General features: G+C 43.9%; 4 protein-coding genes across 5 annotated transcripts in view; 2 read left to right on the top strand and 2 right to left on the bottom strand.

Moving 5' to 3' along the window:
• Nucleotides 1–5,482, top strand: part of pdcl (phosducin-like) — a 7,662-nt gene extending 2,180 nt beyond the window's left edge. Inside the window, exons 2-4 of the mRNA XM_034232284.1 lie at nt 1,529–1,711; nt 1,817–1,998; nt 4,151–5,482. Coding sequence (XP_034088175.1) covers nt 1,537–1,711; nt 1,817–1,998; nt 4,151–4,714 — 921 coding nt within the window. The 5' untranslated portion in view covers nt 1,529–1,536 and the 3' untranslated portion in view covers nt 4,715–5,482. The remainder of the gene's footprint in view (nt 1–1,528; nt 1,712–1,816; nt 1,999–4,150) is intronic.
• A 10,193-nt stretch (nt 5,483–15,675) lies between these two features.
• Nucleotides 15,676–17,864, bottom strand: rpl28 (ribosomal protein L28). Its single transcript, XM_034232287.1, has 5 exons — nt 17,796–17,864; nt 17,251–17,338; nt 16,506–16,629; nt 15,933–16,051; nt 15,676–15,810 (listed from the first exon to the last, which is right to left on the bottom strand). Exons 2-5 carry the CDS (start codon nt 17,329–17,331, stop codon nt 15,721–15,723), a joined length of 414 nt encoding a protein of 137 aa, XP_034088178.1. The 5' UTR covers nt 17,332–17,338; nt 17,796–17,864; the 3' UTR covers nt 15,676–15,720.
• Nucleotides 17,865–17,937: 73 nt separating this feature from the next.
• Nucleotides 17,938–28,721, top strand: LOC117556774. Of its 2 annotated transcripts, none has more exons than XM_034232286.1 (6): nt 17,938–18,457; nt 26,088–26,202; nt 26,282–26,391; nt 26,840–26,939; nt 27,146–27,267; nt 28,015–28,721. In XM_034232286.1, exons 1-6 carry the CDS (start codon nt 18,367–18,369, stop codon nt 28,137–28,139), a joined length of 663 nt encoding a protein of 220 aa, XP_034088177.1. In that variant the 5' UTR covers nt 17,938–18,366; the 3' UTR covers nt 28,140–28,721. The 2 variants fall into 2 exon arrangements, with proteins under 2 accessions (XP_034088177.1, XP_034088176.1); XM_034232285.1 differs by having other exon boundaries at nt 18,025–18,457; nt 26,279–26,391.
• Nucleotides 28,722–33,396: 4,675 nt separating this feature from the next.
• On the bottom strand, nt 33,397–70,042 carry sec16a (SEC16 homolog A, endoplasmic reticulum export factor). Its single transcript, XM_034232280.1, is given in 32 exon segments — nt 33,397–34,660; nt 35,097–35,165; nt 36,607–36,645; nt 37,011–37,082; nt 38,530–38,612; nt 38,750–38,887; nt 39,263–39,348; nt 39,350–39,372; nt 39,469–39,525; nt 39,886–39,978; nt 40,472–40,636; nt 41,302–41,349; nt 41,454–41,872; nt 42,962–43,163; nt 43,317–43,430; nt 43,515–43,655; nt 43,812–43,917; nt 54,423–54,534; nt 54,946–55,063; nt 55,205–55,286; nt 55,384–55,481; nt 56,025–56,267; nt 56,360–56,498; nt 58,508–58,569; nt 58,865–59,007; nt 62,666–62,849; nt 63,294–63,492; nt 63,694–63,820; nt 63,905–63,993; nt 64,497–64,648; nt 64,754–68,211; nt 69,927–70,042. Coding segments are annotated over 31 exon segments (7,062 nt in total). The 5' UTR covers nt 68,138–68,211; nt 69,927–70,042; the 3' UTR covers nt 33,397–34,585.
• Between the last annotated feature and the right edge of the window lie 1,598 nt (nt 70,043–71,640).

Below are 71,640 nucleotides of genomic sequence, written 5' to 3'. Positions count from 1 at the left end.
CGGATCCCATTTTCCCATGGGTGGATCCCAGTTGACCCTGAGCGAATCACAGTTTACCTGAGAGGAACAGTTTAACACAGCTGAAGACTTCTCCACGCTGCTTTCAAACTCTGAGTAAACAACGTACGCTTCACTGGGAGGCTGTCTGAAGGTGTACACATGTCTCAGATGGACTTGGTATCACATTAGGAACGATATTCAGTGATAAGTCGGGCAACAATAGCTGGTTTTAAGGATGTATTCGAGCGGATCACAACTTAACACAGCTGAAGACTTCTCCACGCTGCTTTCAAACTCTGAGTAAACAACGTACGCTTCACTGGGAGGCTGTCTGGAGGTGTACACAGGTCTCAGATGGACTTGGTATCACATTAAGAATGATATTCAGTAATTAGTCTGGCAACAATAGCTGGTTTAAATGATTTATTGGAGCTCGCAATGTTTGGAACAGACATCCCCATGTCAACTCGTTTTTCTTTTTGTAGTCCTCGCTGTTCGCGTCCGGATATCGCCATCGTAACCAAAACCTCACACACTGGTACTGAATGTGCATCAAAGTGTTCCTATCCAGCCAAATATACCAAAAGATTTATGAAAACGACAGAAGAAGCGATCGAAATGTGTATTTCAGTCGAAGGCCACGCCTCCACATCTGTCAACCAGTTGATCGGGTAACCAGTTAATCCGGAACACCGGCTTTGCTCCTACTGTTTACATGTTGTTCAATGCATTTTATTCCAACAGAGGAGAGATATCCAGAATCAAGTTTAGCTCACGGGAGCTTTGGGAGTTGTCACATAGCTGAGATATATTGTCTTGTTTCATGTTATGGCAACACTATCACACAAAAGAGCTGTAGGTTTTCTGTTAGCCTTTCTATTATCTTCCATTTTGCTGCCTGACCTGTGAATACTGAGTGGGATTTCTCAGGGATGTGTGCCTCCTTGTCTGTCCATCTGTGCACAGAAGAAGGATTACACACGGCTCAGTGCACCATTAAAGCCCTCTCAGCACACGTTTTGCTGACACACTTACTATAAGCTATGTATGTATTGTGTGTATGTCCTATTTCTGAAATAAACCCTTTCACAGCGACCTCCGATAGCTGTCGATCTGGATTACTATGCTCCATTGACTGAAAACTGTGCTAAAGCTATTGTGTCATGAAGCTATGGTTAATCTCTAGATGTGTTATCGATGAGGCTTTAAAGATGAAGCAAATGGTAGTTCTGTGTTTCTGTCAACTGAAATGCAAATGATCAGTCAAATGACCGGGAGCAAAGGCATCTGTCGACCTGAGGAATGGCTGTGACAAGTCAAATAAGAATGTGAAGTTCGCTTTTGGGACCTCTATGGATGCAGTGATATAAACAAATGTTTTGTTTGCCTGACAAAGCAGATGTATACAATTCAAATGTAGAATGGAAAGAATAACCTTTTGTTTTTGTTGAATCCTAGCATTGTGACCTAAGTTGTATAATTAGTGAGTTGAATCTGTGCCCTAACACATGATTCCTGCTATGTTCAGGTGCGATCATGACAACTTTGGACGACAGGATTCTGGGGGAGAAGCTGCAGTACTACTGCAGCAGCAGCGAGGATGAAGGCAGCGAAAACGAGGATGAGGAGGGAGAGAAAAAAACCATCCGCGAAGCTAACGTGGAGGAGCCAGAGATCGACTACAGCCCTGATGGAAGTGCTGTCAACACAGGTAATAACACAAGCACACATACACACCAAAAACAGTCCTAATAAGACTTCTGCATGATTTCATATTGAAAATACAGTGAGAGTGACAGTGGCTGTTCTCTGTCAGGACCAAAGGGGGTCATCAATGACTGGAGGAAGTACAAGCAGCTTGAGGTGGAGCAGAAACAGGAGCAGAAGAAAGAGATGGAGAGGCTGATCAAGAAACTGTCCATGACCTGCCGCTCCGACCTCGACCAGGAGAAAGACAAACTGAAAGAGAAGGAGCTGCAGGACAAGATCAAAGGCAAAGTAAGTATGAAGAAGAAAAGAGATCCACATAGGAAAGTAAAGCCTGTGAGGACGGTTATTTAAACGTCTTGTTCCTCAATCATACTTGCATTCGGTGGGTGTCTCCATCTAAAAACTGGGTCACTCTGGATAATGGAGCACCTGTTGTTTTTGAAAAGGATATATATAGACTAGATGTTAATTAGAAATAACCTGATTAACACAGTGGAGTCTGCAACTCCATTCTTTAGGTTCTTAAACAGCCTAATATGCATGAGTACATTTAGGGACACATATCACTTTGTAAGCTAAGCTGGTTGTTCAGCCATATTTACTGCACAGACCTATGAGCTGTATAAACTGGGGGTGGGTCAGGGTAAACATTTTCAAACCGGATTGATGTTGATCCTAACACTGCTCTGAATTTAACACTAGGTGTCTCAGACCCCATTTACACGGGAACGCAAACGAACCAAATTCGATATCAAAAAAGTCTTCCGTTCACACGGAATCGGCTCAATTAACGTGTGTCCGTCCCCACGAGACCGCTCGACCCGCTGGAGACGCTGTAGTACATATGCCGGGCCTGTAAGTGGTGCTGTACTTCCGCCACAAAATACACCAAAAGCAGCGAAGAAGGACCCCGAGCATGGTTGCCGGGTTGCCCTTCTGTTTATGCCCCGCGGTGGATTTAGCAACATGTAGTTCCTGTAATTCTCCATGTCCACTTGTTGCTGATGGTTGTGGTAGAGGAGCTGTAGATTTTGCACTAACAGCTGTAGCATGGTCAGTAGCAGTAGCGGTAGCTACTGACAGTAGCTACTGACCATGCTACAGCAGTGAGCAGCAGAGGTGGGGCTATGGCTTCATCGTTATCAGGAACATGATCGTATAGGACGTTTGCCCCCCCAGAGCGTTCCGTCCGCAGATCTATCCACCTTGGGACCCGTTATCGTTTTAGGGGTCCGTTTCTGTGGTTCCGTTACGGCATTGTGTGAACAAACGGGCTATACGAAAGAGAAAAGTAGCAGATACAACCCGTTTCGTTCCCGCGTAAACAGCACATCACTTGACTCAGCAGCCAATCACAAACGGAACTTATACCTCATTCACACCAACGGTGTTTCAGGGCCGGTTCGGAGCTGGAGCTTGAAAAGCACCGGGTTTTCCTGTTCACACCGCAGCGGAGCAGCCTCTTAGCTCCGGAATCCGGTTCGTTTCAAGCACCAAAAATGTGTCCGGCCAGAGCAAAAGCACCACATACGTCACGCTTACGTCGAGGAGGGGGCAGAGACAGGATCAACTCCTGAACAACAACAAAAAGCCCGCGTTTTATCCAGTTTGTACACAACGATGGAGAAACTTAACAAGCAGCAGTGGTCCACTGAAGAGACCAGCTACCTACTGGGAATCTGGTCTTCCGAAGAGGTACAGAGGAAGCTGGAGCACAATCGGCCATTGTTGTTGTTGTCAGTGTGAGCTGTGAGGGGTTTCCGCACGGTTTGGCTTTATGAAGCAGGCACGCAAACGGTTACGTCATGACGCAAACGATGACGCAATGACGCAGCACCAGTCGGACTCTGGGCGGTGTGCAAAGAGCTGGAGCTAAACCGAAGAACCGGTTCTGAACCTGAAAAGCTCTAGCACGGAGCTTGAACCGGAGTTGCGTTGGTGTGAATGAGATAATAGTGAAACAGTGAGAGCCAATAATGATCCTGTGGTGACTCCAGTCCACCTTGTTTTTTGGTTTACGTTCAATGTGGGCTTCAAATCCCAAGATGTCGCACCCCGCAAAACACATGAACTTTCCAGAACACAAACAAAATGTCCTGCGACTTCCTCCCTCCAAACTCTGCTAAGATTTTACCCCCTGTAATATTGCAAAAGGCTTGTCAGATACTAGCGTCTGCATTTGTTCTTTCCTAAATAAACAAAATCTAATTTCATCACGTCATATTGCTCAATACCAATGCCAAACAAGTTGGATTAGGTGGTAAAGGTTGTTGATGTTGGCTTCTTTTTAATTTGCAAGAATGATAGATTATGGCAAATGGTGGTTGAGCTAGTTTACATCAAATCAAGTCTTCATATTCTTGGCAAGAAAACATATTTCCCAATTGGTCAAAGTGTTCCTTATCCTAACTAAATGTGTTCCTCTCTGTCTGCCCCACAGATGACCGTGCAGGAGTACAACATGCTGCAGGAAGGACAGGATGACGAAGACTTTCTCCAGCATTACCGCATGCAGCGCATCGAGGAGATGCGGCGCCAGCTCTGCCGCGGCAAGCGCTTCGCTCAGGTCTACGAGCTGAGCTGTGGAGAGGAATTCCTGGAAGCTCTGGACAAGGAGGACAAGAGCATCCTGGTGGTGATCCATATCTATGAGCCCGAGGTGCCAGGCTGCGAGGCCATGAGGGGCAGCCTCATGTGCCTGGCTCAGGAGTACCCGCTGGTGAAGTTCTGCAGCGTGCGCAGCTCGGCCATCAGCACCAGCGCTCTGTTCAGAGACAGCGCTCTGCCCGCCCTGCTTGTCTACAAAGCAGGGGAGCTGATCGGGAACTTCGTGCGGGTCACGGATCAGCTGGGGGAGGACTTCTTCGCCGTGGACCTGGAAGCCCTACTGCAGGAGTACGGCCTTCTGCCCGACAAGCTGCCCAACATCCAGAAGATCATTCGCAACGGAGCCATCTTTCAGACCATCGTTAGCGACGAGGACTCGGACCTGGATATAGACTAGAGCTAGAGTGGCTAACATGCACGATCTGCTTGAGAAACATGCGCTCAGTCTGCATGGACTATAGATAATATAATGTATGTGGACCCCTGTAGTGATGACGGACCGAGCCAGGACTACCCTGTTACAACTCGCACAGCAACACAACAGAAGCATTTAAAAGTAAACGCACAGAACACTATGTCTGCCACCAATGATTCTTTCACTTTTGACTAACCTGCTGATAATCATTTCAAATAATCCATAGATCTATAAAATGGTAGAACATAGAGAACATGCCCTTTTCACACACACAGGTTTATTTAAATGTCTCCCTTTGTCAGGTAAACCCACATAACTTCACTTAAATATGATATGAGAAAAGCAGGAAATCTCCATATTTGAGAGGCAGGCATTTTCTACAATTTTGGCATGAATTGAACGATATATTATCAAAATAGTTAGCTTTACACAGAATATCAGTGACCACTCCATGGTAACCATCAGTTATAATGAATAAGAGCAGATCCTAGCCATTGTTAGTATCTAGGAATGATGATCCATGCTGAGAATGATGTGGATGTCAATGTTTTGTTTGTGCTGTGAATGTCAACTATTTATTCATTGTGGTATAACACATTCCCTGTTTTCCTTCATGTGCATCTTCAGTATAATAAATGTGTCTCTGTAGAATACAAACCCTGCAGCACCAACTGACTTTCGTTAATTTTATAACTTTTATATGTGCTGATCATTTCAAGTAGTGCAAAGAATAAACATGTTTGGACCCACTGTCTGTTTTATCTTTTATTTATCAGATTTGTGCTAGCTAGGAATGGAGGACCATTCAATAAAAAGGAGCTCAGAGATGTTAAAGTTGCACCACTCAATATGTGTCCACACGCAGTCTCTGCTGCGGCCCACCATGGTGCCTCCCCGACAGGAAGGACCTTCTGTCACAGCTCAGGGGTCAGATCTGGCATCCCGACCCTCACCGCCTTCAGCTCTGGGCTTGGCATCTGCGGGGCCCAACCCACGGTTGAGCGTTTTTACGGTATCTGTCAGGGAAACTATCCTGAATGCCAGAGCACCATCCACTCGAGCACAGTACGAGTGCAAATGGAAGCTCTTCTCCCACTGGTGTTTGGGTAAGGCTGATAATCCGGGGCATTGCTCTGTGGCCACCATTCTGGAGTTCCTGCAGTCCCTTCTGGATAGTGGACGTTCTCACTCCACTTTGAAGGTATATATGGCTGCTATCTCTGCCCAACATGTCGGGGTCGACAGCGCCACGGTGGGGCGCCACAGGTCGGTGTCCCTCTTCCTGAGAGGGGCCTTACGGCAGCGTCCCCCTAGTACCCCGAGGGCTCCGGCTTCGGACCTGCCCCTAGTGCTAGATGCCCTATCATCTCCTTCCTCTCCGCAGCATTTCTGCTTGCCATAACCTCAGGGAAGCGAGTCGGAGAGCTTCATGCCCTCTCCGTGAGCGATACATGCCTGAGGTGGAACTCCGATGGCTCGGGTGTTGCCCTCTGGCCGAATGTGGCGTTCCTGCCCAAGGTGCTTCCACTTGCCCTCTCCAATCGGCCCATCCAGCTGACACGCTTTAACGTACAGGAGAGCCACACACCCGAGTTGCTGTGCCCTGTGTGGGCCCTAAGAGCGTAATGTCGACGCTACGGCCTGTATACGGCAGTCAGAGCAGCTCTTCGTTTGCCATGGCGGCACTAGGAAGGGTTGTGCTCTCTCCAAGCAGCAGCTGTCCCACTGGGTTGTTGATACAATCGCACATGCCTATGGGGCCAGTGGCCGCCCCCTGCCATCAGGGGTGAGATGCCACTCTACAAGGAGCGTCTCAACGTCTTGAGCCGCCCTGAGAGGAGTGCCCCTGGAGACCATCTGCGCCCCGGCGTCTTGGGCGTCCTCTGGCACATTCTCCAGGTTCTACCGAGTCAATGTCGCCACCCCCCCATCCTTTGGGCGTGGTCCTGTTGCCAAGCTCCGCTGCTTCCAGCTAGGTGAGTATTTGGTTTCTTCATGACATGGTTGGTATAAGTCATCCAGTGCTTAAAGCACCGCCTCTGGCGGTCAGTAGGGACGAAATAGAACGATAGTTACGTCTGTAACTACGGTTCTATGAGTCCCGGATGACCGCCAGAGTTTCCTGTCACTCATAATTCTTGTGTGCTCGCGAGAAGATTCTGGGAACAGATCCTCTGATGACACCGGCTGATATAGCCGGTGTCACGTGGGTCACAGGTGACTTTGTTGTTATTGGTACTCGTACGGTGCATGCGCACGATGGACATATCCAGTGCTAAAGCACTGCCTCTGGCGGTCATCTGGTACTCATAGAACCGTAGTTACAGACGTAACTATCGTTACACATGCAAGGTGAACACAGAACAGCTGGTAAAACAAAAACAACTACCGAGTGTTTGAATGTGTACATTAACAGGTTTAAGATATCACTGCCCCATCTAAGACATGAGTGGATCTGACTTTAATATTTGACTCGAGTGTTTCGTCAACTTAATGTGTTGTTTTAAAGGTCACCTCGTTATGCAAAAAACACTTTTTCATGTCATTTATACATCAACATGTGTCCCTTCTGTGTAAAGAGATTCTGAAAGTTTCGAGAACAAAGATTCTCTCTCTTTTTGTCCTGATCCATTTATATAATGGAAATGAGCTGATAAGATCTTGGCCACTTTATGATGTCATAACGATGTATTGGCTTGTGTAACCATCAGCCAATCACAGGGGCGTGGGGAGGGCCTTCTTATTTTTATCGAAAGTAACAGACAGAGAATCAGCACTTTTGAAACAGGGCTGAAACAGAGGGGATTATGGGATGATCTGTTTGGTGTTTGGAGCCAAACACTTCAGAGACGTGTTTTGTATATATCTGAGACCTATAATATATTGATGAAAAACGGTATAATAGGGGAGCTTTAAATAACACTTCTGCATACAGTGACACTTTAAGTGTTGCACGGCCAGATACGGCTCGAGAAGCTGACTTGATGGCTTTAAACTCCGCACACTGAGCTCTGATTGGTCAGCAGGCAGTGACCTCTGATTGGTCAGCAGGCGGTGTTTTCACTGAGTTGATCTCTTATCTGCTCCGGAGCAGGTTATGTGTTCAGCATAAGTTACCATGGAGATCTACTTCGGTAAGAAGTGAACCTGCGTCGTAGGACCGGAAACCCAGAGTTAACCCTGAAGTTACCTCGCTAACCGAAAATCCTGCTCCATAGTACAGGCCACTGGTCTCACACTTCACTAAACAGGGATCAAATTCCTGCTGTACTGCCCGACAAAAGGAATTCAACAGAGTTTAAACATAGCCTACTCAAATGTTGCTGTCTGACCTGGGCCCTGGCAATTAACATAAAAAAGACAATGTATTTCAAAAGAGATAGTGTCATTAGAAATGGAGCAAAAAGCTCTGGTTACCCTGAGTTTTTTGTGGACAAAAATAATGTTATTAATAATACAGAAGATGTGGTTAATGGTTTTAATGAATTCTTTGTAAATGTGGGGCCAGATCTGGCAGAAAAAAATAAAACCGTAGAAACAACTAAAGGGGAAGATACAGACCTTTGGAATGAAAACAATAGCTCTTTCTTCCTCACACCAGTCGAAGAAAAATAAATCATCGATACTGTGCGAAAATGTAAAAGCAAATCCTCGACCGATTGGAATAATATTAATATGATTATAGTAAAAAACATTATTGAAGAAATTGCAGAACCATTGACTCATCTCTTTAACTTGTCTTTTCAATCTGGTAAATTCCCAAATAAAATGAAAATAGCTAAAGTTATAACATTATATAAAACTGGGGATAAACACCATTACACAGATTACAGACCTGTTTCATTGCTCTCTCAGTTTTCCAAGATCCTTGAAAAGCTTTTTAACAAAAAGACTTGACAGTTTCATGGAAACACATCAGCTTTTGGACGACAGTCAATATGGATTCAGGAAAGACAGATCAACATCTATGGCACTAATGGAATTAAGTGAGGAAATAGCAAACTGCATGGACAATACAAAACAAGCAGTGGGAATATTTATAGACTTATTTGACACCATAGATCACAATATTTTACTGATACAACTGGAACGGTATGGCATCAGAGGGGTGGGGTTAAACTGAGTGAGAGATTATTTAAGCAACAGACAACAATTTGTTGAAATTGGTGAACATACATCAGAATACATGAACATAACTTGTGGAGTACCTCAGGGGTCCGTGTTGGGTCCAAAGCTGTTCATAATATACATCAACGACATTTGCAGAGTATCAAATATATCGAAATTTATTTTATTTGCAGATGACACTAATATTTTTTGTTCCGGTGACAATTTGAAAGAGCTAATGGAAGTGATAACAGCAGAAATGATTAAAGTAAAACATTGGTTTGACACAAACAAATTATCATTAAATATAAGCAAAACAAAGATTATGTTATTTGGAAAACATAAAACAAATCCACAGATACAATTAATACTAGATAACATACACATAGAAAGAGTATATGAAATGAAGTTCCTTGGTGTGGTTTTAGAGCACAAAATCAGCTGGAAACCTCATATCACTCATGTAAAAGCAAAACTGGCTAAAACTATCGCAATATTGGGAAAAGCCAGATACATTCTGGACTATAACTCATTGCATACTCTATATAACACACTAATATTGCCATATCTGATTTACTGTGTGGAGATTTGGGGAAACACGTACAAAACCAACCTACAGCCGTTATGCACATTACAAAAAAGGGCTATAAGAGTTATCAATAATGTTGGATATCTTGAACACACTAATGTATTATTTTTGAAGTCACACATATTGAAGTTCATTGATCTGGTTCCATTTAAAACGGCACAAATCATGTACAGAGCCAGACATAATCTACTTCCTAGGAAATTAAAAACATTGTTCGTAGACAGAGAGGGTGGGTATAATTTGAGAGGAAATCTACATTTTAAACAACTCAAGGTCAGAACTACTCTGAGAAGTATGAGTATAACAATCTGTGGGGTGATTTTATGGAATGGTTTGGAGCAGGAGTTCAAACAAAGCACAAGCATAGTTCAGTTTAAAAGGATGTACAGAAACACTTTTTGGGAAAATATGAGAATGAAGAAAGGTGATTGAAGATGAGAAATTATTGTATATGTATGTATACATGTAAATGTATGTAGGAATAACTTGCATAATAATTTAAAGGACAATCATTGATCAAGTAAGGGGTGGGAATTAATAAGCATTTGCTTCCTCCTACTCCCTTTCGGACACATATGATTTATTATTAATATTAATATGAAGAATTTTTTTGTTTTTTGTTGAATATACAAATATTACCATGAATGTGGATAAATACTGTATTATAACAATACGGTATTCTGTTTTTCACATTTGTTATTTGTTATTTTTTAATCTGTTCGAAATAAAGACTGAAAGAAAGAAAGAAAGATCCAGATGTCAGGCAAACAATTATCACTGTACATTTGGGACACATACAAAACTGTTCAGAATATAATTAGTTAGGCCTGAAAATAAGTTCCACTGGAAGTTTGAATGAAGCTGTCAATGAACTGAGAGAGAAAGCATGCAGGCCATTTCATGCAATAAAAAGACAATTCACATTCAAATTCCATTTGGCTTAAATAACTTAAATCAGTATTAGAAGCCATCCTACTCGTTAGAAGCAAAGTTTGGGGCCCTCGAACAAACGTACAATTTGACAAATGGGAAAATCGTCCAATTGAAAATGATTACAATGAGTTTTGCAAGAGCATCCTACAGGTTCACAGGAGAACAACACCTGCAGAGCGGAATTATGCACATTTCCATTATTAATACAAATCCAGAAACAATCAATGAAATATTGGCTACATCAAAAAGAAACTGACCCCCACTCCTACCACCACAAAAAAATGACCTCAGTTATTGGAACACTAAATCCCAAAGATAAATGCTATGCTATCGGGCCCTAAAAAGAGAGTGCACAATGGCAGCCTACCTGAGCACAGGGACTGATGTTAAACACAGACAGCCTGGCCATAGAAACAGGCAGGCACAAGAAAATATGGCTGCCATCTGTGTGCGAGACACCGCGGAACTCAGCCTGGGCACACACACAAACTCCCAGCCAGGGTGTGTGTGTTTCGGGCTGGGTTTTGCTGTCTCGCAGACGGCCACTATGCTCACAGGGAGGGGGGGGGGGGGGGCAGGAGCTCCAACAAGCCGTGTAGGACAGAGAGTGAATGCACATACTATTCAGAGATGCTGTATGAGAAACCAATGTGAGTTTGGAACATTGAACAATATAAATCTATTCTAGTAGACCTCAACAATGGAATTATGATCAGTAGAAATGGCCATGACATGGACCTTTTAATGTTTCTGTCACTAGTTCCAGGTGCTAGTCCAAATGTCTTCTCTGAAAAAGATCTTTCCTCCTGATTATTTCTCAGGAAATATAAACCACTTAATGTTTCTGAGTGTTTATAGTGGACCAGTTTAAAAGAGTAGCCTTATGTGAAAAATAAGTAAAAGTCAGTAAAAAAATGTTACATCTTGAAAAGAATAACACTTTTACTACTCGATCATATAAACACATACGACCCAGTGTCACATATGGCCAGTTTGCCTCCGTTTTCTGTAGAAATACTTTTCTCAATGTTTTAAATAAGTAGTCGTAATAATGTGAAAAATAATGACAAAGTACATTTTTAGATGAATTTAGTTGCCAGAAGTTACCCTTTTTAATGTATTTATCTAATTTTGGTTACCCTTATAACAACAACAATGTCACAAAGTTCCATATGGCCTGAATGGCAGTAATTAAGCAAGTCACCGTGTCTGACCAGCTGTGATCCACTGGCTCCCTTCCAGTTCAGTAAATCCCCCGGAGGTGATTGTTGCTCACAGATTGTGTCGTTCCTTTCCACTCAATAATCACTCACAACAGGGAGAGCTGGGCTACAGCTAATCCCTGCAAACATATCAAAACTCACTTATCAGTTATTTTACAATTCACAGCATACATGCACTTATCCCATAGTCTAGTTTCCAGCTCATAGAGTCCCCCAAAGTTTATGATAGAAATGTATAGTAGGGGTCCCCAGCACATAGAAACTGCCGGATGCTAACTTGCATATGTTGGGCAATTTGCACAATTAGCCATAAATTGCGTTAATTAGCAAAAATTACCATTTATAGGCTTCGTTGACAATAGTAAAAAAAATGGCATGGCTGATTTGGACAATTTTTGGAGTGGTTTTTGGGGGTTATTGAGGTTGCTGAGTACATTTCTGACATTGCCTGGATAAAAAATGGCAGTTTTGATCAGATAATGCCAATAATTGTACTCTCTGTGGGCATGCTCAATAACCCCCATAACCACTCCAAAACTATCCAAATCAGACAAGTGTTTTTTTGTTACTATTCTTTACATATGTTATAATTCCATTCATCTTAATTAATGCAATTTATGCTAATTGTGCAAATTGCCCAACATATGCAAGTTAGCATCCGGCAGTCCCCAATGTGCTGGGGACCCCTATACATTTCTATCATGAAACTTTGGGGGTCTGGGGTTCACTATGCTGGCAGCTAGACTATAAGGCCACCACATCATAACTTTGTGAAAGTATGAGCCACAAATCTAGAGTTGTGTGTCTCTCCTGAATGGACACCAGGCGGATGGAGCCTAGAGATCTCTGAGCAGCAGCAGCAGCAGCAGGGTGAGGCCGGGCAGCACCAGCAGCCGGACGGACGTCTCCACCTGGAGACCAGCAGCTGAGTGGTGCAGCTCGTGTCCACAAAAGGCGTGCTCCAGGAAGAGGTGGGTCTCTGCGTTGATGGCTGCCAGGAGGAAAGAATATGAGTCGCTATTACCATATGTTTTCATCTTTAAATATTTACTTTTCTTCAGTGACTTCAATTTATTCATTACAGATTTGAATAGTTAGAGAATTCTATGGGAATAAATAATAACATGGGGGGAAAAAGAAGATAAATCAAGTGGTAAAATTAGATTAAAAAACTAAATAATAATAGTAATAATAACCAATTGGATATAAAGCAAATCAATTAACTAAACATCCAAAGGTCCTATATATTCTGTGTTTAAGAGGGAACGTTTTTGCGTGATTATTTAAAATTGTAGGAATATTATTTGAAAAAATACATTATAAATAAGAAACAAAAAAGATAAGAAAAGGTAAATTAGACAGGGTAAAAATAGTTTGAAAATGAATTATTATTATTATTTCCCCTCATATAAATAATTAATATAATAAAAAAATGCAAGGATAAACCCAATTAGATTCATGAAAAATAAAATAAATATATATGCACATATCTATCTATCTTCTGGGTTCAAAGGGATAGGAACATGTGAGTTATCACTATATTAACCATTCCAGCTGGACAGTTGGACTGTAATAATAAACTCTTTATAGGATCACCTATCAAATTATTTGACAACTTTACATTTGATTTGCTCCATCTCATAGAAATCTGTTTTAGGCTGATTACGAACAATGAATCACTGTTTAGTGAGATCTGCAATATATTGTTTCCAGCTGTTTCCTACATGCTATCACCTTTTTATTCACCCCTTTCCGCCCCTCATGTGCCCCCCCCCCCTGCAGATTGTGCTGTTGGCAGGCTCGTTTGAGGCCGAGTTCACTAACATTTCCTCTGCTGCTCACATGACCTGTAAGCCTAACTGCAGGAGATCAATGGCAGCTGATGTTGCCACACTTTGAACGCTCAATGCAATAAAGCTGAACATTTGCTCTGAAAGGTTTCTGTTTGTAATGATACACACCGTGTTCGGACCACTCGTCCCACATGTGCTGGGTGTCCTCACTGTGGAATTCATGGTGTTCATGATGATCAGGGTCTGTGGTGGAAATCCCAAAACACACAGAAATAATAATGAAAAATAAAAATGACCCCTAGGTGAGGTCAGATGTCTAAAAAGCTACAACGAGACAGCATGGACAGGATTAAGAGGAAACAGACACAAACAGGAAATGAGAGAATAAGAGGAGGCGACAGCTGTTCTGACCTTGGAGACTGAGCATTTCAAATCACCAAAATACTTGATTAAACTATGCACGATATGCACGTCTGACTATAGTATACATCCTGTCTTAAGGTTCACACTCAATGTAAAGGTTTCATTTGCATATTCACAATAAGTGTGATTAAAAAAATAACAGTACAAAATAAATAGAAAAGATAAAGGGTATAGGGATAACAATGACTTTGTAGATGCACCTTTTAAATAATATAAAAATGTAACACTTAAAATGCATTAATTGTAATAGCATAGTCAAAAAAAAGAATAAAAAATAAGTGTAGAAAAATCCACCAAAATAATATATATAAAAAAACGAAATATGTTCTATTAACTTATTAAAACGTAATTAATGCGTCTGTTAGATTTTCTTTTGCTGGGCAGGCCCATAGAGGGCAGGCCTCATATATTAATTTAAAATGTACATAAATCTTGTTTTTAAGTATAGGATACTGATGGTACATCTTGAGTAATCCTCTGAATATTAACTTGTATTATATGTTGAATATCAGTTTCTTTGTGGACTTGCAACATAAATAAACGTTCCACTATAATAAGGTGTCCTTTAGACAACTACAACTTTTACTCATGCATACTTCATAGACTCTACTTAGTACCATTTGAGTGATGCCAGAGCATCCGCTTGAGCTCCCTGAGGGCCTGGGTGAGGTTTTCCAGCTGGTCGTGCAGGTGGATGTTCTCCTGGATCAGTGCATGGATGGTATCCTGGAGCTCGAAGCTTCGAGTTTGCGGGAGCAGCAGAGCCAAGAACATGAAGAAAAGCACCGACCTGATTCCCCTCATAGCGACTGAGCCTCCTCACATCTTCGTCACCGAGGCCAAGCCATCCCTGTCATCGTCCCACTGCGTGACACAGACGTGCCTCCCTGTGGAAGTGATGGCTGCAGAATACCAGCTTAAACTCACGGGGGGGGGGGGGGGAGAGACTGTTTATATCTTTCCAATGCCAGGAGTGGAAAGCTGCCAGTGGGCTGCTTAAAAATCTATCCAATGTTTCCACATCAGCACTCACTGTGGCCAAAGCAAGAGCTCCGGTTTGTGTCACTATAATCCACTCCAAGTGAAAATGATATGTTTAAACTCAAGCTGTGATCAGTTCTAATAACAATAATAAAGGATATTTATATAGCGCCTTTCAAGGGACCCAATGTTCTGCAGTAAAGTGTCAAATCCAGTCCAGAAATAACGTGTGAACAGATGTGGCAGATGGGTGCAGATGTTTCATGCATACAGATAACCTATAGATGAGATGGAGCTCATATCTGTCACGTGGAGTACAGCCTGCTACTGAACACTGGGACACCAGTGCAGTGAGGTCAAGGGGTCGTGCAATTCAAACATTACTACAATTAAAGGGAAACTAAACTTCAACAGGCTGATGTTTGGTCGAGATCGTTGAACAGACTGAAGTGCCCTCTGACTGACCTATTTCAAGCCAGTTTCATTACTACCAGTTTCCAGGATGTTTAGTGCACAGAAGATAGCATATGCCTCAAAAGCAAGTCAACTTAAGTGTATATTACATTTATCAGACTAACCAAGTTTCCCTTTTCAAATATACAGTAGTATTGCTTAAAGGCATTTGCTATCTGCTGTAAACCTAGTCAAATTATACTGATGCGAGCGTTCTTTTGTATAATCCTGACTTCATTCTTCTTAGATTACTCACCTTTTCTAGCACAGGAATTAACATCAATGTATACCTAGAAACATGTAACATCTTCCATTGTGAATATTCCCCCTAGCAAAGATGGATTTCTACACTCACAATATACTGCATGACCATGATGCATTATTACTTGGGAATAACTTAACATGTCATATCTGCATATTACAATCCACAAACATTAAAGAGATTTTTTTCCAAACAACGTTTATTGATTGATCATGTGTATCAGTTTATGCTGTCTTTGCAGCCCTGGTGCGCTTCTTCTTCACCACAACAGGCTTCTGGCTTTTCAGGATGGCACTGGCACGACGCAGAGCGGCCTGGGAAAACAAAGGAGGCTCAAATGATATTCCTGAAAGCTCTACAGTACAAATAAACACGACCATTGTAGAAAATGATGATGTCATTAATTTGATGTTTTAAAGTCAGGCATTGAGCTCACCATGCGCAGGTCCTTCCTGTACTTGCTCTTGCTGATGATGTGCCTCACGCTGTTGAGCGTGGCGCGAGCGTTCTTGTTGATGGTGATCTTCTCGTAGGAGCTGGCAGGTTTGTGCTGACCTGTGCAAAAACAATTTAAAGACATTAGCTGTAGCGATCCAAAAATATCAAAAAACACTCCATCTTCTTAAAAAGGTGCAGAACTCATGCACATAGTTTCTTCTCCTTAAATGTACTGCTTGTTAGCTGAGTGCAGAGATCAATACATTAGACAGCCATCCTAAGAATTTGGGCTAATGCCTTAAAACTGTCCAACCGTTTTCTTTACTTTCTGAAAATCAGAGCATGAGCAACTCTATTTAAAGTCCATTTTAAGTAAGCACACATCTTCAAAATGGTGTGTGAAATATCCTTTAGACTACAGAAAGAGGTAACGGTAAAGAAAACATTTGAACAGTGCACATCTTGACTGTCACCATTCCAATGATTTAAATACATAGTGAAGCTGATGAAAATGCACTCTTGTTCTACAGACAGAGGAAGTGTCTAAAGATGACACCGTGTCAGGTTTTACCTTTACGCTTCTTCAGCACGACAACGACTCCCTTGCCATCGGCAGCTGGCTGCACACCAATGGTCTTCTTGTGCACCAAACCATTGAAGCGGAAAGAGTTCTTGGACTTCAGGTTGTTCGGCTCCTGTCACATAAAAGCAGTTTATTCAGATAAACCTGCTGGACAGCTTTGGTTTGCAACATCAGACTAAAAACTGCATATTTATTTCACTGTTAAGACCAGTCGCTTAAATAAGGACATGTCCTGCTTTTTATTGTTTGGGTTTTGGGACAACATGAGACATGCAAGATGTCACTTACGATATTGATTCACTGAGATGGAAGTTGCCGTTTGTCATATTTGTAGTATTTTTTGTGTACATGGTGATGTAATGTTAATGCTATCGAGTTATACTATATATATATAAATTAAAAAAAAGTTATACTATACAATTCTGATTTGGTTGAAACGTTACAGTAATCCCGTTTTTGTTTTTTTTAAAGATTTGGCTTATTGTTTTTACAAATCCTTATTTATCTTACATTTTACAGGTGAAGACATCCTAAATTACATGTGTGTGTTGCACTCTGTGGTCGTGCTTTATTGTACACCCCTACTTTACAAAACGTTACTTTTTTGGAACAATTGATACAGAAATCAACTTCTAAGTACTCCACTGTAATCAAACCCTTGTAAGAAGTCGTATGATGTTAAGTTGGGAAAAGTTTAAGCAGAATACAGCATATACAACTATAATGTACTCACAGTGCTGTAAGTCTGTCCGTTCCTCTTGATGAGGAAGCTGGAGCAGTTCCTGATGACCATCCACTGCAAATGGGACGACATGATGAACCTGGAAGAAATAATACAAATTCAAATGTTACTTCATTACTTAACAAAAAACAAACACCAGTAAAAACGGATAACAGCCACCGCTAGCACCGGTTACCAACGTGTTCTCTTCATGTAGCTTTAAATTATACTACATCAAGTGGGGACATTTGTGCTGTTTTTGTAACAAGTTTTACAGTGTTTTAAACATTTAACACCCTAAATGTAGAAAACACATGTAGTTCGCATTGTAGCACATTTAGCTAAAGTTAGCTCCACACAACGAGGCCTAACCTGCGACGTGCTCTATATATAATATATGTATAGGATACACTATATAGGGAAATGTTCTGCCCCGTATGATTAACAACAACATACAAAACATAATAATCTTACTTAATAAGACTAAATACAAGAAGGGAGACGCAATAAATGCACTTTAATGATCATGCTTTTAGCAGCCGTTGCGACCACGTTACCTTTTACCGGAGGAAGAGGATCCGAGAGACCGGAAGACGGTTTACGATACCTTAGTCAAAGATCACTGCGCTCACACGAATACTGTTAAACAGAGAACAATACGACCAACAACACATTTTGACACATTTAAAACAAAAATATTGTGAGTTATTGTTACAGTCGTATTTTTACGTTTATTATTACGCTATATTATGTTAAAAATGTTATTTAATGGGGAACTAGTTATGTGCACACCCAGCGGATGGACACGTCCTCATCCCGCGTAGGAACGTCATTAATACGCGCCTTGTGTTTACAGACATTCGTAAGAAATTTTATTTACAAATCTCAGCAGTTTTGACCCTAAATACGGAGTTTTTATTTGTTATAACAATACGAAAGCTTATGGGGGACGAGCACATAGTAAATAAGAAAGAAGTGCATTTTTGAACGCATGTTTTGTGTATGTGGTGCGAAAATGTTTACCAAAATACTGCCAGAGGTCAACATTTGGTGTATAACTGCTAATTGCAAAGTAAAAGTTGTGTTTTAACATGACACCTGCACAAAGAGTCTTAATGTGAGAATAACATGGATGAAGCAGAAGATTTAGAGACACGAGGGGAAAAGCTGTACTCTCTGATTTACCCCAAACACAAGGAGAAAGCTGGGAAACTCACAGGTGAGCTGAAAACAAAAATTAAACATAACATATTAGACTTATGTTTTCTATATTTATTAAAATGCCTTACTTTGCCCTTTTGACCATTTATTTAGATATTTTTCAGCTTTGTATATGGGAATTATGCTATTTTGCTATGTTCCAAGCACAACCCATAACATTCCAATGTGAGTCAAATTAAGTAAAATGTAAAAAAAAATGTTTTTTGCTAAACTCAATTTAAGTCCATTGATCAATATATATATATAAATATTATAATATATACATATTTTATTTAAGAAAAAATATAACTTTGTGTGTGTCCCTTAAATAATTGTCCACCATGTCGTATTCGGGAATCCGCCTCATTAAAGAAAGGTAATAGACTGGTGACATTTCAAAAGCAGGTTATTTCTCTCTTTATTGGTGGACTGGATACTCAACCTCTAAACTTTAGAGGTTGAGTATTGATTGAGAAAAGTATTGATTAGGAAAATCAGCTAATCACTTCCTTTATAAGTTAGCTTACTTGCTTTTCCTAAGCTTAACATGCTTACCCTGTCGACACAGACACACACACACACACACACACACACACACACACACACACACACACACACACACACACACACACACACACACACACACACACACACACACACACACACACACACACACACACACACACACACTCCAAGTTGTCTTCAAACACTAGACTAGTATGTTTGCTAGTCACAATTTGTTGAAGCCCAAAATGCTACCATAGATGCTAACTGAAGGTCAAAGTGTCCACCCTGTCGGCTCTATGTGGTCCACAGGGTTTCATACACTGTCACTTTGCCATCCTCAGGCTCTGAACAGGCTCACGTTGTCTGTTTGAAAGGATGGTCCAGAGTTCTTACAGTAATGTACATAATTGATGCTAGCCCCCCACATTTTAAACCAGTATGATCCTTTAATCAACTGTTCTTTTGTTCTCCAACCAAAGTCTTTGTCCTCCCTGTCGTGACAATGTCCACCATGTCGTTGTCCCCCAGTGTTTTTCAACTTTTATGGAAAAGTTAGAAAAACCTTTTTGTTTGATTCCTATTTAAACAAATGAGGACTTTATAGTATTGTTGACATTTTTACCAGATATATTTCTTGGTAAGTTCAACTTTCGCATATTTGAAGGGAAACCAATGTTTGCAGCAATTCATTATTATCAAAACACTTTTCCTATTATTTAACATACATTGTTAAGAAACGGATAACATATCTTTCTGAAAATGTAAATGTTTTATTCACTGTGCAATGAAAATGTATCGGGGCTCAACGCTAACTTTTAAAAGTGGTTGCCAGGCTGGCAACCAGGCATCAGCTTTTGGTTTCCAAAACTGAAAATACGGTTGCCATTTTTAGTCACCTTATATTTTAAATAATTAAGATACTATACAGTTATACATCAACTTAATAATGAACATGTGACACTAAAGAATGTTCAAATGCTTTACAATAAGTAATTAACACAATTATTTGAAACTAAAGTGGTAGTAAACTTGTCCACCCTCAATTGCTGGTATACTAAACGCCAGTAGTGCAGCTGCTGTCATGTTCTTCACAGATCCCTCACAAATGAATTGAGCAAGTCACTAGTTTCTTGGTCATCCGTTGTCTTCCTTTCAAATGTGGGTTTTCTTGACCTTTGTGCTGACCCCCCCCCCCCCCCCATAGATCCACTAGCCCTTCAGGATCGAAGTCTTGGATTGGCCAGACTAATACATTTCTAATGAAAACCATTCACAGTTAAGAATTGGATATTAATTATGAATGCTGTAAATTACCTTTTGATATGTCTAACTATATTTAAAATGTGTTACCTTTTTATAGAAGAGATTATATTTGTATGCAAATATTTTCCTATGGTAAAGTTTCGTTTTGCACTTTTATTTTGGTAGTAATAAGAAAGGGACTCTTATTTTGAAGGAACTTTTACCGGAAGTGAATGCACAGCGGAGCAGAATGTACATATATATTTCGCCTCCCAAGACTTTACACATTTCCTCTTTGCTTTCGTTCGGGTTCATCTTACGCTTTATGAGTTGAATCACTTTAATCATTCGTTTGAGATGTTGAGGTGATGGCCGAACCTTTTACCGCACAGTCATACAACTTAATTTGCTTCGCCATTTTTTGTAAAACAAACACACCGCGCACGCGAGTAAACGTGCATCGCTTTCTCGCTCCGTAATCACACCAATGCACGTGCAACTTAAGTATCAGGTTCCGACTGGTCACAACAATAATTAAATATCACTCTTAATACAACAAATAATTAACATGTATCTATTTTCGGGTGCACATTTTGCTGTTTGTTGTCCTTATTTCTTTATGTTAAAAACTGGTTGTCACTGATGGCAACCTGGCAACCGTTACTGTCGAGCCCTGACTGTATATAATCTACTTTAAATCTGTCCATGTCAGGGTGGACATACATTGTCTGCCTGCGATTAATTCATAAAAAGTGCAGGAGCTTGGGAAACGTGCATTTCTAACAGCCTGTGATCTAGATAATACAATTATTATGAAGTTAAAGAATAATGCTGTTTTATGCATTTACTTGGCCATATCTAGCTACTGTGTGGCAACATGTAGCCTATAGCACATTTCTATATATCCCTACCTCTCTAAGAATCCTCACAGCTCTCCACTTTAAAACATAATACACTGCAGTTTGTCACTGTCATATATTCATCATACTAAGTCTTTCAGTTTACTTTTGAATATTTATATTACGTGTAAATACTTCTCATATTATAAATACATACAATGCAGTACCAATGATTCATAATTGGATTAGAAGAGAACACACCAACAGACAATTTAAGTAATAGGCCAGGACTATTTAAATCTAACCTTAGTCAAGTGACAACATTATCACCAACTGTTTTGATAGTCATTAAAGTATTAATGTCAGAAAAAAGTGTTTTTCCGCTCCTCAGATATAGGCCTAATCCCAAACCACGCCCTACACCCTCCCTCTCCGTGACGGAGTGAACTCCGTGGAGTGACACTCACAGCTCAACGAGGCTCCCTCCTGTCAGATGGAGGGAGTAAATACAGCAGCAAGCTTTGGGACTGCCTCCCCTCTCTCCGGCAGAAACAGGAAATGCCGTAACTGTATGTAACAACGGTTTCAAATCAGCATCTCTTTGACAAAAAATACAAATTAATAACTAAAATAAATCTCCAAACATCTTTAATTGTGTTACTTTTGTAAAGCTCTTTTAGTTTTAAACCTGATGCTTATAAGCTTCTTAGTTTTTGCAGCAGTCTGTACATATACACAACTTTATAATAAAATGCACACATTTACCTTTTTCTAGACTAAACACAGGTATGATCCTAACGGCCCGTCCACACAGCAGCTTTAGACGATTCTTCCACCGCTTCTCTGCCCATTGACTTTGAATGGGGATGACGTCACTTTTCCTCGCTTGTCGCCGAACTGCATTGTGGGGGAGCGAAGCGAAGATTTCCAGGATTTTCAGGATGTTCAGGATTCAAAAGTTGAGCAATGTTCAACTTTTGAAGCTGAGCTGGAAGCGTCAGCCAATCAAACCCGTTTATGCAAATCTGACAGTAGAAGCTCTAGCCAATCAAACCGCGTGTAAGCAGGGAAAGCCAGACCGCAGTTCATTTCCTCATATTCCAAACGAGAAATTACGGTAGCAAATCACCCGGTTCTTTACGACCAGACTATTTACCGGGATACAAACCGGAGGAACCAGGCATGGAGGGAGGTGGCAGAGACAGTGGGTGAAACTGGTAGGTTTTCGCCTGTTTGGGGAGTTTATATATATATATATTGCTCGCATAAAATCCCCGTTTTTTTTTTGCTTTGTATGTCGGGGGCGGGAGATTCATGTGATTGGTTGTTGGTCGTGTTGCTCGCAAAAAATCCCCAAGCTGTCAGACACGCCCAGCTCCAAGATTTTCAATATTTGTTCAAAGCTGCTGTGTGGACGGGCCGTAAGTTAAAATGAGGTTATCATGAGGTTGTTAACATTGCAATTTATCAGTGGATGTTTGCTGGAACTACTTGTAAACAGCGTGTTTCCTGACGGACACACACAGCGTGGAGACCGGTCAGGTAGAGACCGGTCTCCAGTCAGCACCAAGCCCCCGGGAAGTGCGCCGGACTCTGATGAAAATATTCGTTGTGTCCAAACGGCTGTACTACAATTTCCGTATCAGTCCGGGACGTCACTGGGCCCAGAAAGACTTTTCCCCATTGACTAACATTGGGAAAGAGATGTCTGTAAATCAGCGGATACTTAAAAAAAACAACTAAATAAACTACCCAGTATGAACTATTTTATAGCCCTTATTATAATCATACGGTCCTTAAAGTTGTAAAATGCACTAAAAGCCGAATCTAGATTTATTTTCTGTCTCCATTCATTCTACTGAGCCGAGAGTGGGAGCTCGGGGGGCGGGGCTTAAGGGGTGCATGCTCTGTGAGTGCACATATGGGTTCTTCTGCTCTGACAGCTAGGCATGATGGGTAATCTGTGACGTTTCGCTCTCTCAAAAGGTGGGCCATTTTGTCTTCATGCGCCAATGAGCAGCTCTCATAGGAAAGAACGAGACCCTGCCTCCGACGCTGTATCCAGTTCTTATTATACATCCATGGTCAGACTCAGCACCGATGCAGACTCGCTGTTTGATGGCTTGATAGCCCACACCGCTCCACACTCGTTGGTTTGGAACAGCACTTAATGTGGCGGACCCTCTGCGTGAACGCGCAAACGGAGGGGTAGTGTGTAGGGGCCGTTGTTAACATCTAAATGTATCAGTTGTATTACCGAGAGATAGGAGTCGGAGACAGTGCATCGAAGGTGCAAAAGGGAACTTTATTGCGGAGCAGAAAAGGACATGTTGCTGGCTTGCAGTCCGAGTAGACAAGAGAAAGAGAGAGGAAGGAGGATACAGTATATACCCCGGAGGTACAGTAGGCATTAGTGTCCGTGCGGAACAATACCCCCAATCTGTAGTTCCATGATTGAATTATGTAACCCAGTGTATTAATAAGTGATCACTACACAAGCCCCCCCAGAATTCAAACATGGCACAATCCTCGCGTCCGGGAGGAAACACCACAGGGGCCGATGAGGGTGGGGTTGCAGGTGAGGGCCGGCCCACGGAACGGGCCGTCATAAGGTGGCCGCAGGAACGGGCCATCGTAAGGTGACCGCAAGAACGGGCCGTCGTAAGGGGGCCGCGGTATGTGTTGAGGCGAACGAAGAGCACAAAGTCCTCGGCAGGCGTTGAGGTATCCCCGGGAGGCAGGAGCAGTCTCCCCGGGAGGAAGGAGCTCAACCCGGCCGCGGGAAAACGCGCATCGGCGGCAGGCACAAAGTCTTCGGCAGGCGTTGAGGTATCCCCGAGAGGCAGGAGCAGTCTCCCCGGGAGGAAGGAGCGCAACCCGGCCGCAGGCAAACGCGCAGTGGCGGCGGGCATGAAGTCCTCGGCAGGCGTTGAGGTATCCCCGGGAGGCAGGAGCAGTCTCCCCGGGAGGAAGGAGCCGTGGACAGAGGAGAGGCCAGGCAGGGTCCAGCAGTGCGCCACCCAGGCGCCGATGAAAGCGAGGGCGACGTCCGAAGCAGCTGGCGAGGGACGAGGCCAGACAGGGTCCCGGAGCGCGCCGCCCATGGGCCGATGAAAGCATGGGCGACGTCCGAAACTGTCGAGGCGAGACGGGGTTCAGAAGTGCGCGACCCAGGCGCCGATGAAAACGTGGGCGACGTCCGTAGCCGCCGTCGAGGTGATGAAAAAGTGAGAGTGTCCACACGAGGTCAACCGGCTGGTCGAACCTCCTCTCAGGCACCGGAAAAAGCCCAAAAGGGTTGTCCTGTCCACTATCAAACAGGTAGGTGAAAATGTGAGATTATCCACACGAGGTCAACCGGCTGGTCGAACCTCCTCTCCGGCACCGAAAACAAATTGTTAACAGTCAGATGTTAACACGTCGTTAGTTGCTAGCCGTTAGCTGCCGCTGTTAGCCGTCAGTCATCGTTGTTATCCGTTAACTGCTAGCCGTCGTTAGCTGTCGTTGCTAGCCGTTAGCTGCCGCTGTTAGTTGCTAGTTGTCGTTAGCTGTTAGCCGTTGTTAGCTGTCATTGTTAGCCGTCGGTAGCTGCTAGCCGTTAGCTGTCGTGGTTAGCTGTTAGATGGTGTCGACGGCTGCTAGCCGTAAGCCGGCAGCCGTTAGTCGATGTCGTCGGCCCGGAGCCTCTGCTAGGCGGCGTGCCCCCACCAGGGAAGGTGCCGCTGCGTGTAGTGGCCAGCACCTCAGGGGTAAATTGCCGGGCGGCCAGGAAGAACCGGTCAGCTTCTTCGGCTAAAGCGCGGGCGGCAGGGCTCAACACTAGCCGTGTTAGCTAGCGCAGCCTGGACACGCAGCCGCATGTCCCGAAGAAACAGTTCCATGAAGTAGAAGTCGGGTTCTTCCGTACCTAGCAGGTCGTGTATCGTCTCCTTGTAGTCGGAAGGCTTGCTGTCTTCCAGTGCCGAGACGATGCGGGAATGGCGAGCGACGTCCTCAGCCATTCCGTGGGGGGCGCACCGAGCCTCAGTCCGTGTGCACGTGACAGCCACGGACGTCTCAAAAATTCTCCGGCAGTTTGCGAAAAACGGCCTCTCTAGCCATGTTCGGTCCAATCTCGGAAACTTCAGCGAGACTCACGTCAGGGTCACCAGTGTAGTGCCGAGAGATAGGAGTCGGAGACGGTGCATCGAAGGTGCAAAAGGGAACTTTATTGCGGAGCAGAAAAGGACATGTTGCTGGCTTGCAGTCCGAGTAGACAAGAGAAAGAGAGAGGAAGGAGGACACAGTGTATATACCCCGGAGGGACAGTAGGCATTAGTGTCCGTGCGGAACAATACTCCCAACCTGTAGTTCCATGATTGAATTATGTAACCCAGTGTATTAATAAGTGATCACTACACAGTGGATGTTTGCTGGAACTACTTGTAAACAGCGTGTTTCCTGACGGACACACACAGTGTTGAGACCGGTCAGGTAGAGACCGGTCTCAAGTCAGCACCGATGCAGACTCGCTGTTTGAGGGCTTGATAAGCCACTCCCCCTCCACACCGCTCCACACTCGTTGGTTTGCAACAGCACTTCATGTGGCGGACCCTACGTGCAAACGGAGGGGTAGGGTGTAGGGCGTGGTTTGGGATTGGGCCATAGAGATGGTGTATTAAGGTGAAAATCTGACGCAACAAGATATATAAAGATGTCAGTTTGGAATTTGAGGAATTAAGATGAACAGTTTTTACTATTTTCTGACATTTTAAACTAGAAAACTCACAAAAGGTGTTAATTTAAGCATCAAAACGCACAAACTACTTTAAAGCTCTTAAGTGGGTAGTGTCAAACTATCCTATCTACAAAATCATTTGAATGTTTGTTTACATCATTTTCAGTTCAAGAAGAAGGAGTCAGAGGCAGGTCAGGTCAGAGGCCTATTTCTGGCCCTGGAGTTTCTAAATAGAGTTTTGAATGTAAAATCATTTTCTGGAGATGTGCAGTACCTTGAGCGGCTCAAATCAAAAAGTAAATGATAAATGATCATAAAACCAGAGTTCCCACCCCTCTCTTCAGGAATGCTGCTGGAGCTCCCGGGGCCGGTCCTGGGTCTGATGCTGCAGGATAAAGCCTCGCTGAGTGCAGCCGTGGAGAAGGCCCTCGGAGCCCTGCAGCGGGCCCAGGAGCCCAGGTACGCCCACCAGGTGTTTGCTGTGTGTTAGATTCTTAAAAACATTGTATATATTTGACCTTTTGCCCTCCTGCAGCAGGGTGCCGTGTAAGGAGGAGGACGAGGTGTCTGCGTCCTCGGACTCTGTGGGGGAGCATCTGTTTGAGCTGGTGGATGTTTTCAACACCGGACACTCCCAGAAAATCACAGGTGAGCCGCTGATCCTGAGACACATAATACATATATCTTTAGACACCAAACAACATCAGCATGTTTTCACATTTATATGTAATGTATGTGCCCTTCCTTGCTCACTAAATGGTTTCACTTTGAATGGTGTTAGCTGTAACTCGGCCCTTCATTGTGTTTATTGTCAGCCATTCTACAGTTTTTCTGTCTTCACGGTCAACTTTTTAGTTCAGTTTTATTTTCTATTTTAAGATGTTAATATTTATGTTTGTTTATTTTTTACTCTTAATTTTTTTAATGATGTGCAATGCCTTTGTTAAAAATGGCTGCTGTAACGAAAACAATCCAATTTGGGATCAATAAAGTTGATCTTGTCAGCAATGAAGTATATCATCATCTATATTTATATGCAATTAAACGTTCAAACTAATGTGTAATGTATGGAAATACCCTAACCCTTCTCTAAAAGGTATGCTACTGGAGCAGCACAAGGACGCAGTGTTACATCTTCTATCAGATCCACATCTGCTGGAAGAGCAGGTGACCTTCGCACTGAAGACTCTTCAAGAGTATGTGGTGTATTACTCGTGTTGCATTTCAAATCTAAAAAATAAAAGATTAAGAAATATTCTAAAGAACGGAATCATTCATGAAATTATCATTTTAAATCAACATTTTAATGAAGAGCAGTCTCTTTGGAAAATCTCAATTGAAGTTTGTAAAGATATGCCAGCCCCAAATATGTTTGAAATAATATTCCTGCCTCCTCCGTCAGGCAGAACATGGAGGAGACGGACGTTAGTGACTGGTCGGACGCTGAGGACACAGAGAGGCTGGGGGAGAAGATATTCTCTCTGGTGGAGGGGCTGGACCCTCTGCATGCTCATGACATCACAGGTGACCTGAGGCTCTGTAGGGGTGTCTCCTGTTAGAATCAGGACGCTGTTTTGGTATTCTTATGTGGTCTCAGTACAAAGTGATTTATTCTATGGGTACCTACGTTTTAATGTATTCAGCTACTGTTAAGGAAATATTAGCTTAGGTACTAGTCTTTGACCCAGTCCACCATTCTTTACCCCCCCTGTCTCTCTGCCCATGGCACAGGCAAGCTACACAAGATGGTTTACTGGCTAGGGACATTTGGTAGTCCACTTTATCAGGTATATATGTCCCTTTGGTATACATTCTTAAGCCGGGGACAAGAGTTATAGTGCTTAGGCCTGTTTTATATTGTTATGATTAATGTTGATTGTGCCCATAGAACTAGTTAAAGTCTCCGACTGGAAGAGAGATCTTCAGAATTGGTCGGGCAGGAGCTGTCCCCTCGTGGTTGCAGCACATGTCAATTCTCCTGCCGTAATTTTGAATAAACCTCCAGAGTCTCACAGCAAATTCCAGCTCTACCTTGTTCTCGCTGTGTTCCAAGTCCTTGCTCCAGAAGTTTCTATTTCAGCTACTAAAAACAAAAGAAAACCAGAACAATATAAGATGTATTGTTCTGTATGTAGCACTTATACTGGTGTATCCATTTTGCTAACACAGGATTCTTGCTGTTCTGAGTAAGCATCTCAAGTAGCTTTGGATACAAGTGTCAGCTAAATAAAATGATACATATTTAATGAACATTGTTCCATTGTTGTGCAGGTATGCTGCTGGAGATGGAGCCCGCTGCTCTCCTTCAACTGCTCAGCAACCACACCCTGCTGCAGGCAGCTGTTCAGAAAGCTCAAGCAGCCCTGCACCCACGGAACCAAACTCTCTCCACTTAAACACAAGGGCAGCAATTGAAACACACAATAAGACATTTATAATGATAATAATAACGCTGGGAACAGCTTGCACATCACTCCAAGAGATCATGGTAATACAAGTCCCTTTGTTTTATACTGATTGTTGAGCGCATTTTGTGAGTCTAAGTTTGATTGATTTGATTTACTGTAAATAATTGAAGAGTTGAGAAAGCACAAATTGATATTGCCCCCTTACTTTCATCAGAATCATTGTTGATTGAATATGTTTACTGTAAAGTAAAAAAAAAAATCTAATGTTTGCCAACAGAAATGCTGTGACAATTGATCAGATAGTTTTTGTACTGTACATAATGACGTGGTGAACTGTCTTTGCTAACAGAAATACAGGAGATTATATAAATGGAGGACCAACTTCAACAGTGTCACATTGTGTTTTAATTGCATTTGCATGAACTGTATCTAACAGTAGAGATGAAATGATAATCTATGAATCAAACCTGTAATCCCCTCCATCACCATCTGAATTTACATGGAGGAGGAATAGTTTTTGGTGTAACTGGTGATTGAATTTCCACATCACATAAACGTTTTTTAATCTGCCTCCTCCTTTGTATGTGATTGGCTAAGGGGTGGGAGATCTCTAAGCGGTTGACCAATCACAACAGAGCCGGCCAGCTAACCAATCAGAGCAGACTAGGCTCTGGTTTGTAGTATGTAGTACATATGCCAGGCCTGTAAGTGGCGCTGCTGCCGCCACAAAATACACCAAAAGCAGCGAAGAAGACCCCGGAGCATGGTTGCCATGGTTGCCCTTCTGTTTATTCTCCGCGGTGGACGGCGTGTGCTCCTGCTATAAATCTCTCCGGTAGTCCACCACCACCAGCAGATGAAAAACACCCACCTCTCCGCCTCTTCCAAGGCACGAGGGAACCGTGCGGCAGAGTTTCCGTTAACATTTGTTTTCGCCGGTCAACATGTCCAATTGTCCATTAAAGTTTAAATCTTCCGTACAAAATTAGAAAAGTGCCGGTCAGAGGTCTTCTTTGTTATTTATTGAGCTTTAAAATAAATTGATAACGACTGTATAATACTATAAGAATAATAAACGGAGCCTCTCTTTTCCTCCCCCTCTTCTGACAGCCCAGCAGCTGATCTCTGAGCAGGAGACGTGGGGAGAGGGAGACGGGGCTATTTCATCGTTATCAGAAAATGATCGTATAGAGGCGATTACACAGAGCCGTTTGCCCTCCCAGAGCGTTCCGTTTGCAGATCTATCCACCTTGGGACCCGTTATCGTTTGGGTCCGTTTCTATCGTTTTGTTACGGCCTCGTGTAAATGAAAGGGCTACGCAAGAGAAACTATGCGGATACAACCCGCTTCGTCCTCGTGGGGCCGCAGCCTCAGAAAGGGTGAAAAGAGGTGCTGCAGCCAGTGCTGGAATTGGGCCGGTACTCACCGGTACGCAGTACCGGCACTTCTGGTTCTGACCCATGGAGTACCGGCACTTCTTGCTCAGTACCGGCATGCTGGCGGTACTCCGGTACTCATGCACCGTGCCAGTACTCAACACTCTCCCGCCGTTCTTATTATACATCCATATATATATATACAGCCGCCCGGTACTCAGTAGATGCGTCATGAGGTGCCGAACGGACATTCTCATCGCTCTAACCGCTGGAGTTTCACAGCGGCTGTCAGCTGTTTACTCCTGTCATTCAAACAGAACGTGCTGGAGAGGGGGCGGGGCTTATATTCTCCATGTAAATACTGTGGTGGAAACGACTATGTCAAAATTAACCTATTTGACCGTGATTTAATAGTAATACACGTTTCAAATAATAATAATAATAATAATGCCGAAGTAACAACATACTGAAAACTGTTAGTAAAACCATGTTTTAATGCTTTACAATTTACATACCTAGATGCACGTGTGTTGTGTTTATGCAGTGCAACTCCCACCCAGTGGGTGGCTATGTAGAGTGATAGAACAGAGCAGGCACGCCCCCGAGAGAAGGAAAGCAAGTCACGTCACAAATTAGCATTTCTAAAATGTTAGCGTGGATTAATAAAAGTGCAAAAAGACAGCGGTTGTCGCCGGAAGAAACTTCAAATACAGAGAATGCTGTGCCTGTGTTGGAAATTGTGTCTGATGGGGAGCTTTCTTTGGTTGATCCTCCTGCTCCAAGTTCTAGAGCATTAGCATTAGCACTAGCTCCGCCGCCTCCTCCAGAGCCTCTAACGTTAGCTGCTGCTGGCGCAACTGCCACCACCAACACCGGGCAAAGCGATGCACCTGACTGCTGGACAACGGACCAGGTGCAATATTTTTGCAAGACCAATGCATGGCTCCTTCTTAAAGATAAGAAGCTAGGATGTGGGATATGCAGAGATGTCAAATCTTTGGGAATACACACTGGACAAGGACTGAAACTGTCAACTGAATGGGGTGAGTGTGCAGTGTCTCATTTCGGTGTTCACAAGGGCAAACAACAAGCTAGCCTGAGAAAACAAATCAAAGAACATAAAGAATCACAAGCCCATGTAAAAGCTGCTGACATCCTTACATCTGCTTCACGTGAAACTATTCAACATCAAGTGCAGTCTATGCATAAATCTGAATTAGACACCACTATCAGAGTTTTTCGAACGGCATATACAATTGGCAAACATAGCCGGCCATTCACAGACATGCCAATTGATTTGAATGTACAGAAACTGAATGGGCTGAACGTGGGCAGGGTTTTGCACTCCAATAAAACCTGTGGCGAAATCATCGACCACATAGCTCATGAGCTGAAGAAAAAAATGGCAAAAGACATTACAGAAAACCAAAGAAAACTCTGTGTTTTGGTCGATGAATCTACCACTATTAGTGGTAAAACGGTGCTTGTTGTGTGTCTACACTCAGCATTAGCTGATGCTGAGCCCGAAACGTTTTTTTGGGAGCTGATCGAGTTGGATGGAACAACGGCTGATGACATCACAAAGGCGTTAATGGAGTGTCTTGGAAGAGATTTTAACGAGGACTTTTTAGGTCAGTGTTTCGTTTCTTTTGCATGTGATGGGGCTTCAGTCATGCTAGGGAAGAGAACAGGCGTTGCTACCCAGTTGTGTAGTAAATTCCCAAGCCTGTTTGTGTGGCACTGCTCCAATCATCGTCTAGAGCTGGCAGTTGGGGATGTGGTCAAGGAGGTCTCAGGGCTCAATCATTTCCAGATCTTTTTTGACAAACTCTATTCCTTGTTCCATGCCTCCCCAAAAAATCAGAGGCAGTTAGCGCAGTGTGCGCAAGCAGTCGGACAGCGTCTCCTGGTGATAGGGCGTGTTTTGTCCATCCGCTGGGTGGCTTCAAGTGAAAGGAGCGTCAGAGCAGTCTGGGAAAACTACCGAGTGCTTCATGATCACTTCACAAATGCTGCAAACGACACGAGCAGGGATTCCAGAGACAGAGCAAAGTACAAGGGCCTGGATGATGTGCTCACATCTGCAACGTTTGTCAGCAATCTGGGACTGATGTACGATGCGCTCACAGAGCTCAGCGACCTCTCTCGGCAACTCCAAAAAAGAGAGATGACACTGCCTACAGCAGATAGGCTCTTAACTCGAGAAATATGAGTTTTTGAATCCATGGTCACCATGCCTGGCCCACACATGACTACAGTTCATACAGCTCTAGCTGAGAAGTCCTTCAAGGGTGTTGCCCTGCGTGAGAATGGCAGGCTTGTACAGATTCATGCAGGTCAGTTTTTCCGCAGTATGGTAGAGAATCTGAGACACAGAATGACTTCCACAACCTCCTCTCATGTCAGCACAAGAGAAATCCCATTACATGGCCGGGAGGCCCGGGACAATCAGCTAATCCAGGACATGAAAGTTATCCATCCTGGAAGTTGGCCTGAAGAGGAGTTAGACGTACAGTATGGGGACGTAGAGGTGCTACGTTTGTGCGAAGTGCTGAAAGTGGACAGAAGAGAGACTGTTCAGGGCTTTCGCGAATACAAGGAAACCAGGGCATCCCGTACACCTGCTGCCATGGAGCCTCTACTGAAAGCAGTCCGAACCATCGCTGTCTCCACTAGTGAGTGTGAGCGGGCATTCAGCTGCATGAACGATATCCTTACTGCAAAAAGGAATGCGCTCTCTGTCAGCCGACTGTCCAGCCTGGTTTTCATTAAATGTAATGGACCATCACTAGGACAGTTCAATCTGGAACAGTATGTGAGGTCCTGGCTGGCAAAGGGAAGGAGAAGTGCTGATGAAAGAGCCTGTCCAGCTCCAGCCCCTGATACTGATGTCCCCAAGGCCTTCTGGAGCCTTTTCTAACAATGTGAAGTATATTGCAAAGCAGCTCACCCAGTGAGAAGACTTTTGGCATAATGTGCCGATTTGTACAGATCCTGGAGATAGAAGGACTTCAGACCAACCAGGGAGTTATCTGATCAGCTTGGTGTTCAATGTAACTCTTTACCATGGCTCAGACTTTGTTACTTGCAGTTACAGTTTCTCATTTTAGATTGTGCAAATTTTGCATTTGTTTTTACATGTTCTTTGTTCATGCTCTTTATCATTTTTCTGAGTTGGAAAGTTAGATTGCATCATAGTTTACTTTATACATATTTGTATTCTTCAGTGGTGAAGTATATTGCAAAGCAGCTCAGCCATGTGAGAAGACTTTTGGCACTTTTTCGTTTTTCGTTTTCTGAGTTGGAAAGTTAGATTGCATTCAAAATGTACAGAAATACTTAATTTTGTTAAAGCTTTTTATAAAAAATGCTTCTGACCAGAGCTTTGTTTCCTTGTCATTAATGTTGAACACCACCAGAGGGGCTCTCACCTGAAAGGTCTCTGCTTCATGTGTCTTCAGCAGAAGATCTAGACTTTGATTGCTATATTTTCAGTTAATATTGACCTTACTGAGCTTTAGCCATATCCGCTGCCTATCATAAAAAATGTTAAGTACAGTGAACCTTTCTAAAATATACAGTAGTAAAGAGACAAACCCACCAGCATTATAGTAGCCAAATTCTTGTTTGTGGGCTGTATATATAAAATTGACTTGAAAAAGTTGCTGATTTTAGAGTACTGGCACCTTTTTCATTCCAATTCAAGCACTGGCTGCAGCACAGACAGAGCTGTTTGAACATGAAAGCATGGAGACATGTCCCAGGAGAGACACCACACTGATCATGAGCATGATAGGGCTCATTTATAATGTTAACACACTTCATTTTAAAACAAGACATTCTGTAAAGAATAAAACCAATAGACATGTTTCAAAGTGCTACAGAGCTCAAAAATAACTTTATTACCATTTTGTTTTCACTGTTTTATGTCAATGAGACATTCTAAACATTTGGGAACAAATAATTTCCTTCTTTGAAACAAAAGGGGACCTCTTTTAAAAATCACAACCGGATGTCTACAAAATCATTAAATCAAACATTTGGGATGACAAACTATTCAAATAAAAAATCACATCAGAAAATAAAAAATGAAAAGGAAGTATTTAAGAGTACAAGTTACTCATTTCACAATTTAGATAACGATGTATTTGTCTGCAGAAGCGGCCGATACAAACGATCAGAATAGGAATCCACATCATCGCTCTCTGATTAATCATAAATTCATTTCTTCAAAGCTAATCAGAAAAAATGAGTTGCTCTCCCCACACACACACACACACACACACAGCTTGTTGCCTACAGCTCATAAATACAATCAATCTGATATACAAACATTTGGATAGATTAATTTTAAGCGACATTTAAAACAGTTTTATTTCCGATTCCTGCTGTTCTGAAGACCCCTTGTTTTGGTGACATCATCAAACTGCAGCCTATCTGGGACGCAAGACCCCGACACATCTTTAAGTCAAGAGTTATTTATGGGCAGGAGGACATTTAAATAAATATCTGAATATCTGTAAGGGAGGTCAGTCTCTTGTGTGTCGTGCAACATGTTTCCTTCACTGGAGGAAAAGCAAACGACACACTGGATTTATTCTCACACAAAATGCCATCTCCAGTTTACAGAATAAGTCCAGTCTGAAATTAAAAGGTGCCACTGTCTTTCTTTCTATCCTTTCACACATTCAAACATTTGGACTTCAGACACAAAGAGGGAAACCTAAAACATGACCATGTGTTGATCGTTCTGTTAACAGTGTTAGATCTGAGGGGAGCAACACGTTTATTTTTCAGTTTCTCGTATGAATGGTACAAGCCTAAAATCTATCCGTCTGTTTCCTGTGTGGAAGCAGGAAAAAAAGCCTGTTTAAAATTCACCAGTGACGATTACTGAACTGAAGGAAGAGTGGTTAACGATGAAGATTGAGACTGAGTCTGCTCTCCTTCGTCGCGGGCAGAACGAAGGGTCCTTTCGGCAGAGAGCAGTAGGTCCATGTGCTTCATCTCTTTATCCAACAACAAGTCTGTTTCCACCATCTCTCTACAGGAGGGGGTTATTTTGACGGAGGGTACTGCCGCTGTCCGCCCAAACGCCCGGGGCGGTGTGTCCCCCCCGATGGTGCACTCGCCTGAGAGAAGGGATAAAAAACAAACTTTAAGACGTGAAGAGAAGAAGAAATAAGAGCATTAGGGTATTGTAAATAGAATAAAATAAATGAAATGACAGGTCTGGGGTTATTTACAAATCTGAAATTCTTGATTGAAGACACAGTCATGTTATAAAATGTGTGTCTTTTTAATCAAATGTTATCAAAATAAAATATAATTAAAACGAAATATATAATAAAATAATCCACAAGAGATTTAGCATTATAATGTCAGAGAAAATAAAATAAAAATTCTTGGAAATGTACGACTTTAATCTTGGAAATGTAGTTTGTCTTGGAATATTGCGCTATACCCCTGGCTCTATCCTTTCTTTTTCACCTATACATTAACCTTATTAGCTATTGTGCCTTAAATAACAAAACTATTATTATCGAAATTAAAATCCTAAATCCTCACCTGTGCAAACTGTGCAGGGTTATAAAAGGTGACGCCTCCAGCGGGTGGAGGTCCTGGGGCAGGGGGGCTCTGCAAAGACCACACACAGTTACTACAGTGTGTGCTGAGGCACTCCACACTTTGGTGTTTCAACAACATCATTAAAACAGAAGCAAGGAAAAGCAACGGCAAACAGGTGCGGCTGGCTGTGGTGAGCATGCAGTGTGGAGGGTTATTGAAGCGGTGCGGTGACAACAAGCAGCGTCTCCAGCAGGCTCACTCTGATCTCTAGTGACTTAAGGTAGGACTCTGCTGTAGTAGACTTTTAGAAGAGAAATGTTAGCGGCTCTTTGAGGCTGTGTAGACACAGCAGGGCTTTAAAGGTCAGCTGTTATCCTTGTATACATCAACACATGTCCCCTCAGTGTTCAGAGACTCTGAAAGTCCCCCTCTCCTTTTGTCCTGATCCTTCTATATAAACCCTGTCTGAAAATGAGCCAATCAGATTGCCACTTTGTGATGTCTCAATGTTTATTTGGGTTGTGCAACCATTAACCAATAACCAACCAATGTAACCCCCCCCACCTTATCACCTGAATCTCTTCCTAGAACACCATTGTGTTTTTTTAAACGAAAAATGTTTCAACAGCTACAAAGTGACGATGTAGGGAATGTTTACTCTTTTCAAGGTCTCATGTATCACCAAAGTTGTTAGAATTAATTCTTGAGGGAAAGATAAATGTCTGAGGAAAACTTCAAGACATTCTGAACAACACATGTCAAATAGGGTGGCAACAGTGTGCCCATATTGCAGTATACTGTGGTATTAGATTTGACCGTGCCGTGTATTTGGAGGAAAAACTGACATCATTGATTGTACGTGAGATAAAGGTACAGATTGTGTACATTTTTTATATCATAGTAAATTATTTTAAGGAGTTCCTAGCTGATGTTTTTTTCATTTAGTATTAGTAGCTGTGTTCTAACATGCTTTAGATATAAAACATATTATAGTAACCTTCTTTTCAAAATATATATAAATAATAATGATTTAATACCAAATACAACAAAGAGTGTTATAGGACCTTGAAAAGGTGTGTGAAGACATTACATTAAAAACCTTACATTAGCCCTAAAACCTCCAAAGCCAGAAGGCTTCATTTAGAGGGGAACATAATGTACTTAGTGTCATGGTGAATCTTTTGATTGTTGATGAAATATTTCAGTTGGGACCAGATTTGTGGAACAGAGCAACATTCAGCGTATCTCAAAATAAGGACTTCACTGCATCTCCGGTTAGATTAGATGTGTTTGTTGGAAACAGATTGAGAGCAAAGTGAGAGATGCTGGAGACGGCAGGCGGGAGAGCAGCAGGCATCCTGGGCGAGATTGTCGGGGGGAGCTCTGGGTGCAGACAGTGAGTCGGGCTGCTAGTAATGTGGTGAGCTGGGTGTGTGTGGGGGGGCAGGCAGGGGTGAGGGGGGACCATTCGAGGCCCAGCAGAAGGTACCTGGTTTAAATGCTGACTCACTTCACGTGATAAAGAACTCATTGAGCTAGAACGTGAGAGCTAAAGACAGCAGAAGGGAAATAAACAGTAGACAACAGAAAACACAAACCCATGTCAATAATCTTCACATGCACTACATTAGATTTCATTCACCAGATCACAACGAAAACCAGCGTTACAAAATTACCATTCATGGAGAGGATAAGATTATGGAGCACAGATTTTTAATTTTTACCCAGGCTGCGCATTTAGCATGATTATGCGGAAAGTTTTTAAATGGACGTGCATCCATGTCGTTTCTCTCTCTTATTTTAACTTAGATTCATACAAATAAGCCCACTGCACGCACTGGCTGTTAGGGTGGAGCATCATGAGTCAGTGGCAGGATGGCACTGTGTGGCTACAGCAGGAGGAAAGTGTCTTACCTCCCCGGACTGAGAGCCGTCCGGCACGGGATGACCTTCTGGAGCGGGCGGTAACAACGTGGGGTTGAACATCTAAACAAAATAAAATGCAACAAAGGAAAATGGATAAGAACAGATCTACCTTTGTATCTCATGAATAAATGAACTCTAAGCTATTGACTACTATGAGTAGTGTTGTAAACATTGGATATAGAGAGCACAACATTAAAATGATTATCTCTACTGTGGACAACTGTTTTTCAAATAAATAAGCAATCTGTCCAATCAGATGCGTCCTCTAAATCTTCAAAATCAACCCAAAATTCCTCAAAATCAGTCCACAGAGTACAACTATTGGCATTTTCTGGTTAAAAACGCCATTTTTGATACTGAATATTTCAGAAATGGACTCAACATCTTCAAAAACCCTCAAAACAAACCCTGAGAGCATGAGGCTTCTCAGGTTAAAAATATGTGGCGAGATGAGGATGACTGCAAAATGAGTCGATGTGCAATATAATGATCTTTCTGACTTTTTTCCACCTAAATGTACAACATAAATGGCAGAGAATATCAATTTCTCGCAGAATATTTACCTACAATGGCTCTAATACTCATAAATGACACTATTTGATAAGCATGATAAGAATTTGTTCACAAAGCCGATACATATTAAAGGTCCCCTATTATACTCTTTTTCATCAATATATTCCAGGTCTCAGATATATACAAACATGTCTCTGAAGTGTTTGGCAGCATCCCATAATCCCCTCTGTTTCAGCCCTGTTTCAAAAGTGCTGATTCTGTGTCTGTAGCTTTAAATGCTAATGAGCTGCTGCTGGCCACGCCCCTCTGTGAATTGATTGGTTAAAAAAACAAAACAATGGTGCTTTGGGAGGAGATTCAGGCAACAAGGTGTGCGGGGTTACCTTGTTTGGTTATTAGCTAATGCAAGGTTGTCCAAACTTTTTTCACAGAGGGCCACATACAGAAACACTTACTAAGGGCTGGGCCCCTCACTAGGCCTCATACGGTAAGTCAAAAGTTAGCAAAATCAAATGTAGCTATTTATGCAAATACGTTTGACAAGATTTGTTAAAAAAAGTTCTCAACTTTAATTGACTGAATTTATTTGAAAAGAGGGCTTATGTTATATACTCTATGTTAACATTTATGTTTAAGAAATACTATATAAGACCATCACAAGTTTCAGCTGTGGGCCATATTCCATTGTACTTTTAGAATTTGCTGCGGGCCAAATAAAAATGGATCACAGCCGCATTTGGCCCCCGGGCCGTAGTTTGGACACCCCTGGGCTAATGGTTGCATGACCCAAAAAAACATTGTGAAGTGGCCAAAATCTGATCAGCTCATTTTCAGACAGGTTTTTATATCGATGGGTCAGGACAAACAGAGACAACTAGAGGGGACACATGCTTATCAATAAAACACATACAAAAATGGATTTAGCATAATAGGTGACATTTCAAACTATTTCCTTTTGAACTTATGACGTTCACCACTAAAGAGAAATAGATACCTGTGGAACAGCGTTGGTGTTTGGTGAGTTCAGCTCCTGATGTCCTCCTTCACTTCCCTCCAGAGGCTGTTGGTCGTTAGGAGCTAAACCAGAGACAGAACAACATTACATCACTTCAACTCTTTATTGTACTAAGTTTTCTCCCAAACAAAAAGACTTCTGAACCTCGCTTGTGAATGTCACTGCTCCACATATACACTTCATCCTGACACCTACACACCTAAGCTAGGCACAAACAGGTTAGCAGGCATGGACATTGGAGCCAGAGGAGCGAAGAAGTCTGCCGGAGCGGGGGCGAATCCTCCAGGTTTAGCAGCTCTGCTGGGGTTCAGGACATCCACATATCTGCTCTTTGTGCCTGAGAGGAAAGAAACGCATGTGAGAGGCAAGAGACAGATGTTTGTGCGAAGGCTGTATATTAGGTTGATTTTAGGGCTGCGACTGAAGATTATATAATGGATGAGTCTATAAAATGTCATAAAATAGTGAAAAATATCAATTCCAGTTACTCAAAGCCCAAGGTGATGTCGTCAAATGTCTTAAGTTTGTCTGTCCCAAACCCAAAATGTTTTATTTAATATGATATAAGACAGATAAAAGCTACTCTTACAATTAATCTATTATCAAAAAAAAGTTGCGGATGATTTGTCAACTGATTGTTGCAACTCCATTTGTTTCATCAACATCTTGTAAAAAAAGTGTAATTGAAGGTTTATCATGGCGTGGACCTCACCTGCCCTCCTGGAGAACATGTTGACAGGCGGACCCCCACTCGGGGGGGCAGTGGGCCCAGCCATCTGAGGCATCTTGGGGAAGCAGGGGGGGGGGAGGAGGAGGCTTACTCTGAAAGAAAACAACATTAAATCAGGACTGGTTGGTCTTCAATGATATACACAATCCAGTCTGTTGTGATAGCTGTGGATCTGATGCAGTACGGACCTCCTGCTCAGGCTCGTTCATGTCCACCCATCTCTGCTTCTGTTCGTCCCAAACGATCTGACAGTAAAGAACACAGGGCTGTCATTGCTGCTGCTCACATGTGCATGATCTGGATCAGGGGTCATTTCATTATTCCTGTAATTCTTTGTGCCTATAAACATTTATCTGTGCTGATGCACATGTTTTTATGTGTTAAGAAGGCTAGTATTAATGTGATCTTAAATGTGCTGTCATTGTGCTCATGTGTTTCTGTCTGTGCAAATGTGCTCTTGTCTGTTTGCCAGGGACTGCAGATGAAAATGAGCCCCTTTGGCTTTATCTGGCACATGTGCATTGTCCCTTCTTAGATAAATACACACAACCCGAATACAGAGCTACGTGAATATAAGACCTGCAGAAATAACACCTCTAACTCACAGATTTGTCATTGTCGTCCGGCAGGTGAGCCTCGTTCTTCCCCTTCCTAATGATCCAGCTCAGCAAGCCTCCGACTCCTCCACCACCTCCACCCTGGGAGACAAAGAAATAGCACTGATTAGCAGTGTTTGGGGAAACCTGCTTCAAAGTAACGTGTACCTGTTGATAACAGCAGTAATTACATTACAGTTACTCAGCTCGTGCCCTGCGTTTCCATAACGGGAGGACAGCAAAATGCAACATCCCTTTTCGCTTGCGAGTTCATGGATGAAGAGACGGAGCACATGTCTCAGACTCTCATAGCAGAGATAAACAGCTTTGATTCAGCTACATTGTGGAAAAAAGGTTGCCCGTTTCCATGGACAGAATCCATGCAAGCTACCTGGACCCGAGTTCTGATGAAACTGAGCTACAGAAAACATGATGTTCACCAAAGAGCAGAGGTCTGTGTGCAGGGATGTCCTATTAAGGGTTTGTGCTCATTACACATCAACTAGTAATGTGTAATGCATTACAACACTGCTGATGAGTAACGAAAGCCTGCAGGAGACCTGACAGAACAGAGGGGTGATGGAGGAATATGTACCTTTTTCGGGGAGTTTTTCTTGGCTCTCTTGGCCTCCTCTTTGCGGGGCTGTTCAGGGATGGAGGGGGGAGGAGGAGAGGCCTGCTTCACCACCGAGTTGCTCCTCTCTCTTACTCCAGAGTGGGTGGACGACTCAGAGGTGGTGCGAGAGCGACGCCCCGAAGGCTGCAGACGAGAAAATACCAGCCAGAATGTTAGATATATTATATTAAAGATATATATAGATGTTTTTGGGTTGTATTTATTTTCGACTGTCCATCCAAAAACGTTAAAGCTGTAAATAATCAATTAGAGATCCAATACATTTTCTGGAAACTGTAAAAGCAAACTATCCAATTTCAAAATGATGGATTAAAAAAATGAAGATTGTTTTGGGAGCTTCTTCTTTTTCACTGTCTAGTAGTGGACTTTGTCTTAATAATACAATTGTAGAGATTCTGAGATCTCAAGCGAAGTTAAATCAATATTCTTTTTATTTCTTAGGAAAAACCACCTGCTCTAAATCAAAGCTGAAAACAAATAAACCCAAAAAGCCTAACCCTGGACAAATGAGTATTTGTATATTATATAAACATAGATAAACCTTTCTGACGAGACTCATCAGCTTGACTCTTTCTTCTTTACCGTCTTAAAGTAGTAACTCATTGATGGACTCCCTCTGCTGGTAATAACAATGTATTTTCCTTAAGGTTAAACCAATGTTAAATCCACATGTTCAATCAGCTATATTTTACATTTCCTAGCTAGAACAACCTGCTCCAAATCAGAGCTGAAACCAACGTTAACAAACCCGGACAGATGAGCATTATTTATGTGAAACACAAACGCACCATATGCATTGAAGATTGAGAAACAGTCCTCGACCTCCTCCCAGGACCCTGCAGTACCAAAAAACACAGTAGTTCATATTTTAGTAGGCGAAAACACTTCTATGGATAAAGACTCCTGAAGACGGCTACATGATATTTTCCCAGATACTGACCATGGTCGCCATTTGGTCGTAGAAGTCCCTCTGCGGGGTGAAGGAGGGTATTTGATGCATCTCAGGGGGGCTATGGATCATCGACTCTGCAGGGGGCATGTGCATAGGAGTGGGGGGCATGTGCTGAGGCATCTGCAGTGGTGGGGGGTTCATCTGTATAGGGGAGTGCGGTACATGTGGGGACATTTGGCCCATTTGAGGAGGTGGGGGTTGCTGATGGGCCCCTGGGAACATCTCTATCTGCTCAGGTTGAGGCTGGAAGGGAGGGGGGGCGAAGACGGGGCCCTGCGGAGGGTAGCTTAGGGAGACTGGCATCTGGCCTGGGGCTCCGCTGGGGGGGACCGGGTAGAACTGGGGCACGTCGTTGGGTTGGAAATGCTGAGGAGGGGCAATCCCGTCTTGGAGGATAGAGGTGGGAGCTGAGAGGAAGAGGAGGGGAGATAAGATGGAGCTTTATTCAGGAGTTAAAGCAGCAACAAGATTAGATTTCAAATGTCATTATATAAGAAACGGTTAAAAGAAGATATCACAACAAGAGGTCAAATGTTGATCAGTTGAATGAACATGGAGTGTGATGCGATTTGAGTCTGGCTCAGAGTAAAGAGATGTTAATGAAAAACACAGATGACACACTTCTCCCAGCAAAAGGACCTGGGTCTGAGAACCCACTAAATATAGAGTCCTTTCACAATGTCAGGAAATAGATAACCCTTTGTCTCTCCTTCTGATGTTTCAGAGGATTAGTGTTCAATTGTTACCATGGTCACTCCATTTTGACCTGTTACTTATTCAATCTCATTTTGTACACTTTTGAGTTTGAATGTAATGTGATTTTACTATGGTCATTGAGGTAAAACTACTGCGTCTGTCAATATATCGTGCTCTTGTGAAGAACATAAAAACATCTCATGAAATCAGGTTTTATTCTGAACAATTTAGAGGTGGTGACTGTTGGGAAACAGAATAAATAACCAAGGATGTGTGCTTTGATAAACAGCAAGGTCAATTCAAATAATTACGTAAGTAAGGTCAAATAATTACAAGTTTTGTTCGTAAATAAATTATAATATTTCCCCTCTCTCTGTTGATGTTATTGAACATATAAGCTAGTGTAAGTGGGTTTTGTCCAGTGACACACACACACACACACACACACACACACACACACACACACACACACACACACACACACACACACACACACACACACACACACACACACACACCACACACACACACCACACACACCACACACACACACACACACACACACACACACACACACACACACACACACACACACACACACACACACACACACACACACACACACACACACACACACACACACACACACACACACACAACACACACACACACACACACACACACACACACACACACACACACACACACACACACCACACACACACACACACACACACACACACACACACACACACACACACACCACACACACACACACACACACACACACACACACACACCTGGAGGCATCAGCTGCACTCCCTGCTGCAGGGGGCCTGGCAGTAATGAGCTCATCAGCTGGTTATCGGGGGCGGGGCCGTCCATCTCCACCGGCATGTTGTAGGGCTCAGAGGGGCTGAGCTGGTCCAGGTCCGAGCTGGGGCTGCTGCAGTCGTACTGAGAGGAGGGGGCTCTGTCCGAGCTGTAGGTGATCACCCCCGTCTGGAGAGGAGATACACATTCAACATTTGGTACATGGGAACAAACTACACAGAACCATTCAAGTATAAGACGTTGCAATCAAGTCTAAGCAGCCCATAGGAAACTACTGTCTTCAAAGCGCTATATTTTGAAATCCTTCTGTTTCCTCCTTACCCGTATCTGTCCGTCCAGCTGCCTGAGGTGGCTCAGCCATCCAGGTTCAACAAACAGCTCCTGCTCCGGCTTCTCCTTCAGTTGTGGATCGAAGAATCGTAGCTTTTCTGACATCTATCGACATAAAGCACAACATAACATTTGTTTATTTAGCTAAAACCGTTACGTATCTGAACTGAGAGAAGAGTGAGTGCATACCTGTATAATTTGGCTTATGAACACAGGAGAGTAAAATGAAGGCTGCATGAGGACAGTCCTCGAAATAACTTCACAGTAGTGGAAGGCCTGAGCACTCAGACCGGCTTCAGCTAGGCGGCATGCATAGATCAACTTGAACACCTTCAGAGAGATAAACAGAGCAGAGACAGTGTTACGCAGGTAGGGAAATGCAAACACTTCTTTATCAGTTTGGATAGGCCTCTTTTATCTTTAATATAGTGCCAAAATAAGGTTTTTAGGTTTATTATTGTATCTGTAAATAAAATATAAATGCACCTGGAAGTTGGGCTGTAAGCAGGGTTGGGAGCCCAGAGACTGAGCGTACTCATAGGCCTCAGTCCTCTGGATGGCTTCATTGCTCGCACATTGGAAAAAGGGCATACTGAAAAGACAAAGATAAGATGTGTGAGACATAACTTGCTAAATGTATTGCGGTCTATAAAGGTCCCTTAGGAACACTCCACCATCGTTCCTGTCCCCAAAAAGTCAAAAATCACCAGCCTCAATGACTACCGCCCAGTAGCACTCACCTCCATCATCATTACATTACATTACATTACATTGCATTTAGCTGACGCTTTTGTCCAAAGCGACTTACAATAAGTACATTCGACCAGGAAGACACAACCTTGAAGAAAACAGAATCATATAAGTATATCAGGTTTCATAGAGCCAAACATTTCAAGTGCTACTCAACTGGCTTTAGGTAATCCAGTCCTTTATTGGTATAAAAGTGCTTCGTTAATCGTTCTAACGCTCGAAGTGGAGTCGAAAGAGATGAGTTTTCAGTTTGCGCCGGAAGATGTGCAAGCTATCTGCCGTCCTGATGTCAATGGGGAGCTCATTCCACCATCTTGGAGCCAGGATAGCAAACCCACGTGTTTTCGCCGATGGGAACTTGGGTCCCCCTCGCAGCGAGGGCGCAACGAGTCGTTTGGCTGATGCAGAGCGTAGTGCACGCGCTGGGGTGTACGGTTTAACCATGTCCTGGATGTAGGAAGGGCCAGATCCATTCGCAGCACGGTAAGCAAGTACCAGTGTCTTGAAGTGGATTCTAGCAGTTACCGGAAGCCAGTGAAGGGAGCGGAGGAGCGGAGTGGTGTGGGAGAATTTAGGAAGGTTGAAAACCAGACGAGCCGCTGCATTCTGGATGAGCTGCAGAGGTCGGATGGCACATGCAGGTAGACCAGCCAGGAGGGAGTTGCAGTAGTCTAGGCGTGAGATGACGAGAGCCTGGACCAGAACCTGCGTCGCTTTCTGGGTCAGCTGGGGACGTATCTTCCTGATGTTGTAAAGCGTGTATCTGCAGCAACGGGTTGTAGCAGCGATGTTTGCAGTGAAGGACAGGTTGTTATCTAGGGTCACACCCAGATTCCTTGCAGTCTGAGTCGGGGAAACAACTGAGGTGCCGATGTTGATTGTCAGGTCAAGAGTTGGACAATCTTTTCCCGGGAGGAAGAGCAGCTCAGTCTTGTCAAGGTTGAGTTTGAGGTGGTGAGCAGACATCCACTGAGAGATGTCAGCTAGACAAGCAGAGATGCGTGCGATGACCTGGGTCTCTGAGCGGGGAAAGGACAGAATTAATTGGGTGTCGTCAGCGTAGCAGTGGTAAGAAAAACCATGCGGGCTAATGACTGATCCGAGCGAGTTTGTGTACAAGGAGAAGAGGAGGGGACCAAGAACAGAGCCCTGAGGGACCCCCGTAGTTAATTGACAAGGGTCGGACTCAGACCCTCTCCAAGTCACCCTGTAGGTACGGTCTTTCAGGTATGAGGTGAGGAGGGAAAGTGCAGAGCCAGAAACTCCAAGTTTTTGGAGAGTGCGAAGGAGGATCTGATGATTCACCGTGTCGAATGCAGCAGACAGGTCCAACAGGATGATGACAGAGGAGAGGGATGCAGTTTTGGCAGTGTGCAGTTCATCAGTGACAGCAATGAGAGCAGTTTCTGTGGAGTGACCTGCCTTGAAACCAGACTGGTGCGGATCCAGAAGGTTGTTCTGATTGAGATAACAGGAGAGTTGTTTAAAGACAGCGCGTTCAAGTGATTTAGACAGGAACGGGAGGAGAGAGACAGGCCTGTAGTTTATAACATCAGACGGGTTGAGAGTGGGTTTCTTTAGGAGAGGGTTTACTCTTGCCTCCTTGAGACTGTTTGGAAAGTGACCAGAAGTTAGAGAAGTGTTGATGAAATGGGTGAGAAACGGTAGAATATCAGGAGCGATAGTCTGAAGGAGGTTTGAAGGGATAGGGTCCAGAGGACAGGTGGTAGGGCGGGCAGAGGTAATGAGGGTAAGAACCTCACTTGGAGAGAGAGGGGAAAAGGAGGTTAGTGTGTTGGTGGAAGGAAGGTCTGGTGACCCAGCGGTGAGTAAAGGTGAGTCAGAAAAAGAAGAGCGAATATCATTAACCTTTTTTTCAAAGTGGGTAACAAAGTCGCTTGACAGAAGTGAGGAGGGGGGAGGAGCTTTTGGAGGGTCCAAGAGGGTGGAGAAGATGGAAAATAGTTTTTTAGGATTGGAATAGGAAGATTGGATCTTATCTTGAAAGAAAGTGCTTTTTGCCTGAGAGATCGAAGCAGAGAAAGAGGAGAGGAGAGCTTGATAGGTTAGGAGGTCGTCACGGTGTTTGGATTTCCACCATTTCCGCTCTGCTGCCCTAAGGACGGTTCTATTAGCACGCAGTGCATCATTTAGCCAGGGAGCCGGAGGGGACTGACGAGCCTGCCGAGATGTCAGAGGACAGAGCGAGTCCAGAGTGGATGAGAGAGTAGAGAGGAGAGTTTCTGCAGCAGAGTTTGGAGGCAGTAGTTGGAACGAATCAGAGGAAGGGAGGGCTGAGAGCACCGACGAGGCAAAGGTAGAGGGAGAGAGGGAGCGAAGGTTACGGCGGACAAGTGTAGGATGGGAAGAGATTAGTTTGTTATGTTTGGAAAGGGATAGAGAGAATGAAATGAAGAAGTGATCGGATGTGTGGAGCGGGTTTACAGAGAGGTTAGAAGTAGCGCAGTTCCTTGAGAATATGAGATCAAGGACATTGCCAGCTTTATGAGTCGGTGGGGACGGAGAGAGTGAGAAAGCAAAGGCGGTTAACAGAGATGTTAGTTCGTCTATCTTCCCCATCTGGAGGTTGAAGTCTCCGAGAAGTACAGCGGGAGGGCCAGTTTCAGGGATGTGTGAGAGGAGATGATCTAATTCCTCCAAGAAGTCCCCCAAGGCGCCTGGTGGACGGTAGAGAACAACAATGGTTAACTGTATAGGATGGGTTACTGTGACGGCATGGAACTCAAAGGTGGAAGGAGTAAAGTTAGGTAGCTTGAAGAGGGAAAAGCTCCATTTGGGAGAGAGCAGGAGACCAGTGCCACCTCCTCTGCCAGTGGGTCTGGGTGTATGGGAGAAGGAATATGCAGTGGAGATAGCTGCTGGGGTGGATGTGTTGGATGGAGTAATCCAGGTCTCAGTGAGAGCAAGGAAATCCAGAGACTGCAGGGAGGTGTAGCCAGAGATGAAGTCAGCCTTAGGAACAGCTGACTGGCAGTTCCACAGGCCACCTGAAACTAGATGATGGATCTCAGTGGAGCACGTGGGATAGACGAGAGCAGGCCGGTTATATCGATTAGGAGATACACGGGGCCAGTGATAATTGCGAGAAGACACATGAACAGGAATGGAGAAAATACACATGATTATAGCATGAGGGGCTAAATAACAAAAGTAAAAATTAAAAACGCCAACGATACTTAGCTCAATCAAAGTAGGATTTGCCTCCTCTTTGCCTCCCTCGTGACTCCCGTAGGACTCTAATGTCTTTGTCAGTCTTACTCCCGTAGGACTCTAATGTCTTTGTCAGTCTTAGCCTGTCTGCCGCTGAAGCTGCCGCTCCAGGAAAGAGCTACCCGAAATGGACACCTGATTGCTCAGTTCTCACAGCTGAAGTTAATTAGTTAACTATCTACAGCTGATGGGCGACAATAGACTGGCCCTGCCTATGTTAATAATGCAGGCTTGAGTGCTGAGAGCTGTAAAGCAGGTTTCGCCTGAGCAGATCTGAGATTTAAAATCTCTCAAAAGCGATTTAGCCGTTTTAGCTACAGTAACAATTATACAGAGTCGAATAAATGAAACCGAGAAGTCTAATTAAACAAGAATATAACTTACAGTGGTTGCTGCGTCAATAGGTAATGTTGTCACCGGGTCCAGATGCACACTGAGTTCATCAGTTTCTAAATGCGGTATTTAAATGCTTTTTGAGCTAAAGGATGACTGAGTCACACAGTTCTACTTCACGCAATCAATAGACTGGCCCTGCCTATGTTAATAATGCAGGCTTGAGTGCTGAGAGCTGTAAAGCAGGTTTCGCCTGAGCAGATCTGAGATTTAAAATCTCTCAAAAGCGATTTAGCCGTTTTAGCTACAGTAACAATTATACAGAGTCGAATAAATGAAACCGAGAAGTCTAATTAAACAAGAATATAACTTACAGTGGTTGCTGCGTCAATAGGTAATGTTGTCACCGGGTCCAGATGCACACTGAGTTCATCAGTTTCTAAATGCGGTATTTAAATGCTTTTTGAGCTAAAGGATGACTGAGTCACGCAGTTCTACTTCACGCAATCAATAGACTGGCCCTGCCTATGTTAATAATGCAGGCTTGAGTGCTGAGAGCTGTAAAGCAGGTTTCGCCTGAGCAGATCTGAGATTTAAAATCTCTCAAAAGCGATTTAGCCGTTTTAGCTACAGTAACAATTATACAGAGTCGAATAAATGAAACCGAGAAGTCTAATTAAACAAGAATATAACTTACAGTGGTTGCTGCGTCAATAGGTAATGTTGTCACCGGGTCCAGATGCACACTGAGTTCATCAGTTTCTAAATGCGGTATTTAAATGCTTTTTGAGCTAAAGGATGACTGAGTCACGCAGTTCTACTTCACGCAATCAATAGACTGGCCCTGCCTATGTTAATAATGCAGGCTTGAGTGCTGAGAGCTGTAAAGCAGGTTTCGCCTGAGCAGATCTGAGATTTAAATCTCTCAAAAGCGATTTAGCCGTTTTAGCTACAATAACAATTATACAGAGTCGAATAAATGAAACCGAGAAGTCTAATTAAACAAGAATATAACTTACAGTGGTTGCTGCGTCAATAGGTAATGTTGTCACCGGGTCCAGATGCACACTGAGTTCATCAGTTTCTAAATGCGGTATTTAAATGCTTTTTGAGCTAAAGGATGACTGAGTCACGCAGTTCTACTTCACGCAATCAATAGACTGGCCCTGCCTATGTTAATAATGCAGGCTTGAGTGCTGAGAGCTGTAAAGCAGGTTTCGCCTGAGCAGATCTGAGATTTAAAATCTCTCAAAAGCGATTTAGCCGTTTTAGCTACAGTAACAATTATACAGAGTCGAATAAATGAAACCGAGAAGTCTAATTAAACAAGAATATAACTTACAGTGGTTGCTGCGTCAATAGGTAATGTTGTCACCGGGTCCAGATGCACACTGAGTTCATCAGTTTCTAAATGCGGTATTTAAATGCTTTTTGAGCTAAAGGATGACTGAGTCACGCAGTTCTACTTCACGCAATCAATAGACTGGCCCTGCCTATGTTAATAATGCAGGCTTGAGTGCTGAGAGCTGTAAAGCAGGTTTCGCCTGAGCAGATCTGAGATTTAAAATCTCTCAAAAGCGATTTAGCCGTTTTAGCTACAGTAACAATTATACAGAGTCGAATAAATGAAACCGAGAAGTCTAATTAAACAAGAATATAACTTACAGTGGTTGCTGCGTCAATAGGTAATGTTGTCACCGGGTCCAGATGCACACTGAGTTCATCAGTTTCTAAATGCGGTATTTAAATGCTTTTTGAGCTAAAGGATGACTGAGTCACGCAGTTCTACTTCACGCAATCAATAGACTGGCCCTGCCTATGTTAATAATGCAGGCTTGAGTGCTGAGAGCTGTAAAGCAGGTTTCGCCTGAGCAGATCTGAGATTTAAAATCTCTCAAAAGCGATTTAGCCGTTTTAGCTACAGTAACAATTATACAGAGTCGAATAAATGAAACCGAGAAGTCTAATTAAACAAGAATATAACTTACAGTGGTTGCTGCGTCAATAGGTAATGTTGTCACCGGGTCCAGATGCACACTGAGTTCATCAGTTTCTAAATGCGGTATTTAAATGCTTTTTGAGCTAAAGGATGACTGAGTCACGCAGTTCTACTTCACGCAATCAATAGACTGGCCCTGCCTATGTTAATAATGCAGGCTTGAGTGCTGAGAGCTGTAAAGCAGGTTTCGCCTGAGCAGATCTGAGATTTAAAATCTCTCAAAAGCGATTTAGCCGTTTTAGCTACAATAACAATTATACAGAGTCGAATAAATGAAACCGAGAAGTCTAATTAAACAAGAATATAACTTACAGTGGTTGCTGCGTCAATAGGTAATGTTGTCACCGGGTCCAGATGCACACTGGACACATCATGAAGTGCTTTGAGCGGTTAGTCAAAACCTTCATCACCTCCTCCCTCCCTGACTCTCTGGACCCCCTGCAGTTTGCCTACAGAGCTAACAGGTCCACAGACGACGCCATAGCCCCCCCCTCCACACTGCCCTCTCACACCTGGACCAGAGAAACACATGTGTGAGAATGCTGTTCATTGACTACAGTTCAGCCTTCAATACCATTGTGCCCTCCAAGCTGGCCATCAAGCTCAGAGACCTCGGGCTCAACAGCGCCCTCTGTGACTGGATCCTGAACTTCCTGACGGGCAGACCCCAGGCAGTGCGGGTGGGAAACATCACATCCTCCACCCTGATCCTCAACACCGGAGCCCCTCAAGGCTGCGTGCTCAGCCCTCTCCTCTACTCCCTGTTCACACACGACTGCGTGGCCACACACAGCTCCAACACCATCGTGAAGTTTGCTGACGACACGACCGTCATCGGCCAGATCACCGAGGGCGACGAGACGGCGTACAGAGAGGAGGTCGAAAACCTGACATCTTGGTGCCAGGATAACAACCTCCATCTCAACGTCAGCAAAACCAAGCAGCTGCTTGTGGATTACAGGAAGAAGCAGAGAGAGGGACACGCCCCCATCGCCATCAATGGGACTATGGTGGAGAGAATCAGCAGCTTCAGGTTCCTCGGGGTCCACATCACTGAGGACCTGACATGGACTCATCACTGAGGACCTGACATGGACTCATCACACAAACACCATCCCCAAAACAGCTCGACAGCGGCACTTGTTCCTCCGCAGGCTGAGGAGGTTCAACATGGACTCCAGGATACTCTCCAACTTCTACAGGTGCACCATAGAGAGTATCCTGACCTTCTACAGGTGCACCATAGAGAGCATCCTGACCTACTACAGGTGCACCATAGAGAGTATCCTGACCTTCTACAGGTGCACCATAGAGAGCATCCTGACCTACTACAGGTGCACCATAGAGAGCATCCTGACCTTCTACAGGTGCACCATAGAGAGGATCCTGACCTTCTACAGGTGCACCATAGAGAGTATCCTGACCTTCTACAGGTGCACCACAGAGAGCATCCTGACCTTCTACAGGTGCACCACAGAGAGGATCCTGACCTTCTACAGGTGCACCATAGAGAGGATCCTGACCTTCTACAGGTGCACCATAGAGAGGATCCTGACCTTCTACAGGTGCACCATAGAGAGGATCCTGACCTTCTACAGGTGCACCATAGAGAGCATCCTGACCTTCTACAGGTGCTCCATAGAGAGCATCCTGACCTTCTACAGGTGCACCATAGAGAGCATCCTGACCTTCTACAGGTGCACCACAGAGAGCATCCTGACCTTCTACAGGTGCACCACAGAGAGGATCCTGACCTTCTACAGGTGCTCCATAGAGAGCATCCTGACCTTCTACAGGTGCTCCATAGAGAGCATCCTGACCTTCTACAGGTGCACCATAGAGAGCATCCTGACCTTCTACAGGTGCACCACAGAGAGCATCCTGACCTTCTACAGGTGCACCACAGAGAGCATCCTGACCTTCTACAGGTGCACCATAGAGAGGATCCTGACCTTCTACAGGTGCACCATAGAGAGGATCCTGACCTTCTACAGGTGCACCATAGAGAGTATCCTGACCTTCTACAGGTGCACCATAGAGAGTATCCTGACCTTCTACAGGTGCACCATAGAGAGGATCCTGACCTTCTACAGGTGCACCATAGAGAGTATCCTGACCTTCTACAGGTGCACCATAGAGAGCATCCTGACCTTCTACAGGTGCACCATAGAGAGGATCCTGACCTTCTACAGGTGCACCAGAGAGAGCATCCTGACCTTCTACAGGTGCACCATAGAGAGCATCCTGACCTTCTACAGGTGCACCATAGAGAGCATCCTGGCCTTCTACAGGTGCACCATAGAGAGTATCCTGACCTTCTACAGGTGCACCATAGAGAGCATCCTGGCCTTCTACAGGTGTACCATAGAGAGCATCCTGACCTTGTACAGGTGCTCCATAGAGAGGATCCTGACCTTCTACAGGTGCTCCATAGAGAGGATCCTGACCTTCTACAGGTGCACCATAGAGAGGATCCTGACCTTCTACAGGTGCACCATAGAGAGCATCCTGACCTTCTACAGGTGCACCATAGAGAGCATCCTGACTGGCTGCATCACGGCCTGGTACGGCAGCTGCACCGCCCTTAATCGTAAGGCTTTACAGAGGGTGGTGAAAACGGCAGAGAACATCACCAGGATGGAGCTGCCATCCATGGAGGACCTTTACTCCCAGCGGCTCAGGAAATCCCTCCGGATTACCAAAGACCCCCATCACCCCAGCCACAAACTGTTCTGTCTGCTGCCGTCTGGCAGGCGTTACCGCAGCATCCAGACTAAAACCACCAGATTCAGGGACAGCTTCATCCCACAAGCCATAAGACTGTTAAACACCTGAACTGTTGAAACAACATCCACAATATTCATCTGCTACTTAGTCATTATTGATCTATTTATCTAATATATCATTCCAAAAACTTGCATATAAGGCGCGTTCACACCTAGTACTTTTCCCACAAAGGTTCCTGAGAACTACGATTTAGTTGCATTCACACCAAAAAGTCCCAGGAACTAAATTAGTTCTAAAGAACCTTTTTTACCCCCTTTTCAGTCCCTGCTAGAGAGCAGGGAATTTCGTGGGAGAAAAAGGTTCCTGTGTCTGATTGGCTGGGCGGATTGCAAACCACGCCCCGTCAAACTCCCAAAATGTTTTGTGAAGCCGCCATTTTATTATCCTCGCATTGCATTATTAGCATTAGCATTAGCCCAGCGCAGAAACGCAGAGAGACTAACTTATGGCAACATAAAAAAAAACATGGGAGCAGTGGAGATGAGGAGGTGTCGGCGTTCTGGCGATTTACTCGGAAGGCTTCAGTAGAAGCTGCTGGGAGTCCCAGCAGCTTCTACTGAAGCCAGTCCCCAACTCCGGGGACTTCCGGCCGGGGATTTTGGGCGACAGTATACGCCGTGAAGTTGTTTGCGGCCTGCCGGTAAACCCAAAGCAGAAGAAGTGACGTCAGCGGCTTCATTTCGCTTCATTTGCCTAATCCACCCCCAGGAACTTATTCCGGTGTGAACGCGATCTGTACTTAGTTCATGAGAACTAAAGAGTTCTCAGAAACCTTTGTGGGAAAAGTACTTGGTGTGAATGCGCTTATAGACTCTTATTGCACTATTTCAAACTATTTTTCTTTTTGTATTTATTATTTACCTGCACTATATCTTTCTGTTTATCTGTATTATTGTGTTGCACTGTTGGAGAAGCCTGTGACCTAAGAATGTCATCGGCATAACTACACTGTTGCTATGTTCATATGACAAAATAAAGAACCTTGAACGTGTGTGTACTAGGGCTGTCCCGAATACCATTTTTCGGGCTCCGGATATTCGGTAGTAATCAGCAGCGAATATTCGGCTTCAACACGTGTATTTCGGTTTATTCAAGGCATTCATTTTGTTATTCGACAGTATTGTTGTTTCATAGTTATATGTTAATGTAAATAACCCAATTTATCTTCTTTGAAATTGAAAAGGATATTATGTTTGTTACTTTCGTTGCAGTTGTATATATGTCTTAAGTATATATATATATATATATGTATCTATTTATTTATTTATAGAAGGACCATACGTACAAATACATTAATCTTAGCAAAGAGAAGAGATGCAATATGCCAGATTATAGCTAATAGCTAATTTCCATCTGTGGTCCTCAGGCAGGTTCATAACAATCAATAAACAAATAATAACATTGCATGATCTCTATCAGTCAAACAATTTTAAAACCTGATTTAAGTACAGCTCAATAAATTAATACATACAGTAGTACACTTGAAATACACTTACATGATCTCGGCCACTCAAATAATTATAAAGCCTGATTTAAATACAGGTTACGAACATAATACTTAGTACACTTCAAATACACTTAAATAAAATATCTAAGATATAGTATGACAATACAGTTCAAATGAAAAAAACTCAGATTACAGTGTAATTTGGCTTGGCTTCCTATTTTGTATGGACATACATAGAGTTAGCGCTGTTGACAGGAAGTTGTTGTTGCTATGGAAACAACGTGACAGACAAAAGGAGCGGAGATTAACGGAGAAAATAAATATCTACATATAAAGACGGAGAAAGTAAAGGATAAAGTGTATGGTTAAGTGTTAGCACCCCCCGAAGAGGCACAAGCTCTTACGTTGATATTGGAGATTTCAATAAATTCAATAAAAAGAAAAAAAAAGAATATCCGAATAACAAAATTGAAAACCGAATAGTGGGCCAACGACTGAATATTCGTATATTCGGGTACAGCCCTAGTGTGTACCTGCCTCCATCTCTTACCTATGGTTGGAGCCAATCAGAACCATCTTGGTGCTCTTCTTTGTGTAAACTCCCAGACCCACCTGGGCCATCAGGTAGCAGAAATGAGCCGCATCGATCAGCCCCTTGGAAGCTGCAGCGAAACAACGCAGGGACCGACAGAATGTGAGGAAAAGTCTTTGTTGTGGTTCAGAATGAAAACAATACTAGTTTCATCTTTTAAATCACTTCGTAAAACTCATCTCTTATTTAAAAACTAATAATGCCACTACTCGGTTTTACTCTACATCCATGTTTTATTTGTAATCACTTTATATTATCCATTTGTGTTATTGTTGCTATTGTTGAAACGTTGTATATATTACAGCCCCTAATGGACCTGGACATTACATACATGTATCTCCCACACAGAGGAGTTTACTTTGAATCCATGTAAAGCACTTTGTAACTTTGTTTTGAAAAGTGCTGTATAATAAAGTTATTATTATTATTATTGTTATTATATAGTTGAATGCAGCCAGATTGAGTTTTGATGCATTCCTACCCAGAGTGTCTCCCATGGTGCTGATTGTGCGGGTATCTAGGTCCAGAGTGTGTGTGAGGTTAGACAGCACCATGGCCAGGTGGGGGCGCCAGTCGCCCCACTTCTCCTCTCCGCAGCACTGCATGAAAATAACACATATCTTCACTTGGAAGGCAATAGAGAAACACAGGGTCGCACACCCTGAAAACACACTTCTTGTGCCACTTCTGAGGAGTAATACAGAAGAATATGGAGGGGCTAAAAGGAGAGAAAAGCTCACAGTGGCTGAGGCCGGCATCCTCCCTGACATCAGCTGGTACACCGTCTGCAGGGGGTCGTTGATGGGCAGACTGTTGGCAAACCTACACAGAACAGGACACACACATATTAAATAAGACATATAACACACTGTGGGTGCAGCTATGAAGTCACAGCTTTTTAATGTAATTGCTGCTTTACCTTGTCATGACGCGTGCATGTGTCCTGTTGTCCATCTTGCTGGCCAACAGCAGGGCGTGGCCCCAGAGGCCCCCCTTCATAGCTGCTTCTAGTGCATCCTATTTCACAGACAAAGTGTAACTCATTTAAGACTTTACAAGATGCTAGTTATGTGACTTTAATTATGATGATAATAACAAATAATTATATTATAGAGCACTTTTTCAAACTAAACTAGAAAGTGCCTGACATGGTTAAACAGAAACAGGACTGCAATGACATCCAGCTAGAGAATTACAATAATACAAATACAATGCTAAAAAAAGTAAATAAAAGTATAATTAAAATGTTTTTTAACCTTGATTTTAGAAGTTATTTAATAAGTAATTAGCTCTATTTCTTCCTCTTCTTTGTTGATTTGCATTTTAAATCATATTTTTTTTTAAATCTTTTATCTTAATTTGTTTTGCTTTGTTTGGACTCTAACCATATAACTTCTTAAAATGCAAATAAATTAAATTACGTATTACGCATAAAATAAATATATACAAGTAATCAGTGAAATGTTAAGGTCTTCCTGTTAACCGGTGAAGACACACTCAGCAGGGCTGATGTGACCCTCTCCCAGAGTTTGGAGAGCAGAGCTGGGACTTGTTCTCTACCTTCTTGCGGCCAAACAGCAGCAGCTCTCTGAAGCGTTCAGTTTCCTTGCCCAGGTTTTCTGGGACGATCATGAAAGTGTCGGAGAGGAGAGACAGCGGCCCGGCGCCCAGCTCCTCCTCAGCTCGAGCCAGCGGCTCGTTGTTAAAATCTATCAGGTTGGCTTCATTAGGACTTTTCCCCGGGAGCCAGACGGAGCGGTGCTCCTTCAGCAGGAGGTCAGCGATGTCCGTGCCGACCACCGTCTACAGAAACAAGAGTGACAGTGGGAAAGGTGTTTTAGAAAAATATACACATTCTCACTTTGACATATTTCCACCTGAGTTCCCAGCCTCACCCCGTTCTGCCTGCAGAGCAGCATGATGAAGTCCCACAGCAGGCGGGCAGAGTCCCGGTCAAGGAGGTTGTTGTCCCGAGCGCACTCCAGAGCTTTGTTCTGAGAGAACTTGATCACATCCACCTTATGGGTCTCTTCCCTGGTGGAGGACATAAGATTAACCTTTATTGATCTCCGTAGGGAAATGCAGGTGCTCTAGCAGCAAAAGAACAAGAGAGGATCATAGGAAGGAAAAGATGAGAGTTCACACAAGGATAAGAATAATACAAAATAACAGGTTAGCAGTGCTTAGTGGCTACCGGCTTGGTAGTAGTAATAAAAACAACAAAAATAAAAGAAAACATATATTATTGATTTTTTACATATATACATATACAGTGGGGCAAAAAAGTATTTAGTCAGCCACCAATTGTGCAAGTTCTCCCACTTAAAAAGATGAGGCCTGTAATTTTCATCCTAGGTACACTTCAACTATGAGAGACAGAATGGGGGGAAAGAATCCAGGAAATCACATTGTAGGATCTTTAATGAATTAATTGGTCAATTCCTCGGTAAAATAAGTATTTGGTCACCTACAAACAAACAAGATTTCTGGCTCTCACAGACCTGTAACTTCTTCTTTAAGAGCCTCCTCTGTCCTCCACTTGTTAACTGTATTAATGGCACCTGTTTGAACTCGTTATCAGTATAAAAGACACCTGTCCACAATCTCAAACAGTCACACTCCAAACTCCACTATGGCCAAGACCAAAGAGCTGTCAAATTGTAGACCTGCACCAGGCTGGGAAGACTGAATCGGCAATAGGTAAGCAGTTTGGTGTGAAGAAATAAACTGTGGGAGCAATTATTAGAAAATGGAAGACATACAAGACCACTGATAATCTCCCTCGATCTGGGGCTCCACGCAAGATCTCACCCCGTGGGGTCAAAATGATCACAAGAACGGTGAGCAAAAATCCCAGAACCACACGGGGGGACCTAGTCAATGACCTGCAGAGAGCTGGTACCAAAGTAACAAAGGCTACCATCAGTAACACACTACGCCGCCAGGGACTCAAATCCTGTAGTGCCAGACGTGTCCCCCTGCTTAAGCCAGTACATGTCCAGGCCCGTCTGAAGTTTGCTAGAGAGCATTTAGATGATCCAGAAGAGGATTGGGAGAATGTCATATGGTCAGATGAAACCAAAATAGAACTTTTTGGTAAAAACTCAACTAGACGTGTTTGGAGGAGAAAGAATGCTGAGTTGCATCCAAAGAACACCACACCTACTGTGAAACATGGGGGTGGAAACATCATGCTTTGGGGCTGTTTTTCTGCAAAGGGACCAGGACGACTGATCCGTGTAAAGGAAAGAATGAATGGGGCCATGTATCGTGAGATTTTGAGTGACAACCTCCTTCCATAAGCAAGGGCATTGAAGATGAAACGTGGCTGGGTCTTTCAGCATGACAATGATCCCAAACACACCACCCGGGCAACGAAGGAGTGGCTTCGTAAGAAGCATTTCAAGGTCCTGGAGTGGCCCAGCCAGTCTCCAGATCTCAACCCCATAGAAAATCTTTGGAGGGAGTTGAAAGTCTGTGTTGCCCAGCGACAGCCCCAAAACATCACTGCTCTAGAGGAGATCTGCATGGAGGAATCGGCCAAAATACCAGCAACAGTGTGTGAAAACCTTGTGAAGACTTACAGAAAACGTTTGACCTCTGTCATTGCCAACAAAGGGTATATAACAAAGTATTCAGATGAACTTTTGTTATTGACCAAATACTTATTTTCCACCATAATTTGCAAATAAATTCTTTAAAAATCAGACAATGTGATTTTCTGGATTTTTTCTTCTCATTTTGTCTCTCATAGTTGAGGTATACCTAGGATGAAAATTACAAGCCTCTCTCGTCTTTTTAAGTGGGAGAACTTGCACAATTGGTGGCTGACTAAATACTTTTTTGCCCCACTGTATATATATGACTGCTTTCTGTAGGACACAATGGGCTTTGTGTGGAGAAATACAGAGACGTGAAAGAAGTAATAAAGTGTGAAAGGCTTTCTGTTTACAATAACAATAAAATACTTTTCCAGCCTTGTTCTTTAAAGCTCAATGACTCAAAGCTATTAGAGGTGTACAGAAAGGGCAGAATGCACTTACTTCACAAGAGGGCCAGGGAAAGCCCGCAGTTCTGCCTGTTCGGGGGTATCCTGCAGCATTGTCTGCAAATAGAGAAATGGATTAAAATGCTGCTTTATACAGCCTAAACATAGTGTAACTTTCAGAAGGAAAAACAGGATGCAACTGGAAAGGTTATATGTTCTAATTTATACCTGTAAGGTTGAGCAACATATCTAACAGATTCTACAGAGACTGAAGAAAATCATTAGTCTGTTTGTCTAACAGTCATGTTTACACCTTTACATGTTTCAATCCCTTACCGCTGCTTCATTCATTACAAACAGTGGACCAAATCTTCCCACAGTAAGGTGCTGAAGTATTATCAGTTAAATGTACCTCCAGGTTATGGATATCAACGAGAGCAGGCTGGCCAGCTGAGGGCAGGTTGGGCAGAACTTGGACCAGATGACCACCGGGGCCAAAGCGGGCACAGCGGTGGGGCATGCTGAACTTCTCTGGGGTTGCAGGACGAGGAGGAGCTATAGAGGAAACATCACTCAGAGTAAAGGCCCTGACACACCTACCCAATTTTGTGAAAATGGCCGAGTGAAAATGGAACCCAGATGCTATTTGTTGTTTGTTTATATCACGCAGCCTGTTCTTCTTCTCTCGGTGTATAGTCTGTCTTCCGGCTGTTGCCTCTTTTGAATGACGAATACACACTACCGCTGCCTGCTGGTAAGGTCAGTTATTGCCACTCGTCAACTGAAGTCTTTGCGGTGTGTTCGTACGCGGGCGGCGTACGCGGGCGGCGTAGGCGGGCGGCGCAGGCGACGTAGCGGACGTAAAAGTCGGATGCCTTCGGTACGCGTTCTTTGGTCTCAGGTTGGTGTGTAGCGGCCTTCAGACCTCCCGCGGCCGATTTAACATGTTGAATCGGCCGCGGGAGGTGTGAAAATGTGCCGTAAAGCAACGACGGTGCGGGACACACCAACCTGAGTAGGGCGCCGCGAATGCCCGACTGCCTCCGACAGCCCCTGACTCCCAAAACCGGGTAGGTGTGGCAGGGCCTTAAGAGGAGGTGGAATTTGAAGTCTATGAATGAACTCTAGTCAACTTTCTGTGCAAATGCCAGACTTCTGGTCGATTTAGGGACGTCACAGGGTTGAGGAATAGTGGCTAGGAGAATTCAAAAGGACTTAGGAAAAGACGACCAGGCTTCAAGAGAATCCGACTGCACTGAAACTATCAGATGTGTTTATGATGCTCCAGCGGATATTATTAATATGCGTCTGCTGTGACGCTACAGTTCTCTGTACAGAGGACTACTACAGCGCACATAGATACTTTGTACCGAGCGTTCTTATGGTGTTGTTCTATGTGGGCTTTATGAACGTAGACAGCAGTGAATCATATATTCTTTATTACCAAGATTGGAACTGAAATAAAAAAGTAAAGTGAAACTTATTGTTGTCCCCCTCCCCCTACGGTCCACACGTATTAATCCACATGAATCCTAATACGTATGACACACACTGTGAAAAGTTGACTTTATTTAATCCTTTTACAGTAAAAAAAAATCCGTTAATATTTCTCCTTTTGATTATTATAGTGTTGACCGGTCAAAACAAAGCACTTTGGCAAGCTATGGTCTAAGTCAGTGGTTCCCAAACAGTGTGCCGCTGCACACTGGTGTGCCGTGAGGCAAGTCCGGGTGTGCCGTGGGATTTTGTGACAACAGGGTTTCCCACACATAGACTATACTTGGGCGGGCCGCCCAGGTATATTAACGGCCGTCCAAGTATATTTCGCGACCCATTTAGTTTTTTTTTTTTTTTTTTATACATTTTTTTTTTTAATATATTTTTTTTTTATTCGTCCGTGACCACGACGCCATCTGCGATCGATTAACTTGTAGACAATGATCCCTCGCTCCCTTGCTCTGATCTCGCCTCCTTCTGGCCTGTTAAGTGGCCTGCCTCACACAGGGTGACTGGCTGTCCACATGATGTGGCCTGCCGACATGGCCACTGTCATACAGATCATAAATCAAAGCCCTTGATTGGTCTCTGTGTGTCATTCAAGCTCGGGATAACCTCAGCTCAGGTGAGGTAAAGGACTCTGAGTGTTTAGATAGTTAACTTAGTCTAAGTTCTCAGTGGGTCTCAAACGGTGTGGTCACCATTTATGTAAACACATATTTCCATTTGAGAGGGTAGTGATTGGTCTAATGGATAGTGAGGTGGGCTGAAGATCGGAAGGCTGTGAGTTCAAATCCCGCCAGGAAAAATGCACCAGATTGATGCATTTAACTCCAAAATAAAAAATAAAATCTTACCGGGGGGGCATGCCCCTGGACCCCCCTAGAGGATTTGAGGTCGACCCCCACTAAAAATCACATGGATAGGTTCCTAAATACATTAATAAATACATTTATTTTTTAAATAGTAACCCATTTCCATATGTTCATGTGTGGGTAGTAGATTTAAACTATAGGGCTATCATTATGGACCCTGCCTGTACCTGTACCTGTTCGCTCTGCCATCGCGTGAAGGGTCTGCTAACAAGCGACCAACAGAAAGGTTAATGTTGTTGCACGTCACCTCAACCCCCCCCGCTACCACCACCCCCCAAAGTATATTTCAGATCTGTGGGAAACACTGGCAGTTAATGGACCAGCACCAGAGGCATTCCCATACACACAGGCGTTGGAGCTGTTCTTCATGAAATCCCAGAAGGATGAAGTGCTCTGACAAACAGTGCCATCTTTGTGCAAAATGATTATACCCCCCCCCCCCCCTTCCTTGCCACCACCCGCCCAAGTATATTTCATATCTGTGCGAAACACTGGACAACCATACTTTATTATTGCAATATACAACTACACAAAAATAATTCTTTTTTTATTTACTATATCAGTACTTTGTAGGTTTATATGTACGTAATCTGCGCGTGCGACTTGCGCGTCCACATCTCCACGTGCAGTGCTGCATAAACATGGCTGAGTCAGCGATAACTTTCCAGGGGTGGAGGTATGCCCATTACTTTGAGTTCGTCCGAAGAATAGACAGGAATGTGACGGTGAGGTGCAAACTGTGTCCAGGGCAGAAGCTGTTATCCACTGCTGTAAACACCACGTGGTCAAACCTCAACAAACACCTGCAAAGAACACATGCTTTTTTGTTTATATCATGCAGTCTGTTCTTCTTCTCTGTCTTCCGATTGTTGCCTGTTTTGAATGACAAATACACACTACCGCCGCCTGCTGGTAAGAAAAGTTATTGCCACTCACGCATGCGCAGTTCGTACGTGCTCGGCGAGTAAAGTAACGAGTTACTTTATGTAGATAGTAACAAAGTAGTGTAATATATTACTTCTTTTTTTTTTAAGTAATATGTAATATATTACATTTTTTTAGTAACGACCCCATCTCTGGAGTTGGCGTTCTCTACTCTGGTTTACATGAAGAACAACAGGAGGTCACGGCTCTCTGTTGAGCAGGACTTGCGAGTGGCCCTCTCCTCAGTGCCACCAAGGATTAAAAAAATCTGTGCGCCCCGACAGGAACATGTATCTCACTAATTTGTAAGTCGGCAAAAATATTTACAATAGCACATGTTTCAATGCTGAAATGTTACATTTATAATTTGTAGTTCAGGACCATGCAATGCAGCTTCCTTGCATTGACAGTTCTCTGTGCTGAATGTCTGCTGAGTTTCCTTTGCCTCATTTTTAATGTTGTGACCTGTCTGGTTTACATGAGTGTGTTGCTGCTTTGATGAAGCCTAATTTGATAACGTTTCAAATTAATTTCTGAAATATTTCGTTAATAAATATTTCACGAGTAATATAGTTGTCTTTGTCACATTTTATTTGGCATTAGTAAATAATTATGCACATTTACAGATATTGTACATGATATGAGTGATAACACGTGTTATAAGGGCTATTTTGCACAATAGGTGTGCCTTGAGATTTTTACTTGTCCTTTGGTGTGCCTTGGGCACAAACAGTTTGGGAACCACTGGTCTAAGTTGTTAAATGTTGGACAAGCACAGTGACATGATCCGCATTTCTCGGTCACGATCGGTTGTTTCCGTTAGCGGCCGAATGTTGTGTCACGGTTAATGTTGCTGCCGCAAGGCATTGTGGGGCTAAACTGACAAATCAAACCCAACCTTAGAACGGTGTACTCACGTTGCTCGGGGGCGGTCCAGGTGCTGTCTGCGTTGTACTCGGAGGGGTACAGGTACTGGCTGTAGTTCTGTGTAGCATCGGCGTGGTTCTGGTACTGTGCGTAGGAGTAGTCCACAGCCAGAGTGGAAGAGGTGGTGTCATAGACGGCTGACACCAGGTCAGGCTGGCTTCTGTACACCTGGCTCTGCAGGGGGGGGGGGACAAATGGAGGTAATTATCGGAATTGCAAGATAAGAAATTCAAAATAAAGCGAACTTAAAAAACAGGAATACTTTTAAAACTCATTTCAAAAGAGCAGAGTTGGCCATTTCTTTAGTTTGATACCAAGACATTTTGGTTTCAGAAAGAGGTGCAAGGCCAGTTTTTTATCCTATGCTTGAGATAATCACTTGGACAATGCTAAGAACTGTATGCAATAGTGTCGAGTAAATAGTGCAGCTGGTCCTGATATTACATTTGGATCAATAAGGTATATCTTATCTTAGCTAACTTCCTTACAAATAAAGGCTTAAATTGTCAAGAAACTGTTGAATGAAGCAGCTGAGAGCCAAAAAGGATCATTAGACTCCCTGAAAGCGGATCTGACAGTACATAACATATGCATTCAGAAGAATATGTGCTGTTTTACCGGCTGTGATCGTGAGCTGAAGCTGCTCCTCCGGCTGGTGTTGCTGTGGGCGCTGTGCACGCTGTGGGCCGACTGCTCACTGTGGACACTGCGGCGGTCAAAGTCATCCACGAACGCTTCTCCACGGCGACGGTAATCATCATCAAAACTGGCATCATAACCGGGGTAGTACCGCCACTGATCATCGAAGCCCTCTTTCCTGTGAGAGGAGATACAGAACTACAGTTGAATCAAGCAATTTGCAAAAAAACTACATAATACATGTAACAAAAGGTTAACCATTTTTAAACGTTTTAAATACATTTTTCCATCATTTCCATATAAATTGATGAAACGTTACACCACAACACAACATGTAATAATGTAATTTATATGTACACAATGTGTTTTCTGTGCATACCTGGCAGGATACGCTTGTTGCTGCTGATTATAGTAGTTTTCTCTGCCTCTGCAGCTTTCATCATAATTAGCCCAGGCCTGATCATAGTATGCTCTGTATCGCGGGTCATACGCTCCATAGTTGTATGCTACAAACAGAAAATATCCATTATTTTAGAACAAATTATGCATCATTATGTTTACCATCCAATACTTTTAACCTGAGCTCTTACCTCCATAATCATAGTGCTTGGCGTAATCTGCATAATATTCATTGTAGGCACTTTGGTTTGCTCTGTTGGGATCTTCAGGATAGCCTTGCCTGCGGGAGAAAGCAGGAAATAGGTGATATTTACAGGTAAGATACAAAAAAAACCAGCTAAAACATACTTATCAGGGATTTTTTTAAATGTACGTGTAACATATACCCATCAAGGGAACCTTATTTAGTTAGCAATATATTCTCTTTTTAAGTAAGACACTTAAAAACTGCTTTTAAAAGTGGGTATAAATTGTGACTTTAAGTATTGAAAGTGTCAATGAAAAACAAATAAGAAAAAGCAGCACATTTGGGAAGCTGGAACAATTAAAATAAGTTTTAATCAAGATAGTTTTCATCCAATTTTTTATCGACTAATGGATAACTCATTCCAACTGCCCTTTACACTACTGTAAGTAGTGCAATATTTCCATCTAAAATGTAAGGAAGTAGAAAAATAAAGGGTCATAAAATGGAAATACTTAACTACCTACAAGTATGTCTAATTTGTAATTAAATAAAGTACTTGAGTTAATGTTCCATCACTGAGCCAGCGTATCACAGACCTGGAGGAGGAGCGGTCAGAGTACTGGCTGGCTCTGGAGCTGGGTCTCTCCGGCTGAGGCTCTCTGTACTGAAGGTTTGGATCCCGATAAGCTGCCGTCTGTCCTTCATATCTGCCGTACCACGGATCAGCTCTGCCCCTGTACGAACCATCCTGAGAGATAAAACACTTTAGGTCACATTTCTTTCATTTGATGGCTGCAGTTGGTCATGCATGATCTTCTTCTGCATTTAAAAACTAAAAGGACTTTTCACATACTGGATAATATTGCTGTGCTCTAGGATCCCCGGGTGGTGGAGGAGGCGGGTACTGGCCAGGAGGCTGAGGCGGGTACTGGCCAGGAGGCTGAGGCGGGTACTGGCCAGGAGACTGAGGCGGGTACTGGCCAGGAGGCTGAGGCGGGTACTGGCCAGGAGGCTGAGGCGGGTACTGGCCAGGAGGATAAGCTGCTCTGCCGTCCGGGTATTCTCCATAATTACCATAATAGCCACCATACATCTGCCCTGGCCCTGGAGGAGGAGGGGGCCCATAGCCCTGCTGGCTGCCTGCAGAGGAGGGTGGTCGAGGGGGCTCACCAGGAGCAGGCTGGGGAGCTCCTGGAGGTGCAGGTCCTGGAGGTCCTGGAGGGTATGCATCCCCTGCAGCAGGTGCCGGAGGTGGGTACTGGTCACGGGAGGGGGGTGCTGCACTCACAGGAACCGGAGCAGCATAATGTGGTCCCGGCGGTGCAGCCTGAGACGTTTGAGGAGCTTCAGCTGGAGGAGGCTGGATGTTTGCAGCTGCTTGAGGGGGGGCCGGTGGTACCTGTGGGGTAGAAGAAGAAGAGGCAGGGGTCTGGACAGGGATATTCCCCATCGCTCTTCCCCCCTGCTGAGCGTCTTTGGTGACCTGTAGGTAAAATCCATTACTGGACTGTGGAGACTCATGCTGAGAGGCTGGGATGTGAGCTTGTGATTGGTGCATAGAAAAATCAAGCAGTTCGTAATTTGAAGGCTGATTATGATTAGAGACAGGAGCGGCTGCGAGAGAAGCTTGTGGATTAACTTGGAGAGCAGAAAGGCCCTCTCCAACAAATGATTGGCCCCTTGAGAGAGGAGGGCGGGCAGGCTGAGACTGAGGCAGGTCTGACATCGCCGAGTCCGCATAGTCTCGGGTCAGATTGAGCGGGCCGTGATTAGAAGCTGAAGGATTGAAGCTTAAAGGTCCAGGTGTGAACAATTTATTCTGATCAGAGGTTACAGGAGGTGGTTGGGAGGTACTGGCACCCTGTCCCTGTGGGAGTGGCCTCACAGGGGGGGTGGTCTCCTTAAGGCTTGGTGCTTGAGCAGCAGTACTGGGGGGAATCATGCTGTAATTGGACACAGGCGGGGCAATCAAAACCGGCTGCTGGATCGAGTCGGCAACAAGGAGAGAAGCATATCCCAGGTTGCCATGGAGGTCAGCCGGTTCCGCCGCACTCACCTGTGGGGGGTTCTCAAGGTTTTCTGAGTGCTGCTGTGCTTGGGTTCTCTGTGGGGGCTGCAGGTCCAGAGGGCCGTCCTCTGGAGGTTGGATCACGTCCACACTGGGCTCTCGTAAAGGGGCGAGAACTGTCGGGGCAGCGGGGGCTAGGAGGATGTTAGCGCCCAAGCTAGCAGGATCATGCGGGGCCCACAGAGTGGTGGCCGGGCTCTCACAGGGCCGACTGGCGCCAAAAGCCCGGGATGAAGGTCGAGAGTGAGGAAGGAGCACTGGGTGAGGCAGATGAGGAACACCACCTCCAGGCCCAGCAGGCAAAGGATGTCCTTGGCCATAAATATTTTCCATATTATCTGGCGGCTGCTCTAGGTTTCCAGGCGGAGCTTCTGCACGACCTTCCGCTACCACGTTAGCCCTGTCAACTTCAGCAGGGCGCACCCCTACTCCATGAGAGCGCACAGGTTCAAAGGAGCTATTAGCGCTGGCCTGGAAGATGCCGGTTGGTTTGGGCGGGCTGGGTGTGGGGGCCCACATCTGCTCCTGGGGGCTCGGAGGTGCACCCATAGCTCCAGCTGGGGAAGTATCAATCTGCTCAAAGTAGCCCCCAGTGGCAGCAGGCAGGTTAGCGTCCTCAGTGAGACGTGGACTCTCCTGCTGAATAAAGGTTCCCACGACTCCCTGGTGCCGCCGGGTGCCGCTTCCACTGCCATGGCTCATATTGCTGTAGTTGGAGGACACACTGGCAGATCTAATTGGACGTGGAATCGAACCTGGAGTCTCCAGGTTTGGCCCAGTTTCATACTGGTCTACTCCCTGGGCTGCAGCAGTAGCAACAGGCGGGCTGCCATGCATTTCACTGGGTAATACTTCCTGGTTCGGGACACACTCCAAATTCTCCATGTGGTCGTTCTGCGGATCAGGGGGCTCCTGGGTGCTGGGCTGTGGTGGGTGGCAGCCTTCATTCATGTATGGTAGGTGTGAGTGATCCTGCAGAGGAGCATCTGATTGGCTGGGGTGGCTGTGATGCTGCAGGGATCCAGGAATACCGTTCACAGCTTTATTTCTATCTCCAGCCAGTGTTTCTTCATTTTCCACATCGCTGTCTTTGAAGAACATTGAGAGGGAACCAGACTCCTGCGAGTATGGGACTGGAGCAGAACCAGCCCCAGTGTTGGACGCATGAGACTCGGGCCGGGGCTGAGGGTGGGCCAGGCCGGTCCCCATTTGGTGGTAGCCTGAGTCTTGCGGAGGCATGTTGAACCACGAGTCCTGGGGGGCGGAGCTCTGACTGAAGTAGCTCTGAGTTTGGAAGTGAGAGTTATGCTGCTGCGGTGCATTTGGGTCGGGCCATTGAGAGCTGGGGGCGTTTACGGGGTTCTGGGGAGGAAACTGAGCTTGAGACTGGGGATGCGCAGGTTGTGTTGGAGGGGTGGGGGCGTTGTGATGAGGTGATGGGCTCAGGGAGGAAAACATCTGGGTCTGCGGAGGTAAATTAAAAGGCTGTGGCGGTGGGTCGCTAGTAGGCTTGAAATAGTTCTGCACTGACGGAGGGCGACTACCGTGATCAGGGGACCACTGGGAATACGAGGAGGTGGGAGGCACCGGCTGGAAGGGAATGGGCTGAGAAGGGGGCCGCCCTTGATACTCCTGGTTAAAAGGTGTCTGACTCTGTGCTGGGGCTGCAGCTGCATGTGGGGGCTCCAGGGCCATAGATGGTGTCTGATCCGTAGAATTAAAATAGCCCTGTTCATTGTGTGAGGATGCATATCCTGCCGGGCCGGGTGCTGAGTAAACACCGGGGGCCGCTGCACTGTGAGGGTTGAACAGAGTCACCCCTGGTAGAGAGGACGGTAGGGGACCAGGGGGCGTGGCTGACCCACCCTCCGGAGTCTGCAGTTGAGGAGGAAGCCCTGAGCTGGCTTGCGAGTACATGGAGTTTGGAGGGGCTTGCATTGGTGGAGGGTTGCTGTTGGGAATTGTTGGGAGACCACCAGCAGCCATAGGGGGAGGAGCTCTAACAAAAGCAAAAGGGTTTGTCATTGGTTGAGTAGTGGGTGCCATTGGGGCAGTAGCTGCTGCTGCCGAGTGCTTGAGAGGCCTGGTCCTGCGGAACATATTGGGCCCAGAAGGAGGAGGAGGGCCGCCAGAGGCTCCTGGAGGTCCAGTCCAAGGAGGGGGCTGCATGGCTGCAGAGATAAAGGGTCCGAGGACCAGGTCACTCTCGAAGATGTAACTGAAGAGACTGAAGTCAGGCGACACTGGGGAAAGAAAAGCCAAGAGGAAGTGGTAAACAAAATGCCTCTGATGGACTGCCACTCCTTTATTTGTGGAGTGGGCTATGATCTTATTTAAACAGCGATGCAACGTGGCAATTCCTTCATCACCTCCAGGAGAAATGATACAGTACTATGTTCAGTTAAACACAATTGACTTATTGTAATGAATTGAATGCCAGCTCTCACACACACACGCACAATTAGAAGGAAACTGGGTGATATTAAAGAGATTATGTCACTGAACAATCTTGATTTAAAAAAGCACCTGCTTTAGGATCACAAACAACTCAAAGGGTAATTTTGAATCTGGTGGCTTCTAAAAAATTATAACAAGTCAAATGCCATCATGCCCTCATAGTAAATGTGTTTTATTGGGGATTGCAAAGGATGAGAAAATGTTGCTAATCTGATAAAATAAACGGATTTGGATTGAAGTTATTAAACAGGAACTTGCTGATTGGTTAACAAATACAATGTGTCAAATAAATCCTGCTGACAAGTTACAATTTGTACATATGAAATGCTTGTTGGTAATTGTTGGTAACGTTAGTTAGATGTTAACAGACATGCCACAAAAACATGACTTTTGTTAAACCTGGAGTAAATCCACCAGCTACCCTGCAGTATACAAAGTCATTCAAACTAGCTGCTCCTTTACCAGCTTTGAGAACACTTTCATGATCAATCATTATAAAACATATATATATATTATTCTGAGATGGACCAATCTGCACAATCACTATTTGTACTATATTTTGATGCTAATACTGTTCTACTTTACTTGAGTAACATTTTGAATGCAGGACCTTTTCTTGTAACAGAGTATCCCTACACTCTGGTACATGTTATTTTATTCAAGAACAAGATCTGAGTACTTTATCCACCTCTGGCTGATGATAAACTATATTTCTCAGATACATACTGTTTGCATCTGTCAGTGGGAAGTTCGGGGGGGGCTAGTTTGGACTGACATGCACCCCTTCACTTGTTAGTCTGGAAGATAACCAGGAGAAATAGCTAGTAGGGTAGTGTTGTTGATAGGAGGAGCTCTACGGACATGATCCCGGATCTATTAAGTGCTCAGGGTTATAAATCCACCAAAATCTGTTGCAAGCTAACGTTAGCTACACCGACAGTCAACATGAAACCAAACAAAGTTAGCTATCGAGATACATACTGTCAACTCCTGATCATGATCCAAACTTGTTGATACGGCAACTAGTTGGTACGTTATGCTCTGACACGAAATTAAATTACACATTAAGCTGCTGACGAGGAAAGCTCCAGAATAGCTAAACAGCTAACGGTAAGGCTACATTTCTCTACATGTCCTCAAACGCCGATCCCAGCACAACATTGCTATATAAAGTCACATGTAACCTACAAACTGTTCAAAAACGACAACATTAACATTTTGTACATGTGTAACAGTGATCGGGTCATGAACAGAGCAGTTTGAGGTTACTGGCCACTGATCCAGCGTCATTTAACAGGTTCACTGCCTGGTCAGTTAGCCTTAGCATCTGTGCTTAGTTAGCATAGCTTGCTAACTAGCCTATGCTAACAACAGGAGTAACAGTTCAAATCCTGTTATAAACTCGCGATTAAAACAATCAGAGTAGAGCATTATTAACGATGGTACATATTTACTCAAACCCAATATCAGAAATGTGTAAAAGATGTAAATAAATTCTTACAAATGTGCAGGACAGTGAGTCTGACACACCGCCACCATCTTCAATGAACACATCCTACTAGGCTACGTGTACAAGCCGCGTCAGAGGCCAAACAAGGGGGACGTCACCACGGGGCGGGGCTTGTTAAAGGTGAGTTCTGTGAATTGACCTGATCCATTTCTGTGCGTCAAATAATTGATGTTGTTATAATTAGGACTTTGGTGTGGGCTTTAGATTTAGTTATGGTTTTTTGGATAGATGTTAACGTTTCTACCATTGTGAAGGTTGTCTCGCAAACCTATATTTGCTTTATTATTCAACAGGTACATTAACACACACATTTGGCTTGCCTTGGTGGCATGTGTTGTTGCTGTGGCTCAGTGGATAGAATTCTAGACTTCGAATCAGGGGGTGGCAAGTTCAAACCGTCAGCATGTCGTTGTATGGGCAAACACTTCACCCCAAATGCTCCTGTGAGGATTGTCCACAGTATTGAATGTACGTAAGTCGCTTTGGACAAAAGCGTCTAACAAATGACATGTAATGTAAAAATGTCATGACATTTCTACTGTAGTTTAATATTGTTGTCCTCCTTTTAACAAACTGCATTGGGATCAAGTTTGCTAATTCATTTGAAATGTGTAAACCCTCTCTTAGGGCACAAGCATTTACTTGAATTAAACCCAATGCACTTTAAAGTTCTAGTCTCGATTTGTCTTTCGCATCTTATTGCTGTTTAGTTGTATCTGCCTTTGGGTTCTATTCTAAAATCTTGAAGAAAGAAAACACAGCATTGTACATTAGAAGGTCAAGATGTACAGTGGAGGAAATCATTATTTGATCCCTTGCCGATTTGCCGATCAATTCAAAGTGCTTTACAAAAAATTAAAGACATTAAAAAAATGGCATTTAAAATCAGTCATTAAAAAGATAAGATAATAAAATAAACATTAAAAGAAAAAAATACATGGATAAAAGTTACAGTGCAGTTTAAGATATGAATATAATTGAATTTGCATTTAACTGAGGGAAGTAAGTATTTGATCCCCTTGCAACTAACAATAATTCTGGCTCCCTCAGACCGGTACATACGTCCATTTCCTTTTGGAAAGTATTCCTAACATCAACTTGTTACCTGTATAAAAGACACCTGTCCACAGAATCAACCAATCAGATTCCAACCTCTCCACCATGGGCCAGACTAAAGAGCTGTCTAAGGACCTCAGGGACCAGACTGTAGACCTCCACCAGGCTGGGACTGGCTACAAGACCATCAGAGAGCAGCTCGGTGAGGAGGAGACAACTGTTGGTGCCATTATTCAGGAATGGAAGAAAGACAAAATGAGCATCAGCCGCCCTCGGTCGGGGGCTCCACACAAGATCTGGCCCCGTGGGGTATTGATGATCAGGAGAAAGGTGAGGGGTCAGCCAGAACTACACAGGAGGAACTTGTTAATGATCTCAAGGCAGCTGGGAGCACAGGCACCAAGAAAACTGTTGGTATCACACTACACCATAATGGATCAAACCCTGCAGCGGCTGAAGCCCCCCTCCCCCCCCCCCCCCCCCCCCCCCCTGCTCAAGAGGAACATGAAAGGCCGTCTGAAGTTTGACAACGAACCTCTGAAGGATTCAGAGAAGACTTGGGAGGAGAAGATGTGGTCAGATGAGACCAACATCGAGATCTTTGGCGTCAACTGGACACGCCGTGTTTGGAGGAAGAGAGATGCTGACT

This window comes from Gymnodraco acuticeps, unplaced genomic scaffold, assembly GCF_902827175.1.
Source record: "Gymnodraco acuticeps unplaced genomic scaffold, fGymAcu1.1, whole genome shotgun sequence".
NCBI lineage: Eukaryota > Metazoa > Chordata > Actinopteri > Perciformes > Bathydraconidae > Gymnodraco > Gymnodraco acuticeps.
This window is presented reverse-complemented; position numbering and strand designations above follow the sequence as displayed.

Excerpts from the sequence above, each read along its gene's own strand:
- rpl28 (XM_034232287.1), bottom strand. The coding sequence starts at position 17,331 with ATGTCGTCCCATTTGCAGTGGATGGTCATCAGGAACTGCTCCAGCTTC. Across the intron at positions 16,630-17,250 it reads ACGGACAGACTTACAGCACT|GAGCCGAACAACCTGAAGTC; the intron begins GTGAGTACATTA and ends TTTATGTGACAG. Across the intron at positions 15,811-15,932 it reads ACAGGAAGGACCTGCGCATG|GCCGCTCTGCGTCGTGCCAG; the intron begins GTGAGCTCAATG and ends TTGTTTTCCCAG.
- LOC117556774 (XM_034232285.1), top strand. The coding sequence starts at position 18,367 with ATGGATGAAGCAGAAGATTTAGAGACACGAGGGGAAAAGCTGTACTCT. Across the intron at positions 26,203-26,278 it reads CAGCGGGCCCAGGAGCCCAG|CAGGGTGCCGTGTAAGGAGG; the intron begins GTACGCCCACCA and ends GCCCTCCTGCAG. Across the intron at positions 26,392-26,839 it reads ACACTCCCAGAAAATCACAG|GTATGCTACTGGAGCAGCAC; the intron begins GTGAGCCGCTGA and ends CTTCTCTAAAAG.